The sequence below is a fragment of the Nicotiana tomentosiformis genome, chromosome 2 (assembly GCF_000390325.3).
Source record: "Nicotiana tomentosiformis chromosome 2, ASM39032v3, whole genome shotgun sequence".
In the NCBI taxonomy this organism is placed as follows: Eukaryota; Viridiplantae; Streptophyta; class Magnoliopsida; order Solanales; family Solanaceae; genus Nicotiana; species Nicotiana tomentosiformis.
In genome coordinates, this window is record NC_090813.1 from 185146927 (window position 1) to 185207874 (window position 60948).

General features: G+C 37.4%; 2 protein-coding genes and 1 long non-coding RNA gene across 7 annotated transcripts; 1 reads left to right on the forward strand and 2 right to left on the reverse strand.

Moving 5' to 3' along the window:
- Nucleotides 1–13655: 13655 nt before the first annotated feature.
- On the reverse strand, nt 13656–15516 carry LOC104114288 (uncharacterized). Its single transcript, XR_690368.4, has 2 exons — nt 15068–15516; nt 13656–13905 (listed from the first exon to the last, which is right to left on the reverse strand). It is a non-coding gene; the product is annotated as an uncharacterized lncRNA (long non-coding RNA).
- Nucleotides 15517–25510: 9994 nt separating this feature from the next.
- On the forward strand, nt 25511–26107 carry LOC138906239 (uncharacterized). The gene has a single exon (XM_070194770.1). It carries the CDS (start codon nt 25511–25513, stop codon nt 26105–26107), a length of 597 nt encoding a protein of 198 aa, XP_070050871.1.
- An 8643-nt stretch (nt 26108–34750) lies between these two features.
- LOC104114287 (pentatricopeptide repeat-containing protein At1g62930, chloroplastic-like) lies at nt 34751–49033 on the reverse strand. 5 transcript variants are annotated; one of them, XM_070196378.1, is made up of 5 exons: nt 46932–49033; nt 45507–45579; nt 45331–45398; nt 44522–45031; nt 34751–34934 (listed from the first exon to the last, which is right to left on the reverse strand). In XM_070196378.1, exon 1 carries the CDS (start codon nt 48832–48834, stop codon nt 47047–47049), a length of 1788 nt encoding a protein of 595 aa, XP_070052479.1. In that variant the 5' UTR covers nt 48835–49033; the 3' UTR covers nt 34751–34934; nt 44522–45031; nt 45331–45398; nt 45507–45579; nt 46932–47046. The 5 variants fall into 5 exon arrangements, with proteins under 5 accessions (XP_070052479.1, XP_009622985.1, XP_070052482.1 ...); XM_009624690.4 differs by lacking the exon at nt 34751–34934 and having other exon boundaries at nt 43944–45031; nt 45507–45576; XM_070196381.1 differs by lacking the exons at nt 34751–34934; nt 44522–45031 and adding an exon at nt 43944–44467.
- Nucleotides 49034–60948: the final 11915 nt, after the last annotated feature.

A 60948-nucleotide genomic window follows, 5' to 3' on the forward strand; every position in this document is an offset into this window, starting at 1 on the left:
TTTAAACATTTAAATACAGAAATTAGACGTTTCTTAACTGTGAAGCACCTTACAAAACTCGAACTACAAAGAAAAAAGAGATGCAGTATAATGGTACTTACGTCGTAGGGATCGTTCTGATGTTATCGCTTCTCAATTTCGTACCCGGGATGTTAGTATTCTTTGAAACCCTATTAGAGAGCTCAAGGATAGGTTTTATGGTGTTTTCTGGTCGGGTTCTATGTAAAAGTGAAGAGAGAGACGAGTTAAGATATATATATATATATCAACTTTTGAAAAGTCAAAGAGGTGCTAGCTTGGCACCCTCGCATTGGTCCATGTTCCGATGCTTATATCTTTTTATCGGAATGTCGTATGAACGAACGGTTAAGTGCGTTGGAAACTACATTCCAAGACCTTCAATGTTGTATATAATGTCCCTAAAATACCTCATATAGCACACAAAATTTATTTCTCAAAAAGCTTTATTACAAGGCAAATCCTTAGTCGGTTTATCCGAAACTTAAATCCGATTTTTCTCAAACTTTATATTTTCTATCCAAACATCATATATAGTCATATTATGACTTTAAACTAATTTAAATATTGATTAACAAGTCTTATATTCATTATACGTCACCTTGGGGTGTATAGGGTGTAACACGATATACACGATCAACAACAATAGAATCTCCCACAGGTGTAGACACATAAACAGGAGAACTCAAAGAATCACAGGCTACGCCCAAATACAGAGCAAAATAAGAGGACACATAGGAATAAGTGGAGCCTGGATCAAATAAAACTGATGCATCTCTATGACAGGCTGGAACAATACATGTAATGATAAAGTCGGTGGCAACTGCCTCTGTACGAGCAGGAAGAGCATAATATCTGGCTTGGCCTCCCCCTCTAGGGCGACCTCGACCTTCCCAACCTCCACCTCGAGCTGGCTGAGTAGGTGGAGCGGTAGCTGGCACTGTAATCATAGCCTGAGGACCCGATGGAGCACGCGGTGCTTGAGAAGTCTATGGAGCTACACCCCTCCTAAGTCTGGGGCAATCCCTCACCATATGGCGAGTGTCACCACACTCAAAACAAGCTCTCAGAGGGCGTGGATGTTGTGACTGGTTCGGGCCAGGTCTACTGGACTGACCGCTAAAAGCACCCCGTGCAGGAGGTTCACTATATACTGGCGGTGCATAATAAGGCTCATGGGGCCTAGAAGGAGCCGAAATACCATTGGCGGCTGGAAGAGCTGAATGAATGGGGTGAATCACATAGCCCCTACCATGACGAACTACAGCTGGGGCACGAGTACCACTATAAGTGCCAGACTCTCGAGACCTCTTGGCCTCCCTCTCCTCTCTCTCTCCCAAGCAAGCATACCCTCCAACCTCCTAGCAATACTCACAACCTGCCACCAGGCCAAACACCTGAGGGTTATTGTTGTGAACTATTAGAACCATGTTTGAGGTTACGAAGAAGCTAATTCCCTGAATAAACTTGGACTTGTTATTTATGTGATAAAATTATCGATTTGAGCTATGATAGCAAACTTTGCACATGCATACATTTTAGCATGTCACTTATATCAGTCCAGGAGCATGAAATCTGATATTCGTTGATCACATATATGTATTCTTGTATATTTGCTTCTGTGTGATATGATTTGGACTGGATGCCTGTGACCACGCCAGACGAATTGTGTTGTTATGCATGTGACCACACCAGACAGATTGTGATGTTGAACATGTGACCACACCGGGCGGATTGTGATATTAGCACGTGAGTTGTCCGTGCGGATTGATAATATTAGCACGTGAGTTGTCGTGCAACACGTGAGTCATCCGTACAGGTCCAGATATTGATATTACAACACGTGAGTTGTCCGTGCGGTTGATATTATTAGCAATTTAAGTGATATTATTTGAAATGGGATTGGTTTTATTTATTTTTATAGAATCGCCGCTTGGAATAAATTATTTACGGCATCCAAAGTCGCCATTTATTTTAAGTCATAATTCAAGGAAAATTGAATCTAATTTGAAGTATGTGAACACAGAAGACCAGGTAAGAAATTCTGTTAAACCCGGAGAAAGTGTGAGGCACTTCTGGATTCCGTGGTTTTAGCACGGTCGCTTTACGATTACACTCGGCTTAATTATCTGAATTATTACGTGTTTAGAATCTATGCGCATTTACCTTTCATACCACTTTTTACACATATTTTGGCTATTTTAAGTATTTATGTAATTTATTTGAATAAGTTACGATGTTGTATACTTGTCGTTTTATACACATCGCAAATTGCGCCGCGTGAAATACACCCATAATTTATGACATGTTTATTTTTGTTATTACTTTAAAGTTAGGGTCAAGTCACGCGAACGTGCATTTGAATTTGGGATTAAGTGTCAAAGTTATACCACGGGAATCGTACCCATAACCATGACGAATTATTAAAAGCATGCCTAAAGCAACTACGCATGCTCAAAGGTTGTTTCTTTTCTAATTTGGGGATTATGTGTGAAAGTTCCAAGATTTATGGAATTCATTTGTGATTAGAGTTATAGGGACACGAATCTTAAGGAATATACAAAGACTATTCGTAATTGTTGAAGTGCATAGAAATGATAACATGGTTTATTTAGATATGGTTTCGAATTACAGCCTTAAGTTATAGAAAGAAACTACGTCAAACAGCTTGAATGTTCTCCTATTAATTAACTAATTCAAACATGGACTGCAACATGGATAATAATAATAATATAATGGGCTGTGTTTGGTTAGTGTAACGTTTCGGTCGGTCATTTTGAGAGTTGTAGCCTCGTTCCCCCATTTACCACTCATTGTATGCTTATTAGTTGCTATATAATTTTTTGGGATAGTTGGTTCGGTTCCGGGGATGTTTCGGAATGAGTTGAGACACTTAATCTCAAGGTTGGAAGCTTAAGTTGAAAAGGTTGACCGGATATTGACTTATGTATAAACGATTCCAGAATGGAATTTTGATGGTTCCGTTAGCTCCGTTGGGTGATTTTGAACTTAGGAGTGTGCACGGATAGTGATTTGGAGGTCCGTAGTTGAATTAGGCTTGAAATGGCGAAACTTGAAAATTAGAAGCTTTGGCAATTTAGAAGTTTGACCGAGAGTTGACTTTGTGGTTATCGGGCTCGGATTGGGGTTCCAGGAATTGGATAGGTCCGTTGTGTCATTTGTGACTTGTGTACAAAATTTGAGGTTAATTTGACGTGATTTGATAGGTTTTGGCATTGAATATAGAAGTTGGAAGTTCATAAGTTCATTAGGCTTGAATCGATGCGCGATTCATGATTTTAGCATTGTTTGATGTGATTTGAAGGCTCGACTAAGTTCGTATGATTTTTTGGGACTTGTTGGTATGTTTGGTTGAGGTCCTGGGGGCCTCGGGTGAGTTCCAGATGGTTAACAAATCAATTTTGGACTTGGAGGTTAGCTGAAGTTTTCAGGTGTCTCTAATATGGTTTCCTTATACGCGATTGCGTGGACAGGTCCGCGATCGTGTAGGCCTATTTGGACAGTGGTGGATTTTGCTCTACGCGTTCATGAAAAGAGGGTTGCGATCGCGTAAGCTGGAGCATTTAATTTATCGCGGAAGCGTGGCTGAGGTCGCGTTCGCGAAGAGGAAAGGAGGCAGCTGGGTTCACACACATTTGTTCTTTGCGATGGCGTGGAGGGGGACACGATCGCATAGGTTTGAGAAAGCAGTGGTTCGTGTTCGCAGGTGTAGTGTCGCACTCACGTAAGGTGAATTTTCTGTGCAGCTGTATTGTGCTTCGCGATCGCGAAGGATTTCTCGCGATCGCGATGAAGGGATGTCTGGGCATAAACGTAAATATTTCAAAACGAGGGTTTGAGCTCATATCACCAATTTGATTTTGGGAGCTCGGTTTGAGGCGATTCTTGAAGAGATTTTCAAGGGAGTGTTTGGGGTATGTGATTCTTACTTAGTTTTGGTTAAATTCTGTATTTTCACCGTGTGTTAGAGCAATTGAGATGCTAGTTATGTTAGAAATCCCGCTTAGGCTCCGTGTTGGTACTGTTGGGACCCACAGAGGTCGTGTTACATGTTGAATTATTTGCTTAATTTGTCGATTTGTACTCAGTCATAGCTATTATTCGCATAACATGTCTCAGACTCTGTTGTCCTTTATTTAATACATCATATTATTATTGTTTGGGCTGATTATCATGATTATGGTGAACCCGAGAGACTGGAGAGATTAATGACTGAGTGAGACTGAGGGTCATTTGTGAGTCATATTCATTGGATCGGGCTGCACACTGCAGCAAGTTTTATTGATTCATGCCAGGATTTGACTTATTATAGCGCTTGGGCTAGATCGGCCCCTCCGGAGTCTGCACATCCACAGGGGGCGCAATGCTGGCAGCTATTTATAGTTGGGCTGGATCTTCCCTGGTTTATTTGCATTTGGGTTGGATCTACTAAACTTGCTTGTGACTCACGACACCTATGAACCTAGAGCTCTGATACCAACTTATCACGACCTAATTCTCCCTCCGCAAGATGTCATGACGACACCTAGTCTCTACGACTAGGTAAGCCTAACAAATTGCGAAAAAACGAAAATAAAAGTAAAATTAACAATAAACTGCAACATGATAATAGATTAGTTGATAAGATGCCGCTCGGCATGTACAAAACCCAACACCCGAGTATACACAATATGTTTCCCAAAATCTGGTAGTCATAAGTCACAAGCTACAGAAAAGAACTAATGTCTCTATACACCAGAATCTAAGTAAAATACGAAAAAGAGGGAATAGAAGGGGACTCCATGATCTGCGGACGCGGCAGATGTACCTTGAAGTCTCCGTACATCAACAAGCACTCTCAGCTAATAGCGGGGCTGATAAGAAGAACCTGGATCTGCACACAAAACATGTGCAAAAGAGTAATATGAGTACGCCACAACGGTACCCAATAAGTGCCAAGCCTAACCTCGGTAGAGTAGTGACGGGGTCAGGTCCTGCCCTACTGGGATATAATAATAAGACATGATATGATAATTCACAGAGAAATAATTAACAGAAATAATTCACAGAGAAATAACAACACATCACAATGAGATAACAACAGAGGCGCTCCCAAAATACCATCTCGTAGTCCCAAAAGTAAATATGTGAGGACATCTCCCGAGGTACCGCCTCGTAGTCTCAAAAGTAAATATGCGAGGAGATCTCCCGAGATATCGCCTCGTAGTCTCAAAAGTAAATATGCGAGGAGATCTCCCGAGATATCGCCTCGTAGTCTCAAAAGTAAATATGCGAGGAGATCTCCCGATGTATCGCCTCGTAGTCTCAAAAGTAAATGTGCAGAAGGATCTCCCGAGGTACCGCCTCGTAGTCCCAAAAGTAAACATACAACTCAAATCAGTGAAGAAAACAATTAACAACAAGAATTTTACAGCTAAGGTTGGTACAATTCAAGTAAAGGCATGAATTCAACTAAACATGCTGCACATAATTTCAAATAAGTATTTAAGATATGTAGACATGCAAAACTAATCTAAACAGGATAACTACACTTGCTAGTATAACTCAATTAAGGTGTAATAGGCAATTATTCAGTGAAAAATCGAGTTTTACAACAATTAGTCTATGTACGCACTCGTCACCTCGCGTACACGGCGCTCACGTATCACAAAAGTATCACAACAGTACCAAATCCTAAGGGGATTTCCCCCACACAAGGTTAGACAAGCCAATTACCTCGAACCAAGCTCAATCAGTCAATATGAATGCCTTTTCCTCGATTATCCGACTTCGAATGGACCAAATCTAGCTAAAAATAATTACATACAATAAATACAACTATAATAGACTAATCTAATTAATGAAATCAAGACTTTAACAAGAATTTCGAAAATCACTCTAAAACGCCTCCCCGGACTCACGTCTCGGAATCGGGTAAAAGTCAAAAATTTGAGCACCCATTCACTCACGAGTTCACTCGTACCAAAATTATCCAAATCCGATATAAAAATCCGAATCAAAACTCAAACACTTAGTTGAAGAACTTCCAATCTTTTCCCCCAAATTTCTCAACCAAATTCCTTAATTAAATGATGAAAGCAACTATAGATTAATGGAATATAACCATAAACGAGTTAAGAATCATTACCCCAAAACTTTCTCTGAAAAACGCTTGAATTATCGCCTCAATCCGAGCTCTTAAAGTCCCAAAATTGAAAATGGGATAAAACTCTCGAAGTCTCTCTTTTTTGCCCAGTGATTTTCGCACATGCAGACATTTAGTCACACCAGAGGTACCACACCTATGGAAAATCCACCGCAGGTGCGCACTTGACTTAAATTCTCTGGCCCGCTTCTGCGATCAGAAGGCCGCACCTGCGAGTGCGCGGCTGCTAACCTTTGTCCGCTTCTGCGGTCTTCCCTTCTAGGCCTCTCCGCTTTTGCGGCCCTTAAGCGCATTTGCGGGCTCGTAGATGCGAAATTTCCCCTCGCACCTACGACCCCTGGCCACTCATCCAAAATCCGCTTCTGCACTTGACCCCATGCACGTGCGTGCCCGCACCTGCGACCACCCCACCACAGGTGCAATTACACCAGAAGCTTGAAAGCTTCAGCAATTTACACAAGTCCAATTTTGATCCGTTAAGCATACAAAACGCACCCGAGGCCCCCGGGACCTCAACCAAACATACCAACAAATCCTAAAACATCATACGAACTTAGTCGAGCCCTCAAAACACATCGAACAATAACAAAAATACAAATCACCCTCCAATTCAAACTTAATGAACTTTGAAACTTCAAACTTCTATAACCGATACTGAAACATATCAAATTACGTCCGATTGACCTCAAATTTTGCACACAAGTCATAATTGACACTACAGACTTACTTCAACTTCCGAAATCGGAATCCGACCCCGATATCAAAATGTCCACTTTCGATCAAACTTCCCAAAAATTCAACTTTCGTCATTTCAAGCCTAACTCAGCTACAGACCTCCAAAACACAATTCGGACACGCTCCTAAGTCCAAAATCACTCAACAGAGCAAACAGAACCGACGAAACTCCATTCTAGAGTCATCTTCACACAGTTCCAACTACGTTAAAAAATCATAGAACTTAAGCTTCCGTTTTAGGGACTAAGTGTCCCAAATCATTCCGAAACCACAAACAGAACCTACCGACAAGGCACATAAGCAGAAAACGACACGGGGAAAGCAGTAAACAGGGGATCAGGGCTATTACTCTCAAAATGACCGGCCGGGTCGTTATAACTTGCGACGCGAGAGGTCATGGATTTCTCAGAGTTATTAAGTATTCCTCAATTCTTCCAAAAATAAGAAATCTAAGTCGGAAATTTGCAACTTTAAAATCCCTAGTCTCATATCTATTCAAGAACTTTAATAAGCATAATAAACACAACAGTATAATTAAAGCATGATGTGGATCTAAGACTACCCGGACAACTCATGGAATATAGCTACGCACAGACTATCATCACCTACTGCGTACATAGGTCCCCACACAAGTAATACACAACAAGATACACCTAAGAGGACGACTTCTCTCTTACAAGGTTAGATAAGAGTTTACCTCGTTCTCAAGCTCACTTCCGGTCCACAAATACGCTCTAAATCCTCAACTTGGTGCCAAACAACCCGAAACTAGCCAAATATTATATAAATTAATCAATATACTCACAAGTTCATAATTTAACTATTAGAGTAATTACCCAACCCAAATTGGAAGATTCCTAAAATTCACTCTCGGGCCCACGTGCCCGAATTCTGAAAATTTTTGAAGATAAATGTTACCCATAATCTCACAAACTCAAATATATAATTTTCACGAAATTTTATAATCATTTTCGTGGTTGAATCCCATTTTTATCAAAACTTAGGTTTTGTAACTAAACCCACAATTTTTATAATTTCACATGTTAAAATCTACCCATAATCTATGTATTAAACTTACATTGGATAGGAATTACTTACATTCAATAGATAGGTGAAAATCCATCTCCAAGAAGCTCTAAAATCGTCCAACAAAAGAGAGAAATGAACAAAATAGCCAAAATCCCGTCTTTAATAAAGTCTCTGCCCAGCTGCCCTTCTTCGCGAATGCGAAAAGGGCATCGCGATGGCGAAGGCAAAGCCTGCCCAGGCCCTGAAGTTCCTCTTCACGAACGCAAAGGCTAGGCCAGCCCAAGCATCGCAAATGCGACCAGCCCTTCGTGAACGCGAAGAGCAATGACCCACAGACCCCTTGGCCCAAAATCCTTCTACGCAAACGCGACAAAGCCATCACGAACGCGAAGGCCACAAGTTCTAAAGCATCGCGAACGCAGCCACGGGTCTTCGCTAACGAGAAGAGCAAAAACGTCCAGTCCCCCAAATCCTTCATCGCGAACGCGAGGGTTCTTCCGCGTTCGCAAATAAGGAAACCAGAACCAGCACACCAGCAATTTTGGACTTAGCTCCGGGCAGCCCGAAACGCACCCGAGCCCCCCGAGACCTCGTCCAACTGCACCAGCAAGTCCATAAACATAATACGGACATGCTCGAACTCTCGAAACACGTAAAACATCAAAACTAAGAATTGCACCCCAAAAACAAATTGAATCAAATTATGAACTTCAAGTTTTCAACTTGCTCTGAACGCGCCGAATCGTACTTAGACTACTCGGAATGACACCAAATTTTGCGAGCAAGTCTTAAATCACCATACAAAACTAGTCTCAGGTTCAGAATACCAAATAGACCTCGATAACACCAAATCCTACCTCAAACCAAACTATCAATATTAAGTGCCAAAACGCTCCCGAGTCGTCTGAAACCCGATCCAAATATATGCCCAAGTCCAAAATCATCATAAGAACCTATTGGGATCGTCAAATCCCGGTTCCGATTTCGTTTACTCAAAATTTTGACTCAAGTCAAACTTAACCATTTTAAGCCAATATTAAGGAACTAAGTGTTCTGATTTCAACCCGAACCCTTCCAAACCACAACTAACTATCCCCGCAAGTCATAAAACAGTAAAATCACATACAAGGAGTCTTATTTAGGGGAATTGGGATCTAAAAAGCAAAACGACCGGTCGGGTAATTATAGTTTGACTTTTTGGTTGACTTTTAATAAATGTGTAAAGACTCGACCTTTATCATTTGGAATTGTTCCTTAGCATTATTTGATATTTTTGAGTTGATTTTGGCTAGTTTTGAGTCGTTCGGAGATTGATACACGCGGGATGGCATGCCTAGAGAGTTGTTTGGCTTGCTTAGTAATTATTTTGGCTTGTTTGAGGTAAGTATCTTATTTAAACTTGGTTGAGGCACTAGTTGCTTGAATTATTTGTGATAGCTACGTGATATGGTGCATTTTTTAACATGCTCGGAGTAGTGCTTAGGCTATGAGATTCCTAGAATTGACTGTTAAACTCTAAGCAATGATGTTTCTCGTATTTGTAACATTGTTGTGAACTATTTTTTTTGATTTTGCACCGGGTGTCCGAGTCTCTTTGAGCCCCGACTAATTCCGGGGGTGCACAGGCCCTCGGCAAGGAGTTTCCCGCAAGTGCACCACGGTTAATTCATATTTTACCCAAACCGATGGCCCTCAGAAATTGTTTGCACCCAGTGGGTTTCGAACTTGAGACCTTGAAATGGAGCAAACCCCAAGGCTCAAGTCAATTGCCACCAGGCCAACCCCTGAGGGTTATTGTTGTGAACTATTAGGACCATGTTTGAGGTTACGAAGAAGCTAATTCCCTGAATAAACTTGGACTTGTTATTTATGTGATGAAATTATCGATTTGAGCTATGATAGCAAACTTTGCACATGCATACATTTTAGCATGTCACTTATACCAGTCCAGGAGCATAAAATCTGATATTCGTTGATCACATATATGTATTCTTGTATATTTGCTTCTGTGTGATATGATTTGGACTGGATGCCTGTGACCACGCCAGACGAATTGTGTTGTTATGCATGTGACCACATCAGACAGATTGTGATGTTGAACATGTGACCACACCGGGCGGATTGTGATATTAGCACGTGAGTTGTCCGTGCGGATTGATAATATTACCACATGAGTTGTCGTGCAACACGTGAGTTATCCGTGCAGGTCCAGATATTGATATTACAACACGTGAGTTGTCCGTGCGGTTGATATTATTAGCAATTTAAGTGATATTATTTGAAATGGGATTGATTTTATTTATTTTTATAGAATCGCCGCTTGGAATAAATTATTTACGGCATCCCAAGTCGCCATTTATTTTAAGTCATAATTCAAGGAAAATTGACTCTAATTTGAAGTCTGTGAACACAGAAGACCAGGTAAGAAATTCTGTTAAACCGGGAGAAAGTGTGAGGCACTTCTGGATTCCATGGTTTTAGCACGGTCGCTTTACGATTACACTCGGCTTAATTATCTGAATTATTACGTGTTTAGAATCTATGCGCATTTACCTTTCATACTACTTTTAACACATATTTTGGCTATTTTAAGTATTTATGGAATTTATTTGAACAAGTTACGATGTTGTATACTTGTCGTTTTATACACATCACAAACCGCGCCGCGTGAAATACACCCACAATTTACGACATGTTTATTTTTGTTATTACTTTAAAGTTGGGGTCAAGTCACGCGAACGTGCATTTGAATTTGGGATTAAGTGTCAAAGTTATACCACGGGAATCGTACCCATAACCATGACGAATTATTAAAAGCATGCCTAAAGCAACTACGCATGCTCAAAGGTTGTTTCTTTTCTAATTTGGGGATTATGTGTGAAAGTTCCAAGATTTATGGAATTCATTTGTGATTAGAGTTATAGGGACATGAATCTTAAGGAATATACAAAGACTATTCGTAATTGTTGAAGTGCATGGAAATGATAACATGGTTTATTTAGATATGGTTTCGAATTACAGCCTTAAGTTATAGAAAGAAACTACGTCAAACAGCTTGAATGTTCTCCTATTAATTAACTAATTCAAACATGGACTGCAACATGGATAATAATAATATAATGGGCTGTGTTTGGTTAGTGTAACGTTTCGGTCGGTCATTTTGAGAGTTGTAGCCTCGTTCCCCCATTTACCACTCATTGTATGCTTATTAGTTGCTATATAATTTTTCGGGGTAGTTGGTTCGGTTCCGGGGATGTTTCGGAACGAGTTGAGACACTTAATCTCAAGGTTGGAAGCTTAAGTTGAAAAGGTTGACCGGATATTGACTTATGTATAAACGATTCCAGAATGGAATTTTGATGGTTCCGTTAGCTCCGTTGGGTGATTTTGAACTTAGGAGTGTGTACGGATAGTGATTTGGAGGTCCGTAGTTGAATTAGGCTTGAAATGGCGAAACTTGAAAATTAGAAGCTTTGGCAATTTAGAAGTTTGACCGAGAGTTGACTTTGTGATTATCGGGCTCGGATTGGGGTTCCAGGAATTGGATAGGTATGTTGTGTCATTTGTAACTTGTGTACAAAATTTGAGGTTAATTTGACATGATTTGATAGGTTTTGGCATTGAATGTAGAAGTTGGAAGTTCATAAGTTCATTAGGCTTGAATCGATGCGCGATTCATGGTTTTAGCATTGTTTGATGTGATTTGAAGGCTTGACTAAGTTCGTATGATTTTTTGGGACTTGTTGGTATGTTTGGTTGAGGTCCTGGGGGCCTCAGGTGAGTTCCAGATGGTTAACAAATCAATTTTGGACTTGGAGGTTAGCTGAAGTTTTCTGGTGTCTCTAATATGGTTTCCTTATACGCGATTGCATGGACAGGTCCGCGATCGTGTAGGCCTATTTGGACAGTGGTGGATTTTGCTCTACGCGTTCATGAAAAGAGGGTTGCGATCGCGTAAGCTGGAGCATTTAATTTATTGCGGAAGCGTGGCTGAGGTCGCGTTCGCGAAGAGGAAAGAAGGCAGCTGGGTTCACACACATTTGTTCTTTGCGATGGCGTGGATGGGGACGCGATCGCATAGGTTTGAGGAAGCAGTGGTTCGTGTTCGCAGGTATAGTGTCGCACTCACGTAAGGTGAATTTTCTGTGCAGCTGTATTGTGCTTCGCGATCGCGATGAAGGGATGTCTGGGCATAAACGTAAATATTTCAAAACGAGGGTTTGAGCTCATATCACAAATTTGATTTTGGGAGCTCGATTTGAGGCGATTCTTGAAGAGATTTTCAAGGGAGTGTTTGGGGTATGTGATTCTTACTTAGTTTTGGTTAAATTCTATATTTTCACCGTGTGTTAGAGCAATTGAGATGCTAGTTATGTTAGAAATCCCGCTTAGGCTCCGTGTTGGTACTGTTGGGACCCACAGAGGTCGTGTTACATGTTGAATTATTTGCTTAATTTGTCGATTTGTACTCGGTCATAGCTATTATTCGCATAACATGTCTCAGACTCTGTTGTCCTTTATTTAATACATCATATTATTATTGTTTGGGCTGATTATCATGATTATGGTGAACCCGAGAGACTGGAGAGATTAATGACTGAGTGAGACTGAGGGTCATTTGTGAGTCATATTCATTGGATCGGGCTGCACACTGCAACAAGTTTTATTGATTCATGCCAGGATTTGACTTATTATAGCGCTTGGGCTAGATCGGCCCCTCCGGAGTCTGCACATCCACAGGGGGCGCAATGCTAGCAGCTATTTATAGTTGGGCTGGATCTTCCCTGGTTTATTTGCATTTGGGTTGGATCTGCCCTAGGCTGGATCTGCCCTGTTTTGTGTTAAGTTTTATTGCAAAAAAAACCTGAAAGCATGTCTAAATACTTGTACCATTATCTGTAGTTATGAATTACTGATATATCACTGCCATATTTTCTATAACTTTCGGTTTTGTTAATTCTGTAAGAGGGTTGTAATGAATTACTTTCAATCCAAAGGTTAGATTTGTTGCTTAATGAGTTGGTTGTACTCACGCTACACCCTGCACCTCTTGTGTAGACCTGGTGTTTCCGGTCACGACGATTGCTGATTCACGAATTTCAGACATTCGGAGATCATCGAGGTAACTACTTGGCGTCCGCAGACCTCGACTCTCCTTTCCTGTCTTTCAGTTTATTATTTCAGTTCTATTTTCCAGACAGTGTACTAGACTATGTCATTATATAGATGCTCATGTACTCAGTGACACCCCAATTTTGGAAAAAACTTATGTATTGAGTTATGATATTCTACCCCGTTTTATGAGATTTCTATTTATATAAATTGTTTTAGTATATTTCAAAGTTGAAAGTGTTGGAATTGTCTGAGTAGTCGGCTTGCCTAGTACCATGATAGGCGCCATCACGACAGATTGGGTTTTGGGGTTGTGATAGTTAGGAAGTTATACCAGACCTCCCATGAGTCTAGTAAGATAGAAATGGGTCAATTAAAGCCCAAAAATATGGCTCTTAGAGTGATCAGCCTTTTCAATGGACCAACAGGTCCTATATGGGCCTAGAAACTGTTGGGCCTTGTAGATGTAGAGTCCAATTGACTCTTGTACCATTGAATGACCAGAGTATTGGGCTCCAGGTTTTCAATTTCGAACCCAAAAAACACAGGTCCTATCAGTGTAGACAATCGTTCCAGTTACAATTGTGACCACTAGTTTTAATAACCATTACTCAGAATTTGACAGATTCATCACTAACTTTTGTTTTACATACACAGAAATAGAAATCAGATACAATAATCATCATGACATTTATACTTGCCTTCAAATTCTAAACTAAGCAGATTTCAAATTACCACAGTCGAACACCTAGGACTAGTTAAATAAGACTAAATGACTTGATCTGCAAACTAGCTCAACAAGTAGCCATCTGGCATTTGTGCTTTAACATGCTATCCTCATAAACCTGTGCATCGATCTAAGTAATTTTAATCCTCAAATGCCTCATGAGATTAGTTCGTTGTTCAGAGAGTAATTAGGCACAGTCAGGGAACAATATTGAATCAAAATTTTAATTTAGACAAACAATTAATCTCAATTCTCAATAAAAAACAAGTATCGACAAATCTGGAGGTCAAACATAATGAATACAGAAGATTTAAGCATAGATACAACATGAACAATTCAGATCTTCATCTATATATTTCGATGGCAGTAACAGGTAAAGTATCACATACCTAATTGCAGGAAAAAATAACAGAATCAGTCTCAGTGAAGGTCAAGGAAGCTAAAGATGAATCCAAGCTACTAAACAGCAAAACACAACAGTAGAAACAACAAAACAACTTCGAATCCAATCTCAAATCCAGCAAGAATTCAGAAAACTAATAGAACAGTGCAATGGAATTCAAAGTGGATTTTGAAATCCTTTTTTTTCCTGGTTTTTTGAAGCTTGTGGTTCTGCAGATTTTGGATTTTTCTTAAATTGCAAGTTGCTTCCGATGAGTGTCTAAAGGCGTGAGTAAAGGTGTGAGTGAGATGAGAGAGGGTGAGAGTGAATGTGTGAATTGTGTGAGGATGAAGAATGTGTTTTATAGAAGATTCTCAGCTGCCTTTTCTGTTATTTCCCTTTCTTTAAATCCTTTTTCTTTTCTGTAATTACCTGCTCACCCTCGACCCCTTTCTTTTCTTTATTGTTATTCATGTCCCTATCAGCTCTTCTAGAAGCCTCTAGTCAGTTACTCAGAGATTCTCTTGAGTCCAAATCCTATAGTACTAACCTACTGCAATTTACTATTGAACATCTGGGCTTTCAAAGCCATGAACCTAGTCCATGTTCTTCCCTTCCTCATCATTCTGAGATTAACGGTCTTGTTATCCAATAAAGCAGGCCCAATTCCTATGAAGCTAAATCCAAACCGAAAAAACACATGGAATGCAAGATCAAAATAAAAATGATCATTCTCTAAAACAAGTTCAAATCAGTGATTCTACTGATTAAATAATGCAATTAAACACTAAGTGAATTAACCACTAATTAATCCAAACTACTGACTAAGCTTGCTAGGACAGAAATCAAGAAGATGCGGCAAGTAGATGAAATTACAGAGAAGAGAAGGGAAGTATACCAAGTGTTTAGCAAGAAAATTCCAGTGAATGAGACGACGAGATGATCTCCGACGAGCAACAGGGAATAATGAAATCTGGTCGGTCAACAACGACTTGGGACTCCGGCGATCTCGAAATGAATCAAAACTAATGTAAATCGATTGCTCTTGTCAAAAGCAATCTATTCACGTGGGTTTCGAGCCAAAACGAATAGCAATCACTCAAGAAATCAAAAGGGGAAAAATCTAGGTTTTTCTGAGATTTTAGATCCACTAATCTTGGAACTCGGGTGGTTTATTAAGAAAATAGATGAGGGATTGAGGATGAGGAAGGTGAGGGGAGTTTGTGGTGAAAATTTGGTGGTGTTTGGAGACCGTCCGCCGCCGTTATGCGATTTTCGACGGTGGTTCTGGGCATAAGGGAGCGGAGGTATAGAGAGAGAGAGATGAGGGGTTCTGAGACGGTCTTTGGGGGGTAGGGTTGTTTGGGACATTTTTATATTATGAGTATGTGGAGTTCCGGACCATTGGATCATAATTAAAGACGGCTGAGATTGAACAAAACCAAAAAGGCGTCGTTTTGACTTATTGGGAACCTGGACCAGTTCCGGACCATTGGATCATGGCTGGTGAAAATTACTTGGGCCACTAGAAATGAGCCCAATTTCGGTCAGCTCTCTTTTCTCCATTTTTATATTTAGCCAACTAATTAACTAACCTAAAATGTAAAGCTAAAGTTGCAAAACTAACCTATTTACTGATCTATCTAACAATTAAGCTAATTAATTTTGTGGATTAACAACTTAGCTAATTAGTTGAACCTAAAATGTAAAAGAAATAAGAATGATTACATGTATTTTGTGATTTTTATATTTTAGAAATGCAACTAAATCATGCAACTAAATGCAATTAAGATCTAAAACGTGAAGATTAAAATATAAAATATTTTTGTCATTATTTATGATTTAAAAAATCTTACTAAAAAATTGTGAAACACAAATATGCGTAAAACAAATCAAATAAAAATGTAGAAAGTTCCTAAAATTCTATAAAAAAAATAATTAAAAACTACTTTTGGAATTTTTAAGACTCATTTCATATCGGGCAAAAATTACGTGCTCACAGCTGCCCCTCTTTGCTCGAAAACATGAAAAGTTTTAGGGCAAAGAGAAAGTGAGCAATTATAAATAATTTTTGCCCTTTTGATACTCCACGGGAAGCATTTTTGAAAAAGTTTGACCGAACCTTGCTTTCGAGGTTGAATACATATCGCTGGTAATAAAGAAATCAGGTCAATGTAGTTCTGAAAATTTTGGTAGCTGGGACTACTGAAGAGTTGTGATTTTACTGTTTGTTGAACTCCTTATTACACTAAAATCAAAATCAAAAGAAACTAAACAAATCTATCAGCTATGAGTTATAAGATTCCAATCTATAAGTCTGAGAAGCTTGGTCTTGAGTCTTGACTGGTTCTTCATTAAGACTGCGATCTGAACCTTGGTGCTTGCTAGTTGTAGGTGCTAGTTCATTCTTCTATGGCTTTTCTGATCAAAGCAGGAAATGCAATGCTCGTGACTTCAATCCTGTCTTGAGCAGCCCATATCTTTTCACCCACTTCTGCATTTTGGATTCGCTTCTTTTTTATTTTATTTTCTTTATTGTGGAGTGAGACTTCTTCTTTTGTCATCTCGAAGCCTGTGTCTCGAGGTAAAACCTGCTTAGACACCAAAACAAATAAATGAACAAAAATTTTCTGCCCCAATTTTTACTAGGAAAATTTCGTGAGTTATTGTAATAAATCTAAACTACTTATTTATTAAAAGCAATAAAATGTCGGGAATAGTGTACCCTGAAGAGATAATGATGATGGCTTTTTTTAGATGGTGTTTCCTTATTGTCAAAATAGTGCCTCAACTAAGGATTGATGTACCTTATGTTGGAAAAATACGGTCGAGGAATGGTATACCCTATATTGGCAAAGATATCAGGGAGTAGTGTACCCTGCATTTAAATTCAACTGGTAGTGATATCAGGAAGTGATGTACCCTACGTTTAAGCTCAAACAACCACTACTAAAAAATCAGGTTTTAGCGACGGACAAATTCTGTAGCTAAATAGAAAAATTCATCGCTAATCTCATTTAGTGACGGATTAGCAACGAATTATCATGAAATTCTGCTAGCTACGAGCGTTTTAGGACAGATTAACGACGACGTTCGTAGCTAATTCCATTTTGTTTGTAGTCAACTAGGGAGTGGTGTGCCATATGTTGGAAAACACAGCTAGGTATTGGTGTACCCTATACTGGTAAGGAGACTAGGGAGTGGTGTACCCTATGTCTAAAATATCATCAACTAGGAAATGATGTACCCTACGTTGAAAAATACAGGTAGTGATTGGTGTACCCTATACTAGTAAGGAGACTAGGGAAATGGTGTACCCTATATCAAGGAATGATATCAGGGAGTGGTGTACCCTGTGTTTTAGCTCTGTCGATAAAGAAATCAGGGAATGGTGTACCCTGCATTTAAGATCAATTAGTAATGTTGTCAGGGAGTGGTGTACCCTGAATTTAAGCTCAATCAACTAGGGAGTTGTGTACATTTATGTTGGAAAATACAGTTAGGGATTGGTGTACCTTATGTCTAAAATATCATCAACTAGGGAATGGTGTACCCTACGTTGGAAAATACATCTAGGGATTGGTGTACCCTATACGGGTAAGGAGACTCGGGAGTGGTGTACCCTATGTCTAGGAATGATATCAGGGAGTGGTATATCCTGCGTTTCAACTCTATCGATAAAGATATTAGGGAATGGTGTACCATGTATTTAAGATCAATTAGTAATGATATCAGGGAGTGGTGTAGCATGTATTTAAGCTCAATCAATTAGGGAGTGATGTACCCTGTATTGGAAAACACAGCTAGGGATTGGTGACTCTATATTGGTAAGGAGACTAGGGAGAGGTGTACCCTATATCTAAAATATCATCAACTAGGGAATAGTGTACCCTACGTTGGAAAATGTAGCTAGGAATTGGTGTACCCTATACTGGTAAGGAGACTAGGGAGTAGTGTTGTAAGCCGTTAAAATTTTCTAATGAATTAAGATTTTAAAGTGCGCCAACGGTATTTGAAAATAATGTTTTCGAGTATTAAAGGAGACCTATGGGATAGAACCACATCATTTTGAAATAAAAATATGTATTTAAGGTGTGTTGGAACATATGAAGGAGGTTTGTGTGTTAGAAAAATTTGTGTGGAATAAGTTGGATACATTAAGTAGAAAAGATGTCTCAATCTGCACAACATCTTACGTTAAGCAGGAATTACTCTCATAGCAAAAAGATATTTTCCATGAATTTTGTCCCAAAAGAATAGCCCTTCGAGTCTGGTTTCAAATACATCAAATCATTTGTCATTTGGATATTTCTACAAAAAGTTATGATCAAATTACTAAGGGTTTAAGGCCTTATATCACGCCTCGAGATATCCACTTTTCGCTTGTGTACCCAGATGTCTATGGATGAGGGTAACATCGTGTAATCATGGTTTCAAACTTATATGAAAGTTTGGAAGTGAATTGGGGTTTGCATCATAGCAAGGTATCGAAGGAGGGTAAGTTGGAAAACAAGAAATATAGGAAGGATGCATTTTGGAGGCTCGTCTGAACTCGTGCGCCACGCGGGTTTGAATGAGCAAAGACCCCCGACCATTTCAACAAAATAGTGAAGTATTTCCCCAACACGCAAACTTGAAAGAGAGCTCGTCCATGTTCGCACGACACATGAGGATGGACAAGCTAGGCATGAAGCCTTTATAAAGAGCATTTCGGTAGCTCACTTCTCTCACTCCTCTTGGCCGATTCTTGGAGACCCTCTCCACTCTCTCAAGACCTAAAACTCCTCCCATCTTCAAGGTAAGTATCCCACCCTAAAACTTACCAAATCCACTATGGAATCATTAGATTTTCAAGGAATCTTCCCAAGAGCTCAAGTGAGGACTTTGCAAGATTTACCCCCAAAGGTAATTCCATCTCCTTGAACTTTCATGCATGACTTAATAATGAATATGTCATTAGGAATTTAGAGGTAGAAATTATGGGATAGTGATTGGAAGCCATAAGTTCACTAATTGGAGTTTTTACAATTTATAAAGAATGAAAAGTGATTTGTTTGATGAATTGGTTGGTTGAGGATGGATGGTAAGACATGAATACATTGTCGGAGGTCCTAAACTATTAAAGGCTGGTTGTAATATGAATTTTCGGGGCAAATAGTGGGTATTGGATAAAAAAATATCATCAATGAAGGTTGTAAACAAATGTGCACGCTCAATGTTTGATAAAATGCCTAAGTGAGCTGAATGGTATGAACCCCTTCCTAATGATGGTCCAATTTGACCATGTTTCTATAGATTGACATTGCCAAGGGTAGTGGAACATTGTAGCAACTCTAACTAAAGCTCAATCGAGGTATGTTGGCTAAACTTCTCTCTTAGAGTCGAATTCCATGATGTTCCCGTAAGCTTTGTGTATGGTTGGCCCAGGTTCCTAATTCCCATGTTCCGAGTTGTTCCTAATAAATTCGATTATCCCAAGTAAGCGATGTGTTGAAAGATGCATATACTCAAAATGTGTTCCAATTGCTCTTATCTCATCATGATCTCCTTCGGGAATGTGTTCAAGTACGGTTTAGGTATTAAATGTTATAACTTCAATTCATGTTTCAAATGGAAGTTCGTTATGCTTAACTGCTTAAAACTCACATAGCTCATATACATATCAAGATTCTATTTCCAAATGCCCTTATTGTTGATAAACTATGACTATGTTTGGTAGTGAAAGAAGTAAGAGTGAGATATAAAATGTGGCCATGGTTGTTGTAACTAGTGCATATGATTTGAATCTATGTTTCAATCGTATACACCATGATCTCCTTTGTAAGAGTTTCCAATGTGTTTTAGTCCTTACTTACCCATGAGTTGAAACTGTGCATTGGCTTTTTAGGGAAGTATTTCAAAAAAAAAATGGTGTATTACTCATTTATGATTTTTAACCTGCGTTGCGATTACCAATCATTTTGCTCCATACTTTGGAAATAAATCTATTGTATTTAAAGCCTTCATTCTAATGAACCTAAAGTTGTGATTTATGGAATATTCTATACGTTGATGTTTATGATGTTGATCCTTGAAAGTAAAGAAATGAAAGTGTGGAATATGAGTTACGGCCACCATGCCTTGAATGAAGAATCAATGAAATAATGATGTTGTGAGTGGTTGAAAGTACTAATAAAGGTATACATGGTGTGATCAGTTATGAGGTGAATGCATTTATATTTCTGTTTCCCTTGTGTGCAAAACAAAAATCATTAGCGAGCCGAGGAAGGGTGGGTCATAAGTCCCACACCCGAAACTATACGTGTCGGTGTAGGAGTGGATTGTGATTATTCCCCCTAACAGGGATGAGATTGATGTGTTTAGATTATTCCTCTTAATTGGGATGAGATTGATGTTAGCCCTAGATTGGATGTCGACCCACATGGCATATGCGGGAAGGCGGCCTAGCCGATCGGGTGGATATCGGACGCCATGTCGCGCGTACGGTGGTTCCTACTCATGGTAACACCTTTTTTGCATCACATGTCAATACACATTGTTCGTGGAGAGATGGCCTAGCCAATTGGGTGTGATCGGACTCTGTGCTAAAAATACGGGTGGTATATCGGTGCTAATGATCTCCCAACCAAAAATAATATTATTTTCATATTTTGAAAATTGTTATGTTTTAACTTGGCATTTGGATATCATTGATTGTTACTTGCTACTTTCATGGTTTTCCCCTTCTTATATTGGCATTCTATTTCGAAAGAGGACATTTAGCTTTTCATACTAGTACTATTCCACATGTACTAACGTCCTTTTTGCCGGGCGTTGCATCTTCAATGGATGCAGGTGGTTCATAAGCAGGCATCTTTGATCCTTGTTAGCAGTTACTCTCTACTCAGCAGGTTTTTATGAGCACTATTCTGTTCCGGGCATTATGTCACTTGACATTGCACATTGTGTTTTGAGGTATAGCCGGGGTCTTATCGCCGACACTTCCATACTACTCTTCTATTGTACTTAGAGGCTCCATAGACATATTGTGGGTGGTGTTCGATGTTGGATAATGAACTAGAAGTGTTGGTATTTGGCAAACATGTTTTTGCCTCGTAACTATGAACTTGTAATATTTTGGAAATCGAAATGAATCTCCTTTGTGTAATGGAAAAAGAATGTGGAACACTTTACTTTTCTCATGTCTATTTCTTGTTACTGATTCTTAAATTGTTCAAGTGTAAGGTTGGGTAGAAGGCATCAAGTAGGTTGGCTTGACTGGGATGTCCCGATCGGGCGCCGGTCGCGCTCCCCAAGGCCGGGGCGTGACAGGTGTGCCCTATGTCTAGTAATGATATCAGGGGGTGGTGTACCCTACGTTTTAGCTCTATCAATAAAGATATCAGGGAGTGGTATACCCTGCATTTAAGATTAATTAGTAATGATATCAGGGAGTGGTGTACCCTGCATTTAAGCTCAATCAATGACGATCACAAAATACACACTTAAATTATGCTCGCTAATCAAAGATAATATAGTATAGTATCGTATCCACAAGGATTGGTTTTAAACAATATTCTCGTAGGTTCTAGCTTGATTGATATCTAGGAGAATCAATAGTTGAGATTTATATGATTAATAACTAAAATTAATTAAGAATCTAAAGCTATTGACTAGTGACTATCGAGACAAGGAATAAGCAAATAAGGTTATCAATGGGAGAAGATAGGGTTTTGACAAGATAGGTGCAAGATAATTGTTCGGGATCTAACTCTAGATAATTCACTTCTAACGTTCAAGTGAGTCTCTCGAATTCACTCAATTATTATTTCAAACGTTCATCAAAAACTCCTATCTCGATTAAGTCATAACCTCACGAGATGAACCAATTTTAAGCACATGAAGATATGCGAGAATGCGTAGTAGATTTGGTCTTTAGGAAAACCTCTTTCGATTATTCTCCTAACTAGGTTTAATAAATAATTCAACTAGCCTCTTTCGATTACTTAGAATAATCTATGAACTCATCCAACAATATAATGCAAAGATATCACAAGTTGTGCCTCTCTGGATTACATGAACTAGTAAATATAGATGTAACAATTAAATCTTCCAAAACGCTTCAATACATAAAACTAGAGTTATAATTCACAAACAATCATCAATACACCAAATCCATCAAACCCTAAAGGAAATTACTCCATAAACATGGAGAAACTCATCACAAATACAAGTAAAGTATAGGAAAGCATAAATTTGATCCAAACTCGGGTCTTGAGTGAGGACGGAATGATGAAATCCTTGTGCTTGTGTTCTTCCAACTCCTCCTTAGCTTCCTTAGGTCAAAAAGTATGTCAAAAGTCCAGAACCTAACGTTTTTCCATGTATTTATACCAAGTAGGGTCGGGCCCAGACGAAATCACTCTTTCCTAGCCGAAATAGGAAAATAACTCTGAAACAATTACACAGGCGTGCCGCATGGGCGATGCGCCATGCTGGGGAATTAGTGGGACTTATTAGAGAGCAAGCAAAATTCATCAGGCAGCAAAACACACAGCAGTGGCGCATCACGCGCCGCGGTTGTGTACTTTTCTCAGAGTACGAATTAAATCTCAATTTTTGATGTCCAGACTTGGTCCTCGACCCTCGAACACGATCCCAGCTTAATCCACTGGGCTTTACTTAGACTTCAAAGCTTCAAATAGCTCGAATTAGCTCCACAATATCTACATAACTCGGAATCACTCTTACAAGGCATAAAACATGCAATAAATGCAAAATACTACCAATTAAAGCTCAACACAAGTAAAGTGCAATGAATTAGAGTGTAATAAGCGACTAAAATACGTAATTATAGCTTACCATAAACACCCCACACTTAAACCATTGCTCGTCCTTAAGTAATCAAATCATACTTCACATAGACATGACCTTTTTAAATAACTCTTCTAACTCATCACACCAAGAATATTTAAACAGATTAAGCACAATACTGTAACATCCTCGCCTCAAGATTTGACTCAAAAGTACCACACATTTTTTATAACCCGTTTACTTAATCTAACACAGAGGTCAATGACATTACCTTTCCTTCATGAATCAAGTACCCTCACACAACAATAGAGAGTAGTTCCACACACAATAGAATTTAAGAATAATTAGGAACTCAAGATAGAAAGAATTCATTCACTCTCAGAAACAGCATTCATGTGCCACAAAAGACGTACCATAGGCTTGCCCGTTGTGTACTACTCTACTAATTTAGGTCATTCAGTCAAGGATCAAGTAGGACTTTATTTGGTTGTAATGTAGGCTGCGGGATGTGTAGGATACATTTGGATATAAGAGTGACTATACCTGCCTAAGAACTTTAATACATATAGTTAACCGTTCAAAACCCCAAACTTATGTCAAATCATAACTCAACCTTTACATCAATATACATAAAAAAAATTACCATTATCAAGGAATATTCTTAACAACGATACAACTATTTTTCTTTTTCAATTCAAGTGTCTCTTACTTTTTCAAAATAATGCACATTTCTTCTTATTTCAATTGTTCCACTCAAAAGCCAAACCAACACCCCACACTTTAACTTTTATAAAGTTCATACAAAATCAAGTACTCACGAGAGGTAAAAGATTCAAATATATGGTCAATTCAAACAAATGGGTAAGGCTTGTAATGTGATTGCCAAAGAAATAGGATTACAGGCTCAAAGGGGTTAACTAAGATACATAACAATTAGGTGGGTAAAAGCATATAACTAGCTTAACAAAGAAACGCCTATATCACTTTCAAAACTGAATAAAACTACTATTTTATTTTGCAAACACACGGGCAAGTTCTAGACATCAAATGCAATGCACAGAACAACACAAAATCTTATACACACATGGCACATAACTCACTCAGGATCGGTATTCAGTATTACTTATTGTTTGCGTAATGATTCAAATATATTAAAATACTATCATTCAGTATAAATTAAAAATCTGCTTCATAATCCTATATAAAAGAAGAAATCTACTTATATTACAGAAACTAAGAATAGAAGAAGGAGAATAAAATACGATGAAAATAAAATAAATAAAAAAGAAAAAAGGGATGGTAGAAACAAAAAAGAAAAAGAATAATTTTCTTAAAAAATATAAATTCATAGTAAAAAATAATTTTTGTTTCTTAAAAGAAGCTATAATTTGTAGCTTCTTCTCAAACGCAGAAAAATTACTTCTGTTGCTGCTCAAAATCATTCATGTCTTGGGCAAACACATCAAATTTCTAAAAAAGTACTTTTTCTGACAAAAAGAATACTTTTAACTTCCCAGAAACTTGGACAAACATGTTCTTTGAGTTAAAATATGTGTATATCGTGGTTTCCAGTACACTGTAGTATCTTTTTTATTTTTTCACAATTTAACAGTATATTTTTTGGGTAAAAAAGCATCAAAACAATACAAGACAATCACAATGGATAAACACCTACAAAGATTATAAAAAAATAATAGATTTACCAATTTATTAAGAAAGAGTTATTAAATCTAATTTTTGCGGCATGTGTCCTAAAACGACAGAGTATGAACACATAAAAGATACATTTATTCAATTGAATTTTTTGTAAATATTTTATATTATATGATAAATTATTCTATTCCCCGACTTATAACCTATGTTGTGCCTGCTTCAGACATTTGAGTTTGAAGTTAGGGTTGGTAGTTCAAACTTTATATATATACAGTTGACTGTCAAGCCTAACTTCAGCTCTAAATGTCTGAAATTTAAATTGCACAAGTAATACCCCTACAGGTCGGAAGTTAAGTTTTAGCAAGCTCAATCTAAGACCCATATGTCTAAAGTTCTTTAAATTTCATATCTCATGAGTGAAATTGATTTTAAAGCAGCTAAACTTATAAATACTAATAAACTTCAGATATTGAATTTAATGGATGTGTTAAAGAACATGAAAATGAATATACCGAAGAAGCTTACAAGAGGAAGGAGCATCCGAATCACTAAATAAGTCTGCAGCAAAAGTAAATTATCGCATTCAACACCAAAGAGTGTAGCCTAAAAAAAGGGCAGTCCGATGCACAAACCATCCAACATTAACGCAGGATCCGAGGAAAGGTCGCACTCCAAGGGGTGTGATATAGACAAACTACCCTAATGCAAGAGTGTAGCTTAGCAATCAATGAAATAGGTGAAAACGATGAAAAGAGTTCTGATTCCATCCTCGGTGAATTTTTACTTCTTGCATATATCAACCTTGTTATTATATTCTACATTTTAAGTATTTTTGTACCCCATTCAAGAATAATTGCAGCAAGGCATAAGAAGACAATTGTTGAGAAAATTTAATATGGGAAAAGTTCTGCATATCGATAAGCTTTTCATAGGAGGAGATTTCAACGGCCATATTGGAGCGATGAGGGGTATGACGATGTACATGGTGGCTTTGGTTTTTGGAGATAGAATCGGAGGAGGAACGTCTCTGCTGGACTTTGCTAGAGTATTTGATTTGATGATAGCAAACTCGAGTTTTCCGAAAAAGATGGAGCACTTGGTCACCTTTCGGTGTTCGGTGGCGGAGACTCAGATTGATTATCTACTTTGCAGGAAGTCCAATAGAGGTCTTTGCACGAATTGCAAGGTCATCCCGAGTGAGAACCTCTCGACCCTTCATAGGCTCCTGGTCATGGACCTTGAGATCACGAGGAAGAGAAAAGCGGTGTTTAGCCAACATATGATCAAGTGGGGAGCCTTGACGGAAGCTAAAGCGCAAGAGTTGGGGGTCAAGCTGCTGACTATGAGGGCTTTGAGGAGTAATGGGGACGCAAGCACCATGTGGACCACGACTGCGCAGTGCATTAGGAAAGCCGCGAGAGAGGTATTAGGGGTCTTAAAGAGCTACTCTTGTAGTCACAAGGGAGACTGGTGGTGGAATGGAGAGGTGTAAGGAAAAATGAAAACCAAAAAAGCGGCATATCTAAAGCTAGTGAAAAGTGTAGACGAGGAGGAGAAGAGGGCGAATAGGGAGCAATATAAGTTGGTTAAGAAGGAGGCGAAGTTAGCAGTTACGGTTGCCAAGACTGCGGCCTTTGGTCGTTTGTATGAGGAACTCGAGGGTCGAGGTTGGGATAAGAGGTTGTTCAGGTTAACCAAGGTGCGAGAAAGGAAGGCTCGTGACTTGGACTGAGTGAAATGCATCAATGACGAAGAAGGTAGAGTTTTATTGGATGAGGGGATTATCCATCGGAGATGGCAGACCTACTTCCATAGTCTCTTGAATGAGGAGGGGGACATGAGCATTGTACTGGGTGATTTGGAACTCTCCGCGAGTCGTTGTGACTTTAGGTATTGTAGGCGGATTAGAGTTGATAAAGTTGAGGGGGCTATGCGTAAGATGAGCGGGGGCAAAGCGACCGAGCCGGATGAAATCTCGGTGGAGTTTTGGAAGAGTGCGGCCGATGTGGGCTTGGAGTGGCTCACTAGGTTATAATGTCATTTTTAGAACAAAGAAGATGATCGAGAAGTGGAGGTGGAGCACGATGTTTCCTTTATACAAGAACAAGGGTGATATCCAAAATTGCAATAACGATTGGGATATCAAGCTGCTTAGCCATACTATGAAAGTCTGAGAGAGGGTGGTAGAGCTAAGGGAGAGGAGGAGCGTGTCTATTTTTGAGAACCAGTTCGGATTTATGCCGGGTCATTCGACTACAGAAGCCATCCACCTTGTTAGGAGATTGATGGAGCAGTATAGAGAGAGGAAGAAGGACTTGCATATGATGTTCATCGACTTAGAAAAAGCATATGATAAAGTCCCGAGGGAGATTTTATGGAGATGTTTGGAGGCTAGAGGTGTACATGTTGCCTATATTAGGGTGATTAAGGACATGTATGATGGATAAAAAACCCGAGTGAGGATTGTGGGAGGGGACTCAGACCATTTTTCGGTCATGATAGAGTTGCATCAGGGGTCGGCACTCAGCCCTTTTTTGTTTGCCCTGGAGATGGACGTACTGACGCGCTACATCCAAGGGGAGGTGTCGTGGTGCATGCTATTTGCAGATGATATTATATTGATTGACGAGACGCAAGACGGTGTGAGCACGAAGTTAGAGATATGGAGGCAGACTCTGGAATCTAAAGGTTTAAAGTTAAGCAGGACCAAGACATAATACTTGGAGTGTAAGTTTAGTGGTGAGACTCAAGGAGGGGAAGGGGAGGTAAGGCTGGACTCGCAGGTCATCCCTAGGAGATGAAGTTTTAAGTACCTTGGGCCTATTATTTAGGGGGATTAAGAGATTGATGAAGATGTCACACATCGTATTAGGGCGAGATGGATGAAATGGAGACTCACTTCCGGTGTTTTGTGTAACAAAAAGATCCCACTGAAACCTAAAGGTAAGTTCTACAAAGTCGTGGTCAGACCGACTATGTTGTATGAGGCTGAATGGTGGCCAGTCAAGATCGCTCATGTACAGAAGATAAAGTTAGCACAAATGAGGATGTTGAGATAGATGTGCGGGCACACCAAGTTAGATAGGATTAGGAATGAGGTTATTCACGACAAGGTGGGTGTGACCCCTATTGAGGACAAGATACGAGAAGTGCAGCTTAGGTGGTTTGATCATGCGAAGAGGAAGAGCACAGACACCCAGGTGAGGAGGTGTGAGAGGTTGGTATTGGAGGGCCTACAGAGAGGTAGAGGTAAGCCGAATAAGAAGTGGGGAGAGGTGATTAGACAAGATATGGCGCAACTTTAGCTGGCCGAGGATATTACCCTTGATAGAAAGGTGTGGAGGTCGAGGATTAGGGTAGTAGGATAGGTAGTCTAGAGTGTTCATACCAGTAGCATTGGTACACAGTATCGCAGTCTGTTGGTAATAGGTTTTATGACTAACTGTTATTTTCTTTCATTGCTGATCACCTTACTATCTTATTTTTTTTAAGATGATAGTAGTTTTATATATTCAAAAGGCACAAAGGTTGTGCGGGCCATAATTACATGAGGTTGTACCAAAATATACATCTAAAATTTCTATCCTATTACAAGGATCCTAGAACATCTATTATAGTTTCTGGATCCTCTGTATATTCCTGCTTACACCAAAAATAAAACAACAACAAAGAGTCCATTTTTGTCTTCTGAATTGAGCTGCTTTGTCTTTAAAATACCTTGAGTTCCTTTCTTTCTAAATAGACCACCATATGCAAGCAGGAATTAAATCCCATCGATTCTTCTGAACTAAGGGACTATTCCCTTTATTTCAGCATAACAACATTTCCTTTGTGTTATTTGGCATGACCCAGTATACCCCTGCTAGTGCTAGAAATATATTCCAAACTTGTATTATCACTAAACAATGTAAGAAAGGGTGATTAATAGTTTCTGCCTCCCTTCCACATAAATGACATCTGGAACAAAGTGGTAGACCCCTTTCAATCAGATTATCCTCTGTTAATCAGGCCTTTCTAGCTACCAGCCAAACAAAATATGCCACTTTACAAGGAGTGTTTACTTTCCAAATATACTTCTAGGTCCAAAACTCAATTATAATGTTAGTTTGATTGAGCGCTTGATAGGAAGTTTTAATAGAGAAACTACCTGACTTGTGTCCCAGCGACCAAACCTTGTCATCATTCTGAGTGACACCTGTGAATTGGTTGATTGTGTTGTAGAAGTCTGCAATTCTAATGATATCCCAATCATTCAATAATCTCCCAAAGGTGAGATTCCACCTTTGGACAAACCAAACTTCATTGATGGTGGCCTTATGTTACTGGTTTATAATAAAAATGTCTGGATACATTGTCTTCAAAGGTTGCTTCCCCATCCAATTATCTTCCCAAAAGAAGATTTTTTGCCCATTTCCCACTCTATGATTGATTCTGTTGCTAAAACTCTATCACAAATTCCTGATAGCCTTCCAAACACTTACTGCATAGACATTGTTCACTGCCTTAGTTTTCCAAGGCCCTTCCTCACCATATTTGTTTGTGGTTACCCTCCTCCATAATGAGTGTTCTTCAGTTGTGTATCTCTAGAGCCATTTCATGAGAAGGCTTTGATTTTGTTTCTTTAGATTTTTAACTCCCATGCCACCCTATTTTTTGCTTAAGTGACAGTTTTCCATTTAACTAAATGGAACCCTCTTCTAACTTTGTTGCCTTGCCATAGAAAGTTTTTCCTCAAAAAATCCATTCTTTTTACTATCTTTGTCGGGATAGAAAACAGTGATATCATATATGTAGGGAGAGTATCTAACACACTGTTTATAAGTACTAATCTACCTTCTAGTGATAGATAATGGCTTTTACACCTAGCAAGCCTCTTCTCACATTTTTCCAGAACTCCACTCCATATAATGGATTTACTTTTTTCCCCAGAGGTATTCCAAGATAAACAGTTATGGGGGTACCCATTTAACCTCCAAGAATCTCAGCGAACTGTTGAATTTGTTGAGGTTCATTAACCGGATATATTTAACTTTTTCTCTAGTTTATGTGAAGTCCTGATATCCCTTCAAAAATTATCAAGACTAGTCTTAACATCCTTATCTGATCTATCTCAACATCACAAAGAATTATTGCACCATCTGCATAGAGGAGATAAGTGATCTCCAAACTTTCCCCTTATCTATTGCTAACCTTGAATCCCCTGATCTAGTTGTTCTGTTGGTTGTTTGAATCATATTATTCAGTCCTTCCATAGCAATAATAAATAGGAAAAGGGATAAGGGATCCCCCTGTCTTAGACCCTTGTATGATGGAAAGAAACCTTCTGGACTCTCGTTAACCAACACTGAAATCTTGCCGTACTTAGGAAAAATCTGATCCAATTAATTCACTTTGTACCAAAACCCATCTTCTTCAACATGTTTGCCAAGAAGTCTCAATTCACATGATCAAAGGCTTTTTCTATGTCTAGTTTGCACAGGACTCCGGGCTTCTTTTTCTTTATTCTAGAATCAACACACTCATTGACAATAAGAGCAACATCCATTATTTGTCTTCATTTGATGAAAGCCATTTTATGTTTGCCAATCAATTTTGAGATCACTGATTTGAGCCTTTCTGACAGGAGTTTGGAGATGATTTTATATACCCCACCTATCAAACTGATCGGCTTGTAATCCTTTAACTAATTTGCACTGTTATTCTTTGGAATCAAAGCTATGAAGTTAGCATTTAAACATTTTTCAAAGTATTCCTGGTTGTGGAAATTCTGGATCGTTTGCATTATATATCCCTTGATGATTTCTCAGCATTTGGAGTAAAAACCCATTCTAAAACCATCAGGCCCCAGACTTTTATCAATAGTACAAAATTTAATGCATTCATGTACCTCCTGCTCCTCAAAAGTCCTTTGGAGCCATTCTTTCTCTTGTTCTGTGATTTCAGGGCCATCAATCATGTTGAAATTTGGTCTCCATGCTTCTGATTCAGTAAAGAGCTGCTGGTAAAATCTGACTATCTCCCATTTAATTGCAATTGGATCCTCCAGTTTTATACCATTAACCACTAGTTGATCAATATTATTGTACCTCTTATGTGCATTGGCTGTCCTTTTGAAGAATTTAGTATTCTTGTCTCCTTCTTTCAGCCACAGGGCTCTGGACCTTTGTCTCCAAGCTATTTTTTTTTTGCAACCTCTTTATTTTTTCAACCTCTTCAAATTCCATGAAAAGAATAGTTTTTAATTGTGCTTCCTCTTCATTTAGACACATATATTCCTGTATTAAATCCAGTTCTGATATTTGATTGAGAATATTGATCGTATTGACCTCAAGGTTCCCATGCTTTGTTAAATTCCACTCCTTAAGCTTCCCTTTCAGAGCTTTTAGTTTACTAGCCAAAATGCAGTCTCGTCTACCATCCACCTCAAAAGAGTCCAACCAGATCTTCACTTGCTCTTTGAAACCCTATACTCTTAACCACCAATTTTTGAATTTAAAGTAGGATTTGTTATGGTCTCAATTTCCACATTGCATTGATAGAGGGAAATCGTCTGAAATAACCCGCTGCAACATGGACTGCTTAACACTCTTAAATTCCTCATCCCATTTAGTTGAGATGAGGAATTTGTCAATTCTGGAAGAAGAATCTTGACTGCCCCTCCCCCCAATTCCATGTATATAGACCTCCATTTAGTGGGATATCCACAAGCTCCATATCATCTATGAAATTTGAGAATTAAGTCATATCCCCGGTGACCATAATGCAGTTCTTCTTTTATGAGATGAACCTGGGAGTATTAAAATTACCACATACCATCCAAAGATCTCCACAAAGGCCCCTAGCTGCTCCGATTTCTCTCCACATACCTTGCATTTCTCTTCTACTATTTGGGGCATATACCCATGTTAGATGCCATAAAAAATCTTGAGTCATTGCAATGAAATTACAAGTTAAGGAATTAATTCCAGTGCATGTGACTTCCCCCTTCCAAACTCGACTGCCCCATATTATTAGAATCCTCACTCTAGTACCATTTGCAAGTAAAAATTCATACTTCATCCATCTACTGGCCCAGAGTTGATTCACATATTCATTTATATCCCCTTCGACCTTAGTTTCTTGTAAACAGTAAATATCAGCTTTCCATATATGTATCAAACTCGGTAACGTGCTCCTTTTCCCCTATTGTTTATTTCCCTAACGTTCCACGAGATTATATTTATCTTCATGGATCAACAACTGATTGTAGCTCCCCCCTTGTTTCTGTCCCTATTGCTTTTGAAATTTACATTAAACTTAACAAGACTTTTGAGTTCATGTATACCTTTCTATCTCGGATTTGGAAGAGTCTCTGGCACTGGAACTGGGTTGTTATTCTTCCTCCCGCTATCAATTTTCCTGAAAAGAGCAAAAGCCTTTTTTCGCACCCTTTGAAATCCACGCCAAATTTGTTACTCAATCTAATTATATTGCTATGTACCCAGAGAATTGCATCTGTCTCATCATCTTGTGGTTGGACATTGGTTGGCTCTGCATATTCCAACACCCATGGTTGTTCCCCTGTAACTTCAATCAATTGCATATTTGAAGTCAGCTGGTCACTTTGGTGAGGAATCTCTACTTCTTCCATGCTTGTAACTACCAGGAACCACCTTCGATATGATCTTCGTCTATCTCTGAAGAGTTGAAGTTGAGAGCAGGTTGGATTTGATTTTCGATATTTTTTGTGTTGTTCTCAAGGAGAATACTCGAACATTCTGCAGATATCTTGTGTGGGTGTGTTTATAATTCAAGAATCATGGTTTCTGGTCCATAAATGATGTCCATCGGGCCTTGGGTCTCACTTATTATTATAGGATCAATTGGGCATGACTGCATTCGGCCCAAAGTCAAATTGTGAATAATAATAGGATCAAGTATTTATGGGTTTAAAATGTCACATGCCTCTTCACATATCTTTAATTTGAGATTCTTTGCATCCTTCGATGTGCTCACGTGATCTAGGGTTTGGTGAGAAAACCTAGTACCATCAATCCCCTCTTTATAGAGTCTGTTGACCCTAGACTCAATAGATGCAACGGTACTTTTATCACCAAACCTATCACCAACCACCACTGTTGTCGGAATCTCGCACCAGATCGGAATGGTGTAAATATACCCATCGATTTCAACCTCCACTACCTTTGAAACATTTTCTCCATCTCTGTTCACTTTAATCCTAGTCCATTTCATATGATTTCGTAAGCTGGCTTCTTTTTCTGGTTTCAATCCATCCGCCGCAAAAGTTTTTGATTTCTTGAAAGACCTTTTTGAGACCATAGGTTTAGAGGAAGCCTTAAAAGACAAATCCAGACCCAACTTCTTTCTGTAGTATTTGGCCAACATTCGACTGTACGAGACCACCAATCAAGACTCATCTTCACCTTTTTCCAACTCCATTCACCTGTAAGAATATGTTTAGCAGCTTTCCTTGTCGGAAGTTTAAACAAAAAGTAAGAATCATTCATCTCATAGACATTGATTCCATGCGCGCTCTTCCAGACTGAGGTGACCCATCTCCGAACATCATTGAGTGTTGGGTGTCCTGTAAGTGGTTGTTGAATCTACCAATGATATTTCTCTCCAGAATATCTCTGTCTGTTGTTTCAGAGCTTCCAGAGATGACGATTTTGGATTTTTGAGTTCTTATCGGCGATGCTTTAGTCCCTGATGTTGACCATTTGTTGCCCCTGACTACTTCAACAAAAGGAGAATCAATGGGAGAGCTGGAGACATTATGTATTATCATGTGTGATGTATTTTTGAATCTTTCTATCTTTAATGCTATCTTCCCCAGCCTTCCTTTGAAGTCCCCTCAGGAATAATTGTGATTGATCTGCTTTCTCCTTGTACAGCAATAGTGCTGATGTACCTTCCATATTTGTTGTATTTGAGTGTACCATAGAACTGTGCAAAGAGATCTTATGTTTTCCAACGCTTGACTGACAATGTCCGGATCTTTGATGCCATGTTAAGAACATGTACAATCCACTTTATGACTTTATAACTTAAAGTAACTCTCCTAAACAAATTCCCGATGCATTCAACGCAGTCGAAACAGATTTCAAACTTTGAATATGTTCTTGTAATTTCATAGGATTTGAAACTTGAGTTAAAATAAATCTTATCTTCCCCCGTAAAGAAACAAAAGAAGTTTTAGGATTAATCACTGATGAACGATTAAAAATAAAACTCTGAAAAGACGCAGAAATTTTTTAGATCATGTCGGAAAAGAAGTGGTATTTTCTAACCTCGAAAAGTGTGCATGGGAGCTTTTATGCTTTTTAGTATTTTTACCATATATGTTATTTTTATTCTGCTTTTATATGACTTTTTGGCGATGTCCCTTCTTGTCTATATTTTTATTAATGTGGTGCTTATATTTTTCTGAGCCAAGGATCTATTGGATACAGCCTCACTATCCTCACAAGGTAGGGGTTGGATATAGCCTCACTATCCTCACAAAGTAGGGGTAAAGTATGCGTACACACTACCCTCCCCAGACTTCACGATGTGGGATAATACTAGGTATGTTATTGTTGTTGTTGTTGGGAAAAGAGTGAAGTCTTCATACTAAGACGAAAGAATGATAAAACTAAGACGAAAAATGAGTTGCAATGGCCTATTTCAGTGCATGAAAAACTTTAGCCATTGAACAAGAGTTTAAACTTGTTGCCCTGTCCACCTCAGCAATAATAGCTACTACCCTTAATAACACATATACTAACAATTGATGGTAGTTTTTATGCCATTAACAAGTAATGCACTTCTTTTGACAAATACTAAAAATTGAACCAAAACACTTCAAGGGGATTTTGAACTAAATAGAGGGAACCTAAATATTTTTGTTCAAAAAGGAAAACTTACTAGTTAATATAACTAGGAACCTTAAGAATATCATTTTATACTATGTTGGAACCTGTCTTATAAGATCATTCAAACAAGTAAAAGAACCACTAAATGCTCTCGAGTATATGCCAATATTAATCCAAACAGACGAAACACTATTTGTTTTGTTTAAAGGAATAGCCGTCTTAAAAATAGCCTGTTATAAGCACATAACCAGAAAAGTAGTGTAGTAAACCAAGCATGCAAATATATACAAGATTAAGGGATTGATCCATTTATTTATTATCATCATCATCTAGTAACCTCCTTATATGTAAGCATTTACACGGTTCAGATCGTTCCTGTTCTCACTTGCAACATCACGGACAACATCTTCAGCGGACACCTCATACCAGTCTGATCAACAACAGGAATGTGCTTGATGCGGTTATCTGGCAAGTGGCATGTCGTGTCAGATAAATAGAAAGACAAAATTGAAAAGAAACTTTGAAGCGTGAAAAATCATTGTCCTTCAAGAAATATTGGGTGTATACTACTTAGGAGAGTAAAGACAACTTTCTTAGGGATATGATAAAGCCAAAAAGTGTACTGCCAATCGATAAGCCACTTTCAAAGAAGGCGTAATTTATAGAGGTTGAAGAAGGCTATTCAGAAAACGGAAAACGTATTTCACTTAGAATTCAGAACATAAACTTAGATCTATCTATTATTAATAGGAAGGAAGTAGCCATGAGAATTTGCCAAGTATCGTGTGAAGAAAATGCCATGTGGCTATTTTGAGACAATATTAGTTAAGTTAGGTAAAATTAGTTTATTTTTAAAATTTGAATTTCAAAATAATAAAATATCTATGTTTTTTTAAAGGAAATAGTTTTTTCAAATTAAAATTATATACTGAAACTCACGCTTAATATAAATCCTCCCTCAACGCGTGAAACCTGAAACATATCAATTCTTACAGATTCGACTTTCATTCCCACGATCTCACACCACAATTTCTAACTCCTAACCCACCCATTATTCTGTTGGGATTCTCAGTAATATGATTTCACTCCCTTTTGAAATCAGTTTTCTACTTTAACAATCAGTAATTCTTTCTCCTTTGTGCATATCAAGCAGGAATTCTGGATAGAAGTTATTCTATCTTTTTCATTGTAAGTTCACTGAACCATGTTATCATAGATAATTTGGTACATTAATTATAAGCATATTATTGTTCTCCTACTAATTGATGCTGCTATGTTTGATATGCGTTTATGAAGGTATGTTTGCTTTGTCGTCGACGCGGCCACAAAGCTCAATAGCTTCTATAATTTTTAATTTAAACACAATGCCTAATTCGTAGCAGGTAGACGTCTATCTATTGTGGGATATCACAGTTGTGGGGAAACAAGTCAATTCTTTGGCTCACTTCCCCTATCCACTTCACAAGCAATTTTTCGCTTTCCGTTCTTTTTGCTTCTTTCTTTTCTGTTCTAAATTGTTCAATAAAATTAGAAATACACTACTAAGAATTGAGTTTCATCTATTAAAGTCATATACGGAATAACTTTTCCATTTAACTAATTAGAAATACATTTAACTTTTTCATTTAACCCGAACTGAGTCATACCAAGAAAGTGTGGGAGAGGGTGGTTGAAGCGAGGATGAGGATGACAATGTCTGTATCCGACAACCAGTTCGGGTTCATGCCGGGTCGTTCGACTACAGAAGCTATACACCTTGTTAGAAGGTTTGTGGAACTATACAGAGAGAGGAAGAAGGATCTGCACATGGTGTTTATTGACCTAGAGAAAGCGTATGACAAGGTTCCTAGAGAAATTCTCTGGAGATGCCTGGAGGCAAAAGGTGTGTCGGTTCCCTACATTATGGCGATTAAGGACATGTATAATGGGGCTAAGACTCGGGTTAGCACAGTAGGAGGCGACTCTAAGTATTTTCCGATTGTAATGGGATTACACCAAGGTTATACGCTTAGTCCATTCTTATTCGCCCTGGTGATGGACGCGTTAACACACCATATTCAAGGGGATGTGCCATGGTGCATGCTATTCGCCGATGATATAGTTCTGATTGATGAGTCGCGAGCCGGTGTTAACAAGAGGCTGGAGGTTTGGAGACAAACTCTTGAGTCTAAGGGTTTCAAGCTGAGCAGGACGAAGACGGAATACCTGGAGTGTAAGTTCAGCACTGAGCCAGGGGAAGTTGGTGTGGAAGTGAGGCTTGATTCGCAGGTCATCCCGAGTAGAGGCAACTTCAAGTACCTTGGTTCGGTTATCCAGGGGGGAGGGAGATCGACGAGGATGTCACACACCGTATTGGGGTAGGATGGATGAAGTGGAGGTTAGCATTTGGAGTCCTGTGTGACAAGAGAGTGCCACCGATACTCAAAGGTAAGTTTTATAAAGCGGTTGTTAGACCGGCCATGATGTATGGGGTTGACTGTTGGTCCGTTAAGAACTCACATATCCAGAAGATGAAAGTAGCAGAAATGAGGATGTTGCGGTGGATGTGCGGGCACACTAGGATAGATAAGATTAGGAATGATGATATTCGGGAGAAGGTGCATGTGGCTCCCATTGATGACAAGATGCGGGAAGCGAGACTTATATGGTTCGGACATGTTTAGAGCAGAAGCCCAGATGCTCCGGTACGGAGGTGTGAGCAGCTGGTTGCGGAGGGCACGAGAAGAGGTAGAGGGTGGCCTAAGAAGTATTGGGGAGAGGTGATTAGGCAGGATTTGGCGAGGCTCCAGATTTCCGAGGACATGACACTTAATAGGAAGATGTGAAGGTCAAGTATTAGGGTTGTAGGTTAGGAGGTAGTTGAGTCGTGCCTTACTTCATACCATGGTGGGACTAGCCATATAGGGTTTTTGTCTAAGGTAACTAGTGGGAATGTTGTGGCTTATTATTTCGCTTTTCAGTGCATGTCCTATTTACTAGCTATCGCTTTTTCTTTACATCTTTCTTTTAGATTTCATGGTGTTCCTATTTTTCTTATGATTGTTGTGGTGATACTAATATTTACTAATATTGTCTCCCTTTGCTTTGCATCTTTCTTCTGGATTTCACGGTGTTCCTATTTATCCTATGATTGTTGTTGTGATACTAGTATTGTCTCCCTTTTTGCCCTTTTGTCTTTTTATTTTTTTGAGCCGAGGGTCTTTCGGAAACAGCCTCTCTACTCCTTCGAGGTAGGGGTAAGGTCTGCGTACACACTACCCTCTCAGACCCCATTAGTGAAATTTTACTGGGTTGTTATTGTTGTTGTTGTGATCTTATCCAGAGGTTCAACCAACAACTTAAGGAAATGGGTTTGTACATCTATTTTAGCTAATGATCAGAATGACATCACATGCCAAATGAAAACTCTAACAAAGGAACATTGATAATTTTTATTTTGTTAGTTACACATCTTTTAGTAAATTTTTAGGAACTTAATTCCCCTTGGTAAAGTTCCAAATCGATTACTAACATCCGATGGTTGTGCTACAACCGAGCTTGGGTTACCTGACCTGTAGCACCAGGTGTTCATCAGTTTAATATCAAAAGTCAAAGAGAAATACCTTGGCACAAATGTGAAATAAAAATGATATTACAACAAGAATTGAATATGTCCTTTGAAAGCATTCATGAAGGTCTATCGTTAATGAATCAATAACTATTGTGTATGCCTTTATTCTTGATAACATAAACTCTTATCAATGTCTTATTATACGATACCATATATTTACTATGGTGGTATACAACTCACTGTTTGGAAGGCTATAGAATGAACAGACACATAGGATTTCTTTAGGAAAAACACCTGAAGTGGGAAACTTTACCTATACTCCTTTCATTGATGGGTATTGTAAAATGGAAAAATTTGATGCTTCTTATGAATTCTTGCGTATGATGAATGACAGTAACATAGGCCGTTTACATGGTTACTATTGTTTATCATTTAAAGTTCCTTCTGCTATGATTTTTAAGCTTTAGTATTCTGTTTTTGCTATACTATACTTTTTCATATATCGTAATTTAGTAGATGACTTGGTGTTTTGACTTGTATGGTACTCTTACACTTGGTGTAAATAATTTGTTGAATCTTCATCTTCACTTTTACCTTCCACTTTTCTTTTCTTGAGAGAATAAACAGCGTCATGAAAATAAACTTTATAGACTAGAAAATAGCTTGATAATATTACATTGTTCCATTTTGCTCATATGTGAATGTGTAATCTCACAAGTCTCCCTGAAAATTTCCAGTAAAATAATATTTTTTTAATGTTAAATTATTTATCTATATTTGCAGGCAATCACTTTATTTGAATTGTACAGTTGCAGGAAGATGGACTAGCAACCATCATTTCACTTTTCATTGATTGCTTCAAGGTATGACATAGTAGTTAGAATAAGTTTTATTAGTAAAGATATAATGGAATTATTTGAATATAAAAATCAAACTGTTATGGTGTTAAATTTTCATATTAGTTTCATGGCATAATTCAGAATGTAAACATTTGTTTGGAATAAAGCTGACACATGAGAAGGACTAAACGAAAAGAAATGTTAGCAAATTCTATTCCTTCGGAATTCTATGAAGTGCATGTACCCTCTTAATCAGTTAAATAAGGATATATTATAAATATAAAGTGTTTAGCAACATAGCTATTTGATATAGAATTATCAAATCCTTTCAAATAGCAATATAGCTATTTGAAAGTGTTTAGCTACTTTATATTTATATTGCTATTTCCCTAGGAATGCTGATGTTTAGAATGTTTACTCACTACCACAATTTCATGGAGGCACGTATGAATCACAGTAAGAAAGAAGTGAATAAATATTAATGGACGTAATATGTATAAGCAGTACAAAAATATTTATAGCGGCCATAAGACATAATTCTCCTAATTAACTTTTTAAAGCAAAGTTGCATCATTCTTTCTCCTTTTCTTTATCTTCTTAGAAACATATACAAGGATGTTTTGATTTGCAGAATCACTTTGCTTCAATCAAGCGTGGCATTTTATTGTAGCTACTTCGGAAACATTTGTGTATAGTCCAATCCTTGATCTGGACAGGTACTAAAAATATTACCTTTTTATTCTGAACTTATGTTACTTTTAGATGTCCTTTGTGAATCTCTATGTTGTTTTGGCTTGCATCATTACTATTAGTAAGTAAAACAGTACAAAAGAGGGTTGCTCTTTTTCCTCTTTTTTTTTTCTTTTGTAATCTGTAGCAGTACAAAATATTTATAGCAGCCATTAGACATACTTCTACTAACTAACTTTTTGAAGCAAAGTTGTTGTCTACCCTTCATTTAAATACCAAGTTTTTGCCTTCGGCAAGTTTCGAACGTAAAAGTCATTTTCTATTTTCCCTCTTTCTACTTTCCCTTCCATTCATCCACAATCAGAGGATAAGTCTCACGGAAAAGATCTTTGATAAACCCACGAAGTCAACTATGTGAATCCTAGGCCACTTGGTATTCTGCTTGCACTTTTTTCTGTAGAATTACCTATAACTAGATTTTTCATATAGTATCTTGATAAAAGAATTGCTAGAGGTTGGACTTGGTGAATCAATTTGCTTGATTTTTCAGAAACTAGAGTACATTTTCTTTAGTAACAACTTCTTCTTTTTCAGGTCAATTTGCTGTAAATCTTGGCTGCAGATATTGCCGTCTACATTCTTTTCCCCTTAAACTTCTATATTTCACTCTGTATTGGACCCTAGCTCAGGGTGGTGTTCTTTATTTTGAACATTAGGTATGCCATAGTAGGATTTCTACTCTTTTACTTTTCAAGTTTAGCCATGATCTCTTTGACTCTTTGTTCAAGTTTATGTTATAACTTTCTTTACCCAGAATTCTCCCTCCAAGTTATCTCACATTTTACATTTTAATAGTCTCTTTTCTTTTACTCAATTATATGAAATATACTCAGAAATAGGACTATGATTATCATGCACAACTTCATCTATGTGTTCTATTATACACGAAGTATTTATAGAAGTGAGCTTTTAATTGTTTTACAAAATATCAAGCAAATGTCATATTGTTAGAAAATGATATTTTCAGTAGTATGTTTTTTCATTGTCCATAATGCTTTCATTCCCACCCTTCCCCCATCGCACCAAGGAAGGAAGGTGGGCTTGATCTTCTAAGAGAGGAAATAAATAATTGGTAGTTGAAACAGAGCATAAGGCTAATAAGATTTAAGAATATAACTTCCTCCTCATAGTTTATGTTTACTTTTTCCTTTTGATTTTTCATTTTCTCCCGCAAGAAGAATTGCTTTATTAAGATATGAATTTGATCATGCAAGCTGTAATTATACATTTCTGATTTAAGATATTGCGGTTGTAGCAGTGAGTGTTGAATTCGATTAAAGCAGTTCATTTGCTTCATGTTTTTAGTATTTCAAATAGACGAAAGTGATGTAAATCTTATGTTCTAGACTGGATTGCAAATTGCAATCTTATATTATTTGTCATTTAATCACGTTTTTTGCTTTTACAAATTACAGAGTATTTCTTGCAAACAAGTACTATTCTTTCGGCGTTAGTTCATATCCTTGACGAAGAAAGGATTGGAAAGAAGTACTATTATTTCTTGCAGAGATTGGATGATTTACTGGAGATTCGTCTTCTCCATTAATTCACATCTATTCTTTAATATCGGATAGGCTCCATATGCCACTAGCAACTTTTGTGGTTACAAGATTATGACCAGACTATTGCCTTCACTAGAGCACACTATAATGAAGTGGTTCTTATCTAATTTAACCCATGATATTTGAGATATTTAAAAACTCTATCGACGGTAATTCAAGTAAGTTGGTCGATTTATTTGATCAACTAATGTAGAACATACTCCAAGTCCTTATGGATTAGTAGGAGTATATATTTGGTCTCTCTTTAATTTTCTCTTTGTTGTCATGTAGCTTATTAAAAGGAAGTAGCAAGGCGTTGGATATATTAGCAAAGCTAAATGAGTTAGCTGATTTTTTACAAAGAAATTAAACTTTTAAATTCTTCTTCGTTTTTAACTCATAATGAGGAACAAATGTTTTACATAAAAAACAAGACCAAATATTTCACGCTTTAGGTCCATTTTTAACAAGTCACTTCGGATTGGTAGTCCTTGCCAATAATAATATAGAGACAATCTGATGAAATTCATCTATTTATTTTTTATTTTAATTGTTTTGATTGCGATCGCTAAATTTAATCTGCAATATACATATATCTCTTTTCGCTCTTTTTTTTTTTGAATCGATCCGCGCATCGCGCGGGTACAGATACTAGTTTAAGCTTAAAGTAAAACTAAAACCTGTCTTAGAAATAATCAAATAAATAAGTAAACACAAAAATGAAAAATAGCCTTTTATATGAAGGTCCGGCCCGACCACCGCCCAAGCCGCAAGCAAGTCCAAGTCATGTACTTAAAAGTATTAAATATATTATTTAGAAGGTTCCTCTTGTTGCCAAGTCATCAATTAACATGGCAAGAAGGGGAATCTTCTATGCTAGAATGCAGTAAAGCGTCAAAATAGAAGATGGAAATGCACTAGGTACAAAAAAAGCTCGATAACGGTTGGAAAAATGCTGGTGCAAACACATAAAAGAGGAATGACTTGTGTTTGCGTAAGAGAAGGAAAAGCTAAGTTGCTCCGACACGGCAGTTTAGGTGTCGTACCCGTGTCGACATGACACTAGTATGAGTGTGGGTATGGGATCCGTACCGAATTTGGTCAACCTATTTTGGGATTTTGACCACGACAGACGAAAAATTCGAGACGAGATACAATTTAATTCCCGAAATCATAACCAAAAATAGGGTAAATTTGAAAAAAAATAACATATCTATTACTTATCTACAACTAGAGAATAAAAAAGAAATCCATACTTTACAAGCTATACATAATTATTCCACAAAATTTCTCATAGTTTAGAGATATTTTTATATTTTTATTTTTTAGTAGCCGGATCCCCGCACTCGTATCCGTACTAGAATCCGTATCCCCCAATCTTAGAAGTTACATCTCGAAGGATCCGATCACTAGATCCGCACCCGTGTCCGAGCAACTTAGAGGAAAAGTAGCTTTACGATATAAACTAGGGGTGGCAAAACAGGCCCAAACCTATGTAACTCTCCCAACCCGCCTAAGTATTAATGGGTTTAGGCTAGAGCGATTTTGTTGATAGGCTGATTTGGGCTAGCCCAAAGTAACTCATGAAAAAACACTAGCCCAAACTGACCCATGACAGTGCCCAACTATGACCCATGCGAATGCCCAAAATTCTCTCTTGAAGCTGGACATATCGTGAACCTTCACTGATGCTAAATCAAATAAAAATATGAGTAATTCCTTGTCAAGAAAGGTGAATTTCAATTTATAATCTCAAGATGAAATAGAATTATTTTATATGGTCAAAACATTTGATCTTTCTATAAATCACGTTGTGGATCAATCATACTCTTTAGAATATTTAAAAATAAAATAGGAATTAATTTAATCTTAAAAATTTACCTTGCATATTAAATGATTCTATAAAATTTCCATTTATTTTTTTATCAATTACAACATTTAGCAAGGTCAATACTACAATATCTAATAAATCGAATTAGTTGTGATCTTAGTCATAGAAAGAGCTGCTGATGGTGTCTTAGAAAAAGAAAATTCAAAATAAGAGACGACGACAACAACAACAACAACAAAAAACCCAGTTTGATCCCATAAATGGAATCCCATAAATGGAATATGGGGAGGGTAGTGTGTACGCAGACCTTACCCCTACCTCATAGAGAATAGATACGAAAAAAGTAAAGATTTCTCATGGCATTGGCTGCCATACAAGAAAAAACATAAGGATATTACATTTCAATCCATTTCAATCCAAGTAGCATTTGTGCAGGGTTGGACAATGACTCATTTATTAGCTCAGCCCATTTTAACCCGCCTAATTATAGTCCAACTCGCCCATTTGCCACCGCTAATATAAACGAAGCCATTCAATTATTCTATTCCTACATTTAATAGGAGAGTTTGCACCATGCCACATATTATTAATAATTCCTTCTTTTTTTACCTCAAGGAGGGTATCCCGGTGCACAAAGCATCCCGCATTGAAGCAGGGTCCGGAAAGGGCCGCACCCCAAGGGGGTGTGATGTAAGCAGTCTACCCTGATGCAAGCATATACTATCTTATTTTTTTTACCTCAAGGATATACCCATAATTATATCTTATTTATTTCTTATATTGTGATATTCCAGTTTCAAATTTATGTCAAGCCTTCAATCAGCGTTATTCTATACTGCTTCTATTCACAAGGCCAAATCAAGGCAAGACAATGCAACAAGAAAATATCAGCATGAATTCATAAACTTCAAATGCACTTTATTACGTTAATGAAGGAGAATTAGATTAACAAAAAATCAAAGCTGACATTCAGAAATTAAATATATGTTACTCCATAAGCCTGAAGAAGAATTCCAGTTTACACTGTCAAAGTAATGTAATAGATAAAATATTGTCTAAAGTTCCCTGGCTAGAGGCGGAGTTAGAATTTTGAGTTTATGGGTTCCAAATTTTAGAAAAGGCACAAGTTTATTGGGTTCTGAATAAATTATTTATACATATTAAATGAATTTTTTAACCAAAAAACAGGGTCTGAGCCAAAACTACTAGGTTATGCCGAACCCATATGCAGCCTTGTAGCTCCGCCCCTGCTGGCTGGGCCGGGCCACTCCCTATCCCCACCATTCTCTTGTATAAGAATAACAGAAGAACACTAAAGATGCTGATGTCAAATTGGAAATATATCAGAAACTTATGGGGTAAATTCTCAGAGTCAGAGCACATTCACATTGAACTCGGAGATGGTAGGAAAATCCTCTTCAAGTAAGACAGATGGATAGGGAACAGACCACTCAAGGAGAAATTTCCCAAGATTTTCAGCTTTGCAACTAATCATCATGCAACAAAAGAAGTGTATTAGTCTCCACAAGGATGGAACATACCTTAGAAAAGAAGGTGTAATGACTGTGAAATGGACGAAATGAGCCAATCTTTGCAAGTGAATGAAGGATGCCACGGGTTGCAACCAGAACCAGACAAGACAGAATAGAAGGAACACAAATGCGGCATTATTCCCGATAAAATCAGGCTCTGAGGTGTTCTCCCAAAGTAGTTGGCAACACCATATCTGGCCTTGGAAATTGATATGGAGAAAACAAAGCCCCTTACAAGGTTGGATGCCTCACACAGCTAGGGTAAGAGAGGTATCTTTGACTCAAATAATCGCAACAGGTGTATCCTCTGTGAAGAAGGCTAGGAAGATGCAAGCACTTATTCACACATTGCAAGTTTACAGCTCAGATTTGGTACATATTTTTGAATTTATTTGATCTAAAACGGTGCATGTCGGAAACTCCGAAAGAACTACTGCTGAGATGGATAAGGGTAGTCCGACTTCAAATAGCTGCCAGGACAATTTGGAACACTGTACCAGCAATTGTTTAGTGGATGGTCTGGAAATAAAGGAAACAAAAGATACTTTGAAGGCAAAAAAGAGAATATTTATAATTTAAAATATAGATGTATAACTCTTTTAGTTTTTTTGGTGTAAGAACAAAAAATGTACAGGAAACTGAGAGGATGATAGATTTTCTAAGTTCATTTCACGTGCAACAAAACTGAATTTTATATTTTGTACTGCACATCCTAAGCACCCCTTGGGTGCTACAAATAATAAAATTCTTGTATAAGGACACTTGGTGGACTGCCACATTAAATTATTCTTAACATGTTGTGAAGTATTTAAGCTTACCTTGTTACCAGTTGCATCGCTTTCAGAACTTTAGTTTTTGGTGTGAGTGTGACCGCGATAAGCTTGTTCTGCAAACCCACACATAAACAAAATTTGATATCATGTAATAATATGTCTCGCAATCTAATTTCGGTGCTGCAAATTTCTTTTATGACAAGAAGAGCCTTGAAATTTACCTTTTCTGTCATAATGTCCCCAACTTTCGTTGCATGGATGATCTTCCCTGTGATATGGTTTTCCAGGGATCTTCTGGTTCAAGAGAGTTAATGGGAGAGAGGTAGCAAATTGGCAAAAAGAAGGAGAACAAAGTACAAAGACTAGCTATTTGTGTTGGCATCTAGTAAATCATCTTGCAAATACTAGACAGTAGAAAATGGAGATTCAAAATTTTTAGGCCTGGCAAATTGCTTGTATTATCAGATGAAAATTCATAAGCTTTTAAGTGTACTTTAATTGTTATTATTTCCAACATCAACTACAGAGTCTCCAAAAATGTTTAATGCCGGAACTAGAGGATCTCCATTGGACACAGAAAATACCATAACAAGAACAAGAATACCTAAGAAACATTTCAAGAATTCCATTTTTCTCTATTTTCCCTCACTTTTTTTCTTATCTTTTTGTGGGGTGGGAGAATTTAAGGAGAATTGGAGTGAAGTAAAGGTCAAAGTGAAATAACTGCAGGATAGAAAGTTGCACACTTTAAGGACATGCATGTTTGGCACCACACCTAAAGCTAGTGTTGGAATGTTGACATTATTAGGCGAATTATACAATACAACTGCTAAAAAGCTTGTTTCATTTTTGTCCTTATTACAATTCTGTTTAGGGGTATGACGAATTATTTTATTAAAGGCTAGCTTAAGATACTTTTCAGAAAACTGAAAGCAAAATTCACGTGACACAGAAAATTTTTCCTAACAAAAGAATTTTTCAGAGAAAAAAAAAGGTCTTTGACGGCTAAATTTTGCAAGTTAAAACTTCAATCATATCATTGTTAGCCTACTTGAATTAAGTTTATGTAAAAGAAATTAACTTTGACATATACAATGGTTGCAATAAATGCTAGAGAAGCTCTAGCCTACTTTCAAGTGTTGACGGTTCCCAATATTTGTCAATGGCGTTCATTGTTCTATGAAAATGTCAATCCCAATAAAACATCCTATTCTTGGATCACATATAAACCTCCAAATATATATACCTAAATAATTCGAATACGGTGTTGATTGTTCACCTATAATATACCCTATCGATTTTAAACTTTCTAATTCAATTTCAGGAAAATCACAAATATTCATATTATATGATTCGGGGACAGAAGGATGGGGTTGATCTAGTCAGTTCTTGTGTTCCAATTAAGGATGATGTAACCAAGAATTCAGAAATATTGAAAAGATTGTTCCAACAGCAACTTATAAGTCACAGGCAATTGTGATAGCTTCTCAAAAGATAACTAAATAGCATGGGAAATGTTATCCCTAGACTTATAATGTGTACACATAAGGGAATTCAGATTATTTATGGTATTAAGATGGCAGTAAGATCTGATTTGCAAGATAAAGAAGAGTGGAAAAACAATCAAAATATCAAAAGTGATGTACCTCGTAATAAGCCTGCCTGGAAAGCTCCAGATACTGAATTGGATGCCATTTCTTTCGCAGAGATAAACGGAAATTGTATCATAGTGATAGTGAATAAACCAAGCGAAAGAAATACTCACTTCTTATTTTTCGAGTGAAAATGTGGTATCATGTCAAGGACGGAAGGGTTCTTACTTATAACGTTTATCAGTAACTCACTTGTAGTTGCATCAAATGAGAAGCCCTTTCCGGCCATTTCCTTCATAAAAGTTGCCACGTCACTAATTTTACTATACCTGAGAAATCCTTGCACAATAACGTTGTAAGTGACCTCATTTGGCAAACAACCGTTGTCCCCCATTTTTCTTAGCATACCTTTAGCTTCATCTAACAACCCTTCCAGACAAAATCCAGTTATCATTGTATTGTATGTTCTTGAATTAGGAAGCAATCCCATTATAGAAAGCTTCTCAAAAATAGCATGAGCTTTGTCGAGTTCACCATTTTTGCACAATCCATTAATGACAGCATTGTAAAATCCAATATCTCTACTTACTCTCTTTATTTCCAACTTATTAAAATAAGACATAGCTTCTTCAACAAGTCCATACTTAAAATAACCATCGAGTAAAGTGGTATGAGTGCATAAATCAGGTATGGGCCCCGTAGATAACATCTCCGCGAATACCTGTTTTGCAGAGCCAATTCGTCCAACTTCAAACAGACCTTGCAAGATAGTATTGTAGGTAACCATATTAGGTTTTGGTCTTTTTTGAGAAATTTCACGAAACATTTGCATAGCCTCGGCCAATTTCTTTTTCTTACAATATCCATTTATTAGTACGTTATAGCAAATAATGTCAGGCTCAATGCTCTTATCTATCATGAAATCAAAAATTCTCCTCGCTCTATCCATTTGACCACACAAACAATATCCATCCATTATCACATTGTAAGTGAATATATTAGGCTCTACACCTTTTTCGTTCATATGTCTCATTACTTCCTCGGCATCTTCAACTTTCCCTTCTTTGCATAGTCCATCAATCACCATGGTGAAGGTGCGCACATTTGGATAAATATTAAAATTTACCATCTCAGCGAACAAAGTCCTAACCTTTTCCCACTGACCAAGCTTACACAAACCATCAATTAATGAATTATATGTGACTATGTCTGGAGGAATGACTTTCTGCTTCATCTCGTTCAAAAGGTTGATAGCAGCATCTAAGTTTCTATCTTTGCAAAGCGCATCTATAACAATGTTGTAGTTATGTATGTTTGGCTTTGTTTTCCCTACTTCCATTAACCGGAGCAAAGTTAAAGTTTTTTGAGTATGGCCCCTTTTGCTGAGCCCATTCATGACTGTTCCATACATGACTTCATTAGGCTCACAAATTTTCTCTTTCGCCAACTTTTTGAACAAGTTAACTGCATCTTTGACCTTATTTTCAGCAAAGAATCCCCTTATTAGGGTGTTAAAGGTGACAACATTAAATGGAATGCCATTCTTCAAGTAAATGGGTAACACCGAAAATCCACAATCAACACGATGCATCAGGCAATAACTATTAATCACGATACTCAAGATGAACCCATCAATCTGGATATACGATTTCTGCATCTCTCCAAAAAGAGAAACTACAGCAGAGTAATGCTTCATACTTAGCATAGTCTTATATAATTTAGAGAATTCGACAAGAGACGGAAGAGGCTTCGTTCTGATCATTTGGTGGAATAGAGTCAGAGCATCATCTAAACACTTGACATTCTCAAAGTTGCTACTTACCCCAAACTTACCCTTTACTGAAATGGATGTATTACTATGGCCTCTGATTGTAATTGCCGAACAAGAAGGATAAATATCAAAGAAATATATAAAGGGAATACCACTGCGAGGGCAATGCAGAGAAATTCTCCTCATCTTCAATGGCAGAGAATGAGAAGTTTCGACTATGATATCAAAGTCTTTGTCGAATTGCTGCAAAATCTACCGTGGATGTGAGAGTGATGCTCTTTCTCGGTGTGCCCTAATTTTTTAGCATAAGTTGTTCGTGTGTCTTATTTACAGAAGGGTTTATCCGAAATTGGCGAATTAAACTTGACATATTCAGCAAACAATTTTTTAGCATAACGGCTAGCTTGGTAATGCGTACAAGAATAGTATGCCATATTACTAATGTTGATATTAGTTCTTATCTGCTATTTGGTTGGGTATCAGTGCAAGCATAAGTCAAGTAAAGTAAGGATTTTAGGCCCCAAAATTTTAGTGGTTCCATTTTACACTATGTAGTAGATTTATGAAAATTAAATTTTTAAAAATTTGAAATTTTGAAGTAAAAAGGGTACAATTTTTTAATAAACTAAGAAAATCAAACTTCAAAATTTTGAACAACTAGTAGCGTATGAAAATATTTTTAGATTCCTATTTAGAGGTAAAAGAATTTGATATAACTAGGTGACGAGAATTTGGAAAGACATTGCCTTAATCACGAAAGATATTGATGGTTTAGACTTATTTTTTAAATTAAATATATTAAAGAAAGATAATACAAGTAAAAGATAATACTTGCTTCTTTTTTAAATACCTACATTGCTTATAGAATAATGTTAACTGTAAAGAGGTAAAATAGATATTTTTTTTAAAAAAAAACTTAAGGTCACTCATCAAGGTTTGGCTTTAGGCCACCGACTTTGTTGAGCCGCCTCTGTTGGGTATATTAAAAATAATATGTATTGTATAGGGGTATATACATACTTATCCGTATACTAAAAATCACGCTATTACTAATGTCATGGTTTGCTATGTATTAGTTATACATGCAATTGCATCATGCAGATCTAACAGAGATGGGCATTTGCTGTTAAAATACCTATTATGATACTATACACTGAGGATGTCCGCCGATACAGCAGGGCCGGCTCAACAAGATTGGGGGCCTAAAGTCAAAATTCACAGAGAGGTCCTAATTTTAAAAAAAAAAATATCGTCATATATATTTTAATTTAAAACTACTTTTCTAACTTTTTTAGATGCAAAATCATTAATTATTATCTTATAATCGATTTGTTCTATTAATTCCTTTTCAATTGATAAGATAGCTAATACATTCAATCTCTCTTGAGACATTGTTGATCTTAGATAAGATTTTATTAATTTTAATTTTGAAAAACTTCTTTCGGCTGAGGCAACAGTTATAGGAACTGTTAGCATTATTCTATAAGCAATATATGTATTTGAAAAAGAATCGAGTCTTTTTATTTGATTGAGTATTTCGATTAGATCATTATCTTCTACTTTTATTATTTCTCTTAATACTTTTAATTCAAAAAATAAATCAAAAACCATCAATATTAGAATAACTATTATGTGTTATAGAAAGCTCAAGGTTAAGACAATGTTTCTTCAAATTCTCATCATCTAGCAATCTTAATTTTTTACCACTAAATAAGAAACCAAAAATATTTTTCATACGCTTTAAATTTTTTAAATTTATTTTGAAGTGACAAAATGGCTTGGTCTACTATGTATAAGAAGTAATCAACTCTAAAAGATTATTTACGAGACTTTGTAATTTTGTTATCAATATTCTCATCAAATTATTTCTTTCTAAATATTATACGTTTCTTTCGAAATTCAGGTTCTATATTTATCTCATATGTAATTTTCTTAGCAGAAGTCATAGCAGTTGCAAATCCTTCTTCTCTATACTTTTGGGGGGGGGAAAAGAAATTAAGCCTTTAAGTTGATCTATAGCAACATCAATATGCATATCTATTGTAAGCTTTTACTAATTGAATTAACTGCAAACAATATATCATACCAAATAGTCATGCCCAATAAAAATTCAAAATTTTCAAGATCATATGTTGCTAAACAAGTAGCTTCACTTTTAGTTTTTGGATCCTCGCTAACTTCTATTAGTTTCAATAAAGCATCTCTTATTTGTGGTGCTTGAAATCTTAATGCTTTAATACTTTCAATACGACTTTTCCAACGTGTAACAATGATTTTAGAGTTAAGTTGGGTACAAAGTCTTTTAAAACTTTCCATCACTTAGTAAGAGAAGCAAATAATGTATATATATGGTGTGTCACTCCAAAGAATGATATAGCTTTCGTACAAGAATTAGCCATATCACAAAGTACCAAATTTAAATTATGACAACCACAAGGTGTATAAAATGCTCTATGATTTACATCGAGAAGTCTTTTTTGTACTCCTTGATGTTTTCCCTTCATATTGGACTTGTTATCATATCCTTGTCCTCTTAAATTATCAATATCAAGTTCAATATTTTTTATCCCATCTATAATAACTTAAAAAGACATTTTCCTCTTGTATCATCCACTTTTAAAAACTCTAAAAAACATGCATTAATTTTTATTGGAGTACCTGAAATATCCACACTTCGCAATATAAAAAATATTTGTTCTTGATGGTTTGCATCTGGAGTGCAATCGAGTATGATTGAGAAGTACTTTATTTCTTTAGTTTTTTCAATAATTTTATTTCGGATTTCACTTGCCAACAAGTCTATCAATTCATTTTGTATATTATGTCCAAGGTAATGATTATGAATTTCATCATGCTTAATTCGCCGAATATGTTCTTGCATAATTGGATCAAATTCTGCAATCATTTCAATAGGGCTTGAAAAAATTTCATTACTTTCTTGATACATTTTTTCATTTTTTTCCTCTAAACGCCAAATTATTTTTTCCAAGAGTTTTCATCTCGACAATAATTCTTGACAATACATTTTTCTAGTACGCTCTATCTCTATTAATTTGATCTTGCACATCTTTATCAATTTTTTTTGTGCAATCTCATTTCTAAATCATTCCACGCACCCATATTGATAATATGCTCGTTTGTTATTTCATGAGCTTTGAGCTTAACACTAATATTTCTTCAATCATTACTACCTTTACTAGCTAGTTTACTATTACGAGTACTAGAAGTTGTACTAAATAATTTACAACAAAAATAAAAACTTTATCCAAATCTTTAGAGTAAATTAACCATTTTCTTTCATGCCTTTCCTCATTTGCCAATTTTTTAATATAATGTGTTGTAGATAAATGTCTTAAGAATTTATCCTTTGAAAAATTTATGCTAGTTATTCTAATTGGCTCATTTTCTACTAATAGATCTCTCAATTTTGTATCAACCATATTCCATTGACTTGGATTGTATATATCTTTAGAGATGTAGTTATTCAAATCATTTAAGAGTTCTTGATTTTCTGGAACTATGTCAGATTTCGTAGTAACTTCTTCTAGATTTTCTTCTTGGATGTTATTATCATATAACTCAACTATATCCGTGACTTGTTCATTTGAAGAACATCCTCCCATATTTTCTGATTCAAGATTTTTATTATTTATTAAAAATCTATCAAGGGCTCCCTTTTGGGATTTAATTAATTTTTCACATTTTTTTTCTCTTTTTGCATAACCGGATTCATATTTTCTAGTTGACATATTTAAATTGAATAAAATCTAATATAACTAAAACAAGAATATATACTTAGGAAGTAAGAATATCAATAATGATAAATTTTTAATGAAAAAATATAATATAAAGTTAGAATAATAAAACCCAGCTCAAGAATTTGATAAAGTTGATATAACGGTATCGAAATAGTATTGCACTACTTCAGAATAACGATTGCTTTTGTCTTGTTGCAATGCTTGAAATTTTGAAGAAGACACTCAAAAGCAAACTTTGATCTTTTGTAAGCGGTAAGTTTTTTGGAATGGAATATAGGGATAGTTAACAAGAAGAGAGTAAGAATAAGTGAAAGAGACAATAAAAAGGATAAAAATATAGGAATAGTCATGTGGGCCCATGTTAGGTGGTAGGATATAATTAGGCAATAAACTAGGCACCAACGTTCCCTACATAAAAGGTAAAAAGTTACTTTATTCCAAAAATTTCGTTTCCAACCGTATATGCACGAATTTTATTTTATTTTATAATATATAACATACAACTTTAGAAAAAAAGTGGCCCCCCAAAAAAGTTGAGGCCCAAGTCATTGCTTTAGTTGCCTTATGGTTCAGCCGCCCCTTCGACACAGTTCGATGGCGGCTTGAATATGTTGTACTTTGCATATGTGTTCAGTATGTTACTTGGTAATATAAAATCCATCAAACTTTCATACTTCAAAGCACATAGCTTTCACTTGCAACTATCATCTACACATACCATCGAAATCAATTTTGTACTACTTTTTTCGAACAAAACATAAAAGGGTTCTTCACAGAAACTAGCTACAATAGTAACATTAGCTTTTTCTGGTCCTTGAAGCATTTCCCTTTAAAAAATTCTGTAACACCGTCATAATAATAGTTGTGTTGTGTAAACGACTATGGTCAACATTTTAAAAATGTTACAGAATTTTTTAACATTTAAGTTAACTATGGTCAATTTTTTTATGTAAACGACTCCGAATCGGTATTTTGACGATCCTGGTGGGTCCGTATCATGATTTTGGACTTGGGCGTATGCCCAGAATTGAATCCTAAAGTCCCTAACTTGATTTGACATAATTTGTTGAAAACTAGTAATTTAAAGGTTTAAAGAATTCCTAAATTTGACCGTAGGTTGACTTTATGGCTACCAGGTTCAGATTTCAGGTCTAGAACTTGGTATAGGTTCATTTTACTATTTAAATTTTGTCTGCAAAATTTGGTGCAAAACAGAGTTGATTTGATAGGATTCAGATACTCAATTGTGAATTTGAAAGTTCTTGAGTTTCTTTGAAAATCTCATGCATTTTGATGTCCAATTCATAGTTCTAGGTGTTATTTTGGTATTATCGCTCGAGCAAATTCGTCTGATGTTATTACACTTGTGTACATGTTTAGTTTGGAGCCCGAGGGGCTCAGATGAGTTTCAGTCGTGTTTCAGACAAGTTTGAATAGTGTGAAGATTGCTGGTGCAATACCAAATCTAGTGTGTGCAGTAGATCTCAAATTTACGAGGTCTGGCTCGCATTTGTGAGCCTCACTTTTGCAAACAATAGTTCGCATTTATGAGCATGGGCTGGACTAGGTGAACCTCGCATTTGCGAGGAAAATGTTCGCATTTGTAAAAAGTCAGTGGTCGCATTTACGATTTCAGAGTCGCATTTGCGACTCAGTATACTCTTGACTTATCTTCGCATTTGCGAAAGAGATGTCCGCATTTGCGAAGGTGGGTTTGTTCGCAATTGCAAATCTTTTGTCATAATTACGACTTTCGGGCTTCTGTGAGAGGGTTCGCACCCTTGTCTCGCATTTGCGATGTTAGCAATTGCGAACAAGACTTCGCAATTACGACATCTGCAACTAGGTTAAAGAGGGGATAATCAGGACTTATCTCATTTTACACCATTTCTCAACCCTAAACACTCTAAATGTGATTTTTCAAGAGAATTTTCTTCCCAAAATGGTAAGCAAATTTAATGCATTTCTTTTCAATTACTCATTTCTTTTCATGTGTTTTCAACATCAAACATAGGATTTCCATGGTAGAAATTAGGAATTTGGGTAAAAATTATGGATTTTATAAAAATTGAGATTTAGACCTCAAATTGAGGTCGGATTTCAAAATAAATCATATAACCGGGCTCGGAGGTTGTAACGACCCGACCGGTCGTTTTGAGCATTTGCACTTCGCTTGATGGTTTGAGGGAATAAGTAGCTCCGTATGATGTATTATGACTTATGTGTATCATCGATTTCAGTTTTGCGGGTGATTCAGAATTAGTTTGGAAGGATGAATTTCATGTTTGAAGCTTTAAGTTGGAAGAGTTGACCAAGTTTGACTTTTTAGTATTTGACATCGGATCGAAGTTTTGATGGTTCCGTTAGGTCCGGATAGTGATTTTTGACTTGGGCGTATGCCCAGATTTGCATTTGGATGTTTCTATATGGTTTCAGCATTATTTGGCAAAAGTTGACAGTTAAAGGTTTGTAATGTTCATAAGTTTGACGGGGAGTTGACTTTGACGATATCGGGTTCGAATTGTTGTTTCGGGAGTTGGAATAGGTTCGTTATGTCATTTGAAACTTGTATGGAAAATTTGGATTCATTCCGTATTGGTAAGGCTTGAATCGGACGCTTGGTTCGAAGTTTATGAATTTAAGAGATTGATCTCGATCGACGATTCGTGGTTTGGATGTTAATATGTGTGATTTAAGGCCTCGAGTAGGTCCTTAATATGTTTTGAAACTTGTTGGTATGTTCGGACGGGGTCCCGAGGGGCTCGGGTGAGTTTCAGGGTGATTTCAAACCATTTTTAGGCCATTTTGAGTTGCTGATTTTTGGCTACAGCAGTGTGCATCACGATCACGGACTTTGGGTCGCATTCGCGATGAGTAAAATGGAAAAGGGGCACCTGTGAATCGCGTTCGCGAAGAAGAAATTCTGTTGTCACTAACCCGACTTTAGAAGATTATATCTTGCAATCTATAAGGAATTTGGAGATGATCCAAAAATACCAGCTGTATCCCTTTATGTCTATTTTTCATAAAATCAAATCGTTTATCATTTAGAGTTTTGTGTAAAAAGTTATGGCTGATACACTACAGGGTGTCTGGAAGAGTTGGGCAAGCTTGTTGGAATTAGTTCATCGCGGGGAAAGTTCGCTATCGCGAAGCATAAAAATTGAGCTGGAATATTTTTGAATCGCGATCGCGAAGAGGGACGCCTGATAGTGCATTAAAACATAAAATATTGGGATTTTGAGTTCATTTTAGCATATTTTGAGCTATGGAGCTCGGATTGAGGCGGTCTTTTAGGCGATTTTCACTATATGGACTAGGGTAAGTGTTTTCTACTCGGTTTTGATTATATTTTATGAATCTATCCTTGTTTATGGCATTTGGTTGATGATTGCAAAAGAGAAATTTGGGGGTTTTGTCTAACATTTTATAAAGTTAATTTTTGAGTTTTGAACATCGATTCAGAGTCGAATTTGAGTGATACTAGTATGGTTGGACTCATAAATGAATGGGTTGTCAGATTTTCTAAGTTTTGTCGGGTTCCGAGGTGCTGGCTTGAATTTGACCTTTTGGTTGACTTTGGACTTTTGATTAAAGATTTGACCTTTATCATTTGAAATTGTTTCCTTAGGCATTATTGATGTATTTGAGTTGCTTTTGGCTAGTTTTGAGTCGTTCGTAGGTTGGTACGCGCGGGATGGCCTTTCTAGAATATTGTTTGGCTTGCTCGATATTGGATTCGGCTTGCTAGAGATAAGTAACAATTCTAAACTTGGTGTTGAGGGTATGAACCCCTAAATATACGTGTTATGTGTTTGGTGCTGAGGTGACGCACATGCTAGGTGACAGTCGTATGGGCATGCACCGTGTGAATTATGATTCGGTTGATTCTGTAGTAATGTGTAGTTACCTAATCTTATCTTTATCCATGAAAATTCTACGTGCTAGAGTAATTGAGCTGAGATCCTTGTTAGAAACCATGTTTAGGCTATATGCTTATTCTGTTGGGACCCACTGAGGTCATTTCTGTTATTGAGTTATTTGCTTAAATTGCAGTTACATACTCAGTCATATTCATTCATTTGCATATTTATATCTCAGTCTTTGTTATCATCGTTGTCACATCATGTTATCATTGCTTGAGCTGATTGGCATGAGATTTGTGAGCCCGAAAAACTGGAGAGATTGATGACTGAGCTGAGGCTGAGCGTCAGATTGTGAGTGATATTGATGGGATCGGGCTGCATACCGCAGCGGGTATTAGTAATCTATATGTGGATCTAGTTGCACGCCGCAACATGCCTTATGGCTACATATGGATCGGGATGCACGCCACAATAGGCCTTATGGCTATATGTGGATTGGTTTGCAGCCACAGACTGTATGGCTATATATGGATCGGGCTGCACACCGCAGCAGACCTTATAGGCTTTATTACTATTAATGGATCGGGCTGCACGCCACAGCAGGCACCGTACAATGTTGAGTGTCTGAGTGTGCTGAGGGATTGAGCATGATGAGTGTGAGTGTGAGTGTGAGATTGAGTACTCTGAGAGTGTGAGTACATGAATTCATCGATGTGATGCATTACATTAACATGTAGGCATAGAGATGTACTTTCCTCATGCTATCGGAGATTTAAACATCTTACATGTTGTTAAAAAGGTTTTTTTTTGGAAAAAAAAAATTCAAAGATATCTGACTTACTCATATTTTGGTGATTTCGGTGAAAGATTTGGGTTTTACTGTTGTACTTGAAAATCATGTCTAATTCCCGTAACTGTGAACGAGTTGGGCATCATATCTTTAAGTTATTTCTTGTACTACTTTTATTATATTATGATGAGTTGTTGTTGGCTATTGGTGTTGGACTCTGACCATTTTCCAAGCTTGTCACTGCTTTTAACCTGAGGTTAGGTTTGTCACTTATTGAGTACATGGGGTCGTTTGTACTCATACTACACTTCTGCACCTTGCGTGCAGATTTTGGATGTTGATGCTTCTATGTATGGCGGGAGCTGGCATTGAAGAAGTACCTGCGTTCCGGTCATAGCTGCCTTTTTGTTCTTGGTAGCTTTAGAATTGTTAATCTATTCATGTATATTTCAAACAGATGATGTATTTATTTCATACGAGCTTGTAAACTCTAAATCTTAGAAGCTCATGATTTGTACTACCAATCCCTGGGAATTCTTTGTATAAAAGTTCAGTTATATTATCTTTATTCCTCTCAGTAAATCTCTTTTGAATTGGATTGTTTCTAATTGGCTTAATTAGCGGGTTGGGTTAGGTGCCATCACGACTGGTTGGATTTTGCATCATGATGAGTTGGTATCAGAGCTCTAGGTTCATAGGTTCTACAAGTCATGAGCAAGTGTCTAGTAGAGTCTTTTGGATCGGTATGATGACGTCCATACCTATCTTCGAGAAACTATAGGGCATTTAGGATAAACTTCTCATCTTTCCTTCCTTATCGTGCGGCATTGATTCAGCTTGAAGCGTATCTCTTTGAATTTATTCCACTCACTCGTATGCGCATGTGAGCGCTCGGTATCAACACTACATCGATGGTTTGTGGATTCCATGGATGAGGTGCGAGATGTGTTTTCTGTATTTTGGTGATGGGCCAGTTTTGAGGACTTGACACCATGTTTGGACCGCAGCTTAGGCCTGGTAGCTTCAGTTATGTGAGAATGTATTTTTGGACTTCTATGTCCAGTGGTGTTCCTATGAGTGGGACCGGTATCTCGGTGAGTGGTTGGATGGCTTTAGATGAGTAAGATGTGACTGCAGGATGTGTTCAGATTTTTTGGATATGTCGAGAAGAGTTTGCGTGGGATGTGGAAAGGACTATTGAATGCTCGATTTCTATGGATGTGTTGTACAACCTTGAGTCATGATCGTGTTGAGGGATCTTTCATGTTGTCCAGTTACGGGGCGAAGTAGATTTGCATGTCTTGTGGATAAGTTCAGACTCAGGAAGATTAAGTAATTGCGTAGTAATTGTGGTTGTGAAAGGGTATAAGGAGATGTCAGATTGAGGATAAGCAGGTGGGTTATCACTTGAGGGGTAATCTACGGATGTGTGATCCTTATGATGTTATGTGGAGAGTTTCCTTCAACCAATGGTTATATGTGTTCTGATTTGAGTTTGGATCAGTGGTGAAAGTTGACTTGACCGTCACGAGGATGAATGTGAGCATAGCAGATGATTTGAGGTACTATATGGTTTGTGTTACATGAGCTTATGAAGGATTTAGTTGAATCTCACTGTGGTATTATGGCAGTAATAAAGTATGGGCATTGTGAGTTATCGAGTGTTTTGATCTATGGCTTTGAGCCAAGTGGGGGAGTATGCTATCGACGATTTGATTGCATGGTTACGTGTTGTATTGGTTTCAGTCTAAGGCATACTTGTGGATCGGTTATGACTTGTAGAGGTTGGGTTTGAGGATAACTTAAGGAAGGAAATTTCCGGATGCATAGTGTATTACACTTTATGGGTATATGGGAATCATGGAATAATTGAGTTGTTATTCGTGAAGGATGTAGTGCGCATGGTAGGAATTTTCTCGGTTGTGTTAATGCAGGGTTACTTCTTTGGGTGTTGTCATGCTAATGGGGCACATGTCGTTCGGCCTGTTTGGGCGGTGCAATTGCGATTTGAGCAGAGTGGATGACTCTCGAGAAGGTTCTAATGTATTCAAAATTTATATGTAGCGATTGAGAATTTTTCGGATTTGTATATTGTTGGAATCTAAGATTTACATTGGATGGTGTCGAGACTCGTGGTATTTCTATATCATATGGATTCTACATTTCAGTATCAGGAAGGTGAAGGAAATGACTTTAGATTCACAGAAGGTATCTTCAGAGTGGGTGTCTCCATTGTGGTACTTTTGGGTGCTTAAGAGGGAATAGAATGACTTGTGGGCCTTAGGGCGAAGTGGTTTTATGCTAGGATCTCTTGTGGTGAGCTTTGGGTAAGGATCGTGGTGTTGTGGCAAGGAGAAATGTCAACTTGAGGGTAATTCAGAAGAAACTCGGAGAAATAGGACAACTTGGTAGTAGGTTGGATCAGCACGGTTTGGCGACTTGTGTGGCTTTGTTGAGTTAGAGAGATTCAATTCTAATAGCTTGGTTATGTGCAAATGGATTTCAAAGTGTTCTTGATGGTTTCTACCACGGTTTGAGATGGATATTTCTTACCGGCGTGAGGAGCATATTTCGTATTGTGATTTTCTACTGGATGGGATTAAGTGAAAGGTTCCTGTATAATTGAGTATGTAGTCTGCTTGTGACTCAGAGTTGATTATGAGATTCTCGTGCTTTTCATATGATGACATGATAAATGTTGTGCGTCCTGTGGGATTGAGATTTGCATGTACACGGTGGCAGTTTAATTTTGAAGGGATGGTCATGAATTTAGACAACATAGACGGTTTCAGGTGATTAGATAAATGCTATTACTACTCGGTATTGCCTGAGAAGGGTACGCATTTCAGAAGGCACGTTGTGATTTGACTTACGGACGCTTCATCGACTTTGCGGTACTCGCCTGGTTGATTGACTGCTGACATTCAGATTTTGCCATGTGGCACGTAAGAATTATAGAGGTATTCCTCGTGGGATGATGGTGTATGAGAGATGTATTAGATATTCGAGTGGTCGATTTGGTATCAGCTATGGTGATTCGTGTGTTATATGGATTTGGAGACTGGAGTTCTCAGAAGCAGATTGTTTCGTGGTTGTGGACTATGAAGATGTTGCCAAAGTTATCTAGCTGGTAGTATGTGTTATAGTTAGGTTATTGTGGACTTTTGGAGAGTTATTTATCTATCTGGGGATGACCAGAGTTGATTTGGGGGTCCATTGATAGGCCCAATGAGGATGTGCATTCTACACTGGTCAGATTTGTTGACTCAGCACGGTTAGTGTCGAGGGGTGAGTCATTCGGTTAGAGTTGAGCTTGTTCATGTTCTGATATGTTCTATGCGTTCCTCTTCTATGCTACGAGGGGTTGTTATTCGTGGGTTATGTGCACACATGGTGCAGTTTTGTTTGGGCCTTGTAGTGAAATTAAAGCGAGATAGTGATTGGGGTGTAGAATGGTTGATTGCCCCTTGGTTATGGTCCTTCCAGGCTGTGGTATATTGTGTTATTTGCTTCTCCATGGTTATGGTCATGCACTTCGTGTACTTTATATCGAATTATGTGTGGTTGTTGATTTTGAGCATTGTGGCTTGAGGTATTTCATAGGATCGGTGTTTGGATTGGGTCACACATTGCAGCGGAGTTATGTTGGGATATGATCTTTTGAGTTATATTCGTGTGTCTTGGCCCTACTATGTGTGATGGGTTGGTAGCATTGCGTTTGTGGTGGTACGTGTTGAGCTTGGGGGCGGTTCTCTCATTTGAGTCATTTTCCATTTTTGGGTGCATTTGAATTGTTTCGCATTGGTGCAAGGATTGCACTATTTGTGGCTTAAGGTTGTGTTGGTATGGCAGGTCAGTAGAGTGGCTATATTGATTAGAAAAGGTT

Excerpts from the sequence above, each read along its gene's own strand:
- LOC138906239 (XM_070194770.1), top strand. The coding sequence starts at position 25,511 with ATGGGAAAAGTTCTGCATATCGATAAGCTTTTCATAGGAGGAGATTTC.
- LOC104114287 (XM_070196378.1), bottom strand. The coding sequence starts at position 48,834 with ATGAGGAGAATTTCTCTGCATTGCCCTCGCAGTGGTATTCCCTTTATA.